We start from the raw sequence: 71623 nt of genomic DNA, 5'->3' as shown, positions 1-71623 counted from the left end.
GGGGGAAGGTGGGTGGGAAGGAATGCAGCCCTGGCCTGGTCTGAGAGCTCACTCTGACCAACAAAGTCATGGAGGCTGTGCCTGGCTGGCTGGGGGGCCTGTGGCCAAGGGTGCAATGGCTGGATTCTATGTTCAGTCTAGACTAGAACTTGGTTTGACTTGAACTGAATTTAGTAGAGTTAAACTGAGTTGGGTTGTGTTGGGTTGGGTTTGGTTGGGTTGAGTTGATTGGAATTGAGTTTGATTGACTTGGGTAAGGTTTGATTTGGGTGGGTTGAGTGGAAGTAAATTGAACTGAGTTGAATTTAGGATAGTTGAGTCATTAAACCCCAGCCCTATCCCTCACAAGCAGCCACTCTGTGGTGGGAGGCCAAACCCCTGCTTCCTCCTCTCCCCTGGGCCTATGAGGCCTTCCCCCTGGTGCTCTCAGAATGGTGCCTGCAGTCCTGACCCCAAGAGGTGGAAGAGTTGGGGTCAGTGGTGGATGACTCTCATCAAAGGGACACCCAGAATCTTCTTGGCTCTCCTCCTCCCCACCCTCCAAACAATACATTTTACTAGAGAGAGGTACAGAAAGGCACAGAGAAGAGAGAGAGATGGAGGAAAAAGCAAGTCAGTGAGGCACTGCTCTGAGAAAGTAATGGCATGGCGATTGATACTTCTGTTCGCAAAGATGGCTTCTGGGGACAGACACTATTGTTTTCCCACCCACCTCCCAGCCTGATGCTCAAATCTCCTTAGTCTGGGTTCAGATTCTGGGCTCTCCAGCCTCAGGAGGGCCTCATTCTGATTCCCCTAACTCCGAATGATCTGGGGCAGGCCCCCTCCAGTCTCTGAGTCTCAGTTTCCCCATCCATAAAATGAGAAGATTGGCCTCAGTTTCCTTCCAGCTCTACTGTGTCTAATGCTAATTTTATGACTGGGGAAGTAGCTTTAGCTCCTGGTTCTCAGGCAGTCGGGGCTGACCTAGGGCTCCCCTGGTGGAGAAAGGGTGGAGGGGATGAAGGGACAGGGGCATCTCCGTTTAGGAGGAATAATTCCCCACCCAAAGCTTAGAACATGAAGCAGATTGTGCCAGAAACAGAGACAGAGAGGGAAGAGTCAACGAGAGGAAGACAGCAATACAGAATTATTGAAAGAGGAGGGGAATCCAAGACAGCCACACACAGACAGAGCAGAGATAATGAGAGAGAGAGAGAGAGAGAGAGAGTGAGTGAAAGAGCGCAAAGCTGATAAAGGCAGGCAAAGGAGGACTGGGCCATAAAAAGGAGGGAAGACAGTGCCAGGCAGATGGAGCAGAGAAGCCAGGGACAGAGTTTTCTGTTCCCTGGAGGTCAGCTCAGACCCTGCTTTTCCCTGCAAGGTATCCAGTCTGGTGGTCCCTCTTCTGCCCATCAAATCTTCTTTTGGAATTTTCCCTGCCCCCCAATCTAAATCTCCTCCAGATCTCACCTCCCTAGAGGTGGTGTGGGCAGAGGTGAAAGCCCTCACAGGCCTGAGGCTTCGTGGCCTTGGGGCTTCATTAAAGGGTAGTAGTAAATGGCAAAGTCAGGGAGGAATAATAGTTATTGTATGTATGGGGATGTGGTTAGAGTTGGGAGAAGAGCGAGGAGAGGCAAAGTCCAAAGAAAAATCTCCCCTTCTTTCATTAGATCAGGTATTAACTCTTGTGTTCCATTTCCCTACCAGATATCCTATCGTTTAGGGATAAGCATTACTTTTTGTCATTTAGGGAATGACAGGATATCTGGTGGGGAGGTAGGAGGAAGGTCTTTATTGTTGGAAGGAAGGAGGAGATATAAAGGAAGAACTGAGCTGGACAGGGATGAGTTTAGTTGAGTTAAATTATGTTGAGTATAATTGGTTTTGTTTGGGTAGAGTACAGTGGAGTAGAGTTGCGTTGTTGTGTCATGTCAGGAAGGGTTGGGTCAAATTTATTTTAGTTTGGTTGAATGAGTGGAGTTTGGTTTGGGATTGGTTGAGTGGAGATGAGTTGGTTTGACTTGAACTGAATTTAGTAGAGTTAAACTGAGCCAGGTTGTGTTGGAATGGGTTGAGTTGACTGGAGTTGAGAGTTTGATTAACCTTGCATAATGTTTGATTTGAGTGGGTCGAGTGGAAGTAAATTGAACTGGGTTGGCTTGAGTTGAATTTAGGATAGTCAAGATGCATTGAGTTGAGCTGAATTAAGTTGGGTTGGTTGGGATAAGAAAGTTAAAAGACTCCTAGGAGACAGATCCAGGAGAATTGTGCCTCAGGAAGGTGGTGTGAGATTCCAGCAAAGAGAGACCTGGTGAGGGGAGGTGTCCATGGCTGAGATCTAAGCAGACTGTAAGTCTGACAAGATTTGGCATATAAATGATTTATCTCAGTGTTTCTCCATTTTCTTTTGTACTATACACTCTTAATGGTAATGGAGGCTCATGATGGCATGGGAAGAAAGCAATATCAGAATCTCATTGCATGTGCATGTGTGCTCACGTGTGTGTGTGTATGTGTGCGTGTGTAATTTGAAAAAATACCCAAAGGTAGTTCCTTTTTATTTTTAAAATTAATTTATTTTTAATTGACAAATAATAATTATGCATATTTATGTGGTACAATGTGTATTAGTTTGTTTTCATGCTGCTAATAAAGGCATACTCAAGATTGGGTAATTTATAAAGGAAAGAGGTTTCATCGACTCACAGTTCCACCTAACTGGGGAGGCCTCACAATCATGATGGAAGGCAAAGCAGAGCAAAGGCACGTCTTACATGACAGCAGGCAAGAAAGCTTGCAGAACTCCCATTTATAAAACCATCAGATCTTGTGAGACTCACTACCGTGAGAACAGTATGGGGGAAACCACCCCCGTGATTCAATTATTTCCACCTGGCCCAGCCTTTGACACGTGGGCATTATTACAATTCAAGGTGATATTTGGGTGGGGACACAGCCAAACCGTATCAAATGTGATTTTTTTTTTTTTTAGACAGGGTCTTGCTCTGTTGCACAGGCTGGAGTGCAGTGGCATGATCGAAGCTCACAGCAGCCTAAATCTCCTGGAGTCAAGCAATCTTCCCATCTCAGCCTCCTGAGTAGAACTACAAGCACATGCTACCATGCCTGGCTAATTTTCTTTTCATTTTTTTTAAGAGACAGGGTTTCACTGTGTTGCCCAGGCTAGTCTCAGACTCCTAAACTCAGATGATCTGCCCACCTTGGCCTCCCAGAGTGCTGGGATTTACAAGCGTGAGCCACCGCTCCTGGCTAATGTGATGTTTTGATCTGTGTATTTGTTGTGGAAAGATTCAATCAAGCTAATTAACAAATCCTTCACTTAACTGACTTGTAATTTTTTGTGTGTGATGAGAATGTTGAAAATCTTTTAGCAATTTTGAAACATATAACAGATTATTATTAACTGTGGTCACCATGCAGGTATAATAGATCACTAAAACTTCTTCTTTCTAACTAAAACTTTGCATCCATTCATCAACATCTCTCCCTTCCCCATCTCTCCTCCTCCCCACCTCCCTCTGCCAGCCTCTGGTAACCACCTTCCTATTCTTTGCTTCCATGAGAGTGACTTTGTAAGATTCCACATATAAGTGAGATCATACAGTACTTGTCTTTCTGTGCCTGGCTTATTTCACATAGCATAATGTCCTCCAGTTCTATCCATGTTGTGAATGTTTCCATCTTTTTAAAGGCTGTGTAGTACTCCAATGCGTCTACCTACCACATTTTCTTTCTTTCTATTTTTTTTTTTTGAGATGGAATCTTGCTCTGTTGCCCAGGCTGGAGTGCAGTGGTACAATCTCGATCTTGGCTCACTGCAACCTCTGCCACCTGGGTTCAAGCAATTCTCTGCCTCAGCCTCCCGAGTAGCTAGGATTACAGGCACCTGCCACCATGCCTGGCTAATTTTTGTATTTTTAGTAGAGATGGGTTTTACCATCTTGGCCAGACTGGTCTTGAACTCCTGATCTTGTGATCCACCCACCTCAGCCTCTCAAAGTGCTGGGATTACAGGCGTGAGCCACCGCACCCGGCCACCACATTTTCTTTATCCATGTATCTGTTGATGGACACTTAGGTTGCTTCCATCTCTTGGCTATTGGGAATAATGCTGAAATGAACCTAGACATGCAGTATCCCCTTGACATACCCCAAAAGTGATTCATAAATGCCTCCCAGGCTACAGCATGTTCCAGTGGAGAGTCAATATCCTGCAGAATCTTCACTCTTGCCGAGAAGTTCTGTTTGGATGAATCCCTGGCTGGAAACAATTTTTTTAAGGAGAACGAAGGGGAGCATAAAGGTCAGAAAGTCTCCCCTCTCCGTTTCTTAACCCAATTCTTAGGTAGCAGCCTTTGAAGAAAAGAAAATGTAATATTTATTGAGCACCTAATATGTGGTAAGTATTTTTGCTTCCATTGTTGTATTGAACACTCACAAAATATTTCTGTTTTATAGTGGGGGAACTGTGGCCCAAGGAATTGAAGCAACAAGGTCAAGGTCACACAGCTAGTTTGATGTAAACCCAGGTCAGTGTGTCCCTTTTTGCCAAGAGAGTGACAGAAAACCATAGGTGGTTTGGGGTGACAGCAACCAAAGGATGGTAGGGGAGGTGAGTGGGAGTGATGAGCTAGGGTGGTGGTGGGGTGCTGGGGGACTGAGAGGGAGGGTCAGAGGAGACTGGGGTGCAGAGAATGTGGGCTGAATGGTCTGTCAGAGAAGAGGTGAGAAGATAAGGGAGTGGGCAGTCCAGAGACACTTTGCAGGTGGAGGTCTGGTCATGGAACTTGTGGCCTCAGCAAGGCAGCAACAGGTCAGGTGCTGGTTTGTGCACCTTCAGCACTTGGGAATTGAGACCCTCCTAAGAATCTGGCAGGTGAGTCCCTGCAGGGAGGTTCCCAGCGTTCTCCTCTCTCCTTTGTTTTCTATTCCTGAGGTTCATCCCATCATCTCGGAGCTCCTTGAGAGCTGAGGACTCCCAGGGCCTGTCTGGAGGTAGGCCAAGATGTCATGTTCTGAGTGTTTGCAGGATGGGTGCAGTGGAACTGAAGGAATCACAAAGCGGCGAGGTCACTCCTGTGTGCTGGGTGTTGGGTGCCCCTAGGAGGCTCCCAGTTTCTGTCCTGAGGGTGGCCTGAGGGAGGGATTCAGGTTTGGAGTCTCTGGGGTGCTCACAGAGCTGGTGCTCCTCTCCTCCGGAGTGGGTGGTTGTGGGGAGCCAGCTGCACGTCCTACTCACCACCTGGTTCTTTCTTGTGGTCCTGTGGTCCTGGCTGGATGGCTGCGCCTCCTCCTTCCCCAGTGCCTTGATGACTCACATACCCCCTTCCCCACCACAACACACACATACCTCCCCCCAACACAAGCACACCACACTTACCCCACACAACCACTGGGCAGCCCCACGAGAGAGTCCCAGGTTGGATGGAGGGAAGACTGACTCCTCCCAGCTGTGGAGCCGGGGCAGCTCTCCCCATCAAGCTGCTCTGAGGGCCTGGGATCAGGATTTCAGCAACTCCTTCATTCACTTGCTCATTCTCGGCTTAAAATATGTATATTTGTGGGGATAGCATGCATAGAGAGAAGCCAGAGCCTGAAATTTTAGAACTGCAGTTCAACAAGCAGAAATCTCCAGCCAAGTCACCTCATCTCTCTTTGCCTGAGTTTCTTTATCTGTAAAATGTACATAATGCTCTCTTGCAGGGTGACGGAGGGGATCAAACAAGATAACAAAAGCCAAAGTGTGTGTGAACTATAATCAGAGTTTATAGTTTACAAACATATAAATAGTCATTCATTCATTCACCCCATTGAACAAAGGCTGATGAAACCCTTGAGCACCAGGCAGTGTCCTAAGCCTCCAGGCAGTGTCCTAAGCCTTTTACAAGCATTAACTCATTTGATCCTCCTAAAAACCCTATGAGGATGATGCTAGGATTGCCCCCACTTTATAGACAAGGAAACTGAGACACAGAGGATTTAAGTAGCTTGCTCAATGCCATCTGGCTAGCAAATGGTACAGCTGGGATTCACACCTAGTCCTTTTTGATCGACTCAAGAGTATTCCATTCATTCATTTAGGGAACATTTATGAAATACTTTCTCTTTTTTTTTTTTTTTTTTTTTTTTGAGACAGAGTCTTGCTCTGTCACCTAGGCTGGAGTGCGGTGGCACGATCTTGGCTCACTGCAACCTCCACCTCCCGGGTTCAAGCAATTCTCCTGCCTCAGCCTCCTGAGTAGCTGGGACTACAGGCACATACCACCACACCTGGTTCATATTTGTATTTTTAGTAGAGATGGGGCTTCACCATGTTGGCCGGGCTGGTCTTGAACTCCTGGGCTCAAGTGATCCTCCCTCCTTGGCTTCCCAAAGTGCTGGGATTACAGGTGTGAGCCAACACACCCAGCCAAATGCTTTCTCTAGGTGAGTCCCTGGGTCCATGGAAAGGAACCAGAGTTGGTGAGGTGGTTGAGGTCATCACCCAGGGGCAGAGGTAGCCTCCTGAGGGTGGAGGTTGGATATGCGGGGTGCAGGAAGGATTGCAAATTTTGGTTGTTAGCCAGCTAAGATTTCTGCCCTGTGCAGGACAGTCCTACACACATTGTCAACAGAACCCCATTGAGAAAACATTCAAGAAAAGAGCACAGGCTTTGGAGTCATTCCAGACCTGGGCCTTACCATTCCAAGATTGTGTGACTTGGCTTGGATAAATCTCTTTATGTCTCTTAGCTTCAGTTCCCACCTCTGAAAAACATGATTGAAGACATTATATATGTGAAGTACCAGAAGTATCTAGCATGCCTTGGTTGCTCAATAAACATGAAGGTCTTTTCCTGCTCAAGCAAATACCAAGAAGTATGGAGAAGAAGCAGTTTTGGCTTCTGGCATCCTTGCAAACCTCTCTCCCTCTCTCGTGAGGAGGTCTGAAGCAATCTGGGTTCTGGACATGCAAGAGCGCTCTCACCACATGGCCCTCCCCCTTCTCTCCATCCAGGCCCAGGGCCCAAGGCCAGTAAGGCTCCTAACCTACCAGCTCTGAGGCTCCAGGCAAAAGCCACTTCCCCTCTTGGAGCCCTGGATTCTTTGTCTATGAAATGGAGAGACGCAGTGCTGATGGCCGTCAGTTGTTCATGCCCATCCGGCATTCCTTCCCTCTTCTTTGGGTGACTGCAACCAGTTTTCTATTGAGGAACATCCTGCTCCCATTCTCAGTTGCCTGGGCATGTGGTCTGGGACTGGCCAGTCAGCATGTGGACATTCCATCTTCCTGTTCACAGTCATTGGTTCAGGTACAGGTGTGTGAGCTATCCCTGGAGCAATCACAAGTGTCCCAGGAACTCCTGGTACCAAAGGCCAAGAAAGAGGCATTCTCTTCCCATATGGGATTGGGGCATGAGAACAGCATAAACCTGGAGCTGCCTGAGACCTCTGTAACGTCCCTTGGGGAGAACCTGCCTGAGGATGAAGCCAACAAGAGGAAAAGAGAGAGGAAAAGGAGAAGGAGATGAGAGGGAGGAGAAGAGAGGTGGGGTGGAGAGAGAGAGGGGCAGGGGTGGGTAGGAGAGAGAACCTGATATGATTTCTGGATATAGCCTTGCCTGTCCTTGGATTTTCAGCTTGAGAGAAAATACCTCCCCTTCTTTTGCAAAAATTAGTTAGAATTGTGTCTGTTGCTTGTAATAGAAATAATCTTCACTTATTCAGGGGCTAAAAACACTTATGTTGGCCAGGCACGGTGGCTCACACCTATAATTCCAGCACTTTGGTAGGCCAGGGCAGGCAGATCGCTAGAGCTCAGGAGTTCAAGATCAGTTTGGGCAACATGGTGAAACTCTGTCTCTATAAAAACAAACAAACAAACAACAACAACAACAACAAACAAACCATAATCAGCCAGGCATGGTGGTGAGTGCCTGTATTCCCAGCTACTTAGGGGGCTGAGGTGGGAGGATTGCTTCAGTCCAGGAGGTCAAGGCTGCAATAAGCCGTGATCATGCCACTGCACTCCAGCCTGGGCAACAGAGTGAGACCCTGTCTCAAAAAAACAAAACAAAACAAACACAAAACATCTACATCAAAAGATTGCTGTGTAGATCAAAAGGGAAGATAATGTAAGCAAAAATGTTTCTCTATACTGTATATGGCTGAATGACGATAAGTTATTAGTGAAGTGTTAAAGCAGGAACACACATTCCATGCAAATGACGAGTCAGTCTGTCCAGTTCTGTTTGAAAGGCTTGAGAAAATGGACTTTTACGGTTCTTGCCTGAGAACAGAAGGAATTTTTGGAAGTGCGAAGTCTTGTGCCCTAAATTTTCAGTTCATTGGGTGCAAGTTTTCTAAGGATGAGGTGTCCTTGCATTGGGTCGCACTGTTTCTTATGTGACTTGTTCCAAGGTCGCTTACTTTACAAGAGGCCATAGTACAGTGAGGAAAGATACCTGGCCTGTTGGGGCAAGTCCCTGCCTGGCTCTTAGTCTCTGATTTTGTCACCTGAGTGGGGCTGGATTGGGCCTTCTTCTAGGGAGCAGCTGCCTCTGACCCACTGTGATCCTGCTATTCCCAGACCTTATCCTGGGACAAGAGAAGTCTGCTCACCTCTGTTGTCTGCAGCATGCACTGGTTACTGAATTCTCCAGAGAAGCCACCCGTCCGAAACCATAGCCCATGCCAGAAAGAGGCTCTTTCTGGAGTCTGGCAGACATTTTCAACTCACTCTCTCTTCCCTGTCTGTTCCAGAAAATTCGATTTCTCAACCTGCTTTGCAGCCAAGTGAGGCCACGTGACATGGTTCTGGTGAAAGAAATGTAAAGTGGAAATCTCCTGGGGCCGTCTCTTCCCTTTCCAACCTTTTCCTGTTTGGAACATGGGCATGAAGTGCTAAGTGCAAGGACACAAACTATTTTGAGGATGACGGAGCTGAAAGATGGAAAGAATCTGAACTCCTGATGGCACTGCTGAGATGCCGAGAAGCCACAACAGGGCTGGGTTGCTTACCTCTGGACTTCTTGTCATCTGAGAGAAATAATTCTCCCTCCTTTTTGGGCTTAAGCCTCCATATTTGGAGTTCTTGATATATGTAACCACATGCATTCCTGACACACTAAGCTAGCACTTGCCTGCAACCATTCTGTCTCTCTCTTTTGTTTTTTTAGAGAGATGGAGTCTTGCTAAGTTGCCCAGGTTGGTCTTGAACTCCTGAACTCAAGCAATCCTCCCACCTTGGCCTCCCAAAGTGCTGGGATTACAGGCATAAGCCACTGCGCCTGGCCACTATTCTCTCCTAAATTCTTTCTAGGCATGTAGTCCAACTTTTTTTTTTTTTTTTCCTTGCATCTGGGGCCATAATGACAGAATTGGAGTAATTTTATACTTATTAATTATAATAATTCTACCAGCAATCATTATTTACTGAGTGCCTCCTGAGTGCCAGGAATTGAGCTAAGTGATTTTATCCTCACAACAGTCCCAGGAAACAAATACTGTTATTTTTCTCATTTTCAGATGAGGAAACTGAGGCTCAGAGATGACAAATGACTGGTTCAAATTCACACAGCTAGAATTGAAGCTGGCCTCTGAACCCAGGTCTGCCTTACACCAAAACTCCTGCTCTTCATCCTCAGCATGCCTAGTTCACCATGCTTAGTTAACATGTAGGGAAACTGAGGTCCAAGAGGAAGAGTTACTAGCCCAAGGTCACACAGTAATTTCAGGGGGTCATTTTACAAGAAATCAGATCGACTGGGTCCCTATTCCAGGGCTCTTTCTATGATATCCTGCTGCTTAGCAAATGCCAGGGCCTGAAGTCCAGGCTGAGGTCTGGGGATGGTGGGAGCTATTGAAGGTTCTAAACAGAATTAGAAGAGTGTCCCACATGCCAGAGGAGGGCTGTGGAAACACTTCCTCTCCCTTCCACTATGGTGGAGAAGGAAGTGGGGTGAGAGGACTGATGTTTTACAGCCCCATAAACTTCCTGAGCAATGTCCCCTGGCCAGATAATAGCTCTTTCCCCCGGTTTGTCCGTCACAGGTGGCTGAGTCCCCTGATCCCAGGAGCTGATATCTGATGCTCTGCAGATTACACTGATGGTGGGGGGGCTGGCTGGGGAGGATGCCATGGCATGACCACTCAGCCATCCTGTGCCAATCAGATGGTGCTGGCTGTCTAGTGGAGAGGTCTGCGGGGCAGAGGGCCCTGCAGTGGAAACTCCCCAGATGAACTTGAGGACTCTCCACTTAGAGTCTCCCACTTGTTTATCTTCTTGGCCCATCCCTGGCAGGATCTGGGTGTTTGTTTAAGGATTCAGGGTTTGGGATCCAAGATAACCAGCGATGAGTGTCATAGGGAGTTATGCTTGTAAATGTTGAAATCATACAGGCCAGGGCTCAAATCCCAACTCTACCACCTATATGTAGCCTGTGGTATAGGCTATAGCAAGTCAGTTAATTTTCCTGTTTATAAAAATGGGGACAAGAGGAAAATCTACCTCATGGGGCTGTTAGGAGTTATAAAGGAGATGATGCACCAAAAACCTTTCGCATAATGTCTGCCACATGGTAAGTGCTCCAGAAGTGGTTAAAACTCCTCCCACTTTTCTTCCTCTCTGCGTAATCTAGGGAAATCTTTGAGCCTCATTTTCCTGTTTCGCAAAATGGGGATCATGATACCTTCTTCTTCCAGCTATTGTGAGGGTTTCAATGAGAAAGGGATGTAAACACATTTGGTGGGCCGGGTGTGGTGGCTCATGCCTGTAATCCCAACACTTTGGGAAGCCAATGTGGGAGGATCACTTGAGCCCAGGAGTTCAAGATCAACCTGGGCAACATAGTGAGACCCCTGTCTCTATAAAAACAAACAAACAAACAAAAAACAAATAAAAAAAATTAGCTGGGCATAGTGATGTGCACCTGTAGTTCCAGCTACTCAGGAGGCTATGGTAGGAGGATCACCTGAGCCCAGGAGATCAAGGCTGAAGTGAACCAAGGTCGCACCACTGCACTCCAGCCTGGGCAACAGAGTGAGACCCTGACAAAAAATAAACAACAACAAAACCAAAACATTATTTTGTGACTCTCAATTCTCAGCTTCTCAGCTGAACTATATTCCCTAAATTAGATCCCCCACATCGCCCCACAAGCCAACTACCATCCTAACAGAGCATTTCTGTTCCCTTTTAACTTCAAATGCTGGTTGGTTATGCTGGGCCTTGGGTACGGGTACCCGATATTCCAGAACAAAGGGGTTGGGCCTTGAAATCTGACCCTTACTAGTTGTGCATCTTGGACAAGCTGCTTCAGCACTGGGCCTCAGTTTCTTTCTCTGTAAATGGAAGTGATAATACTGACTTTATAAGGTTGTTGAGAAAAATCACATGTAACAGTGCATTTAAAATACAGAGCATTCTGCCCTGCACATAGTAGATATTCAAGAAATATTAGCCATTATTATTATTACCTCCAATGGTCAACCCTAACCTGTTTCTGAACAGGTAAAGAGGAGGAACCCTCTTGCTCGGGTAGGGAGTAGAAGCAAGGGCCAGTAAAGAACTAGCATTGAGCTCCTACTGAATGCTGGGGATGCCCACAGGGACTATCTTACTTCATCCTCACAACAACTCTCGCAAGAGTGGCATTATTAACCACGTTTTTACAGATGGGGAAACTGAGGCCCACAAAGGACAGTTCACTGCTTAAGGTCACACTGAGAGGTCAGGTGGGGTGGAGGACTGGGATTTGAAGAGATGTTGAATTGAGTCCAGAGCCTTCCTGCCTGACTGCGAAGCTGCCTGCAGAGGTGGGGCCGGGTGGGGCTGGGTCCATGAGTGATTCAGGTAAGAGTCAGCTCTGGTTTTCCAAATAGTGGGTGGGGCCCAGCGGGAGTGAGGCCTCTCCAAGAGCATTACAATCCAGGCTGTAGCTAGGGTGAGCAGGAGGGCACACGATTGGTGTGGATAATGGGGAGGGGGCTATGTAGAGAGAAATCTTACCCCTTCTCACCAGTGGGGTATAGGGAAGGAGGTCCTTGCTGCCTTAGCTGGAAAGGGCTCAGGGCCTCGGGTGAAGCTGTGGGAAAGTTGGGGGCACTGGCCCATGGGACAAGCTGGAGAAGGCAGGGAAACTAAGGCAGGCAGTGATACTTTTGGTGGTCGTCACAGCAGATGGGTGGTTGGCAGTCACTTTGATGAGGCTGGTGCTGGACCTGTTTTTTTTAATGCATTCACTACTCCTTTAGATACTCATTCACTTCTTTGTTCAAGCAACCAACATTCCCTGGATGTCTTTTATCTGCCAGATCCTAAGCTTGGCCTTGGGGCTACAAGAGTGACTAAGACTCTCATAGCCTCATAAGGTTGGGGGAGCAGAGGGACAATGTGATCAAGAGTGGCATTGCTGTGGCCAGGGAAGGCACAGGGGCTTCCTAGAGGAGAGAAAGGGGAGGAAGAGGCATGTTAGAGGAGGCCTCCCAGGAGACATGGGAGGTGGACTTGCCTTATGAGTGGAAGCTCACCATCTTGAGGACTAGCATGGTGACACCAGTCCCAGACATTTAGACTATAGGCTGTGCAGTAGGGAGCAGGAAAAGGTGGCCCTGTGCTGTTCTGTCTTTCCCAGGTCTGGTGCAAGGGCTGCCCCAGACCTCTCCCCTATGTATCCAGCTGTATGCTGGGGCAGTTGCGGGTGCTGGCCCATGGGCCAAGCTGGAGAAGGTTTGATCTCAAACACAAGAAACCCAAACCCAAATCCAAATCCCACCTACTCATGCCAGCTCCCCTCCCTGGGTATTACCACCAGCGTTGAGCCAGAAAGCTAGGTGTCTTCAGTACCTTTCTTCCCCTAAGCTCTAGTGCTAATCAGTCACCAAGCCCTGGCACCTTTGCCACCATTTCTGTCATCTGCCTTCTCCCCACTCCATGCTCTTGGTCCTGCCCCATCCCTGGAGGGCTGCCCCGGCACCCTGCCTGCTCTCTCAGACTCCATCCTCTCCTGTATTGCAGCTGTGTTGAGATCTGTGGTGCCGGTCACAGAGCCTGGCTGCAGTGAGGGCTCAATTGCTCCATGCTGGAACTGGACCAGTCCTCAAAGACCTACTCATTCTGTTGTTCAAATGGGGAAACAGAGGCCCAGTGAGGCCTAGAGGCTTGTCTGAGGTCACACCATGGAAGAAGTGACTTGAACTCACTTCTGATTCTGAGGCGAAGGCTCTTCCCATCAGTGCCAGGGCCACACAAGTGTTTCTTGTTTTGAGTGCAGATGGGTGGCTTGGAAGTCAGCAGGAGGCACAGGTGTGGTGACTTGATGGGCTCAGGGCCCAAAGGGAGGGAGGGCCTGGGAGTGGAAGATGGAACCTCATTCAAGCCTATCTCTCCTTTCTTCTCACCAGAAACTCCCCCTTTCTTTGGACAACTGGACCCCCACACCTCTACCCTGTCCCCATCCCTTTTGCTGATAATCCCATCTCCTTGCCCTGTAAATGCCAGGGGGCGCTTGGTCTGGGGAGGTAGGGAAGGCTGAAGCCAGTCCTGGCACCCTGAGAGCCCCAGGCCCTCCGCCTGCTCCACTTCTTCTCCAGGTCTGCCCTGGCTTGCTCTGTCTCCCTAGGGCAGCTGGCTTTTGTCCCAGGGGAGCATGGGAACAGCTTGGGTGAGAATGGGGGAGGGGCTTCCCAGCAGATCTCACCTCTCCCACCTGGCATAATTTCTACCCTGCACCCAGCGATGCCCAAGAGCCAGCGCAAGAACCTCTGAGCCCTCCTGCCGGCCTTCCCCACTGTGGGGCCCACAGGATGGCTGGGTGTGCTGGGGTAACTGAGGGAGATGACTTGTGGGTGCCAGGACCAGGGGACTTTGGGTGATTTTGGGCCTATTCCTTCCTCCTTCTAGGTGTTTCCTGAGCTGGAGAAAAGGAAAGCTGGATGCTGGGATTCTGCAAATTCGGTGGTGGATGTGAGACTAGCTAGAGCATGGACCCTGGCCAGCCCTGGAATCTGAATTCAGAGATCTTTGAAAAAAAATGCCTTCTGATAACTGAGCACCTACTACATGCTGGGCACTGCACTGGGAGATCTGTGTGCATTCTCTCATTGAATCTTACAACCACCCTCTGGGATGGTTTTTGCTATTAAGCCAAATTTGTAGATGAGAATACTGAGGGCTGGAAAAGATAAGTACCTTGTCCAAAGTGACACGGCCAGTAAGCTGTGGAGTCTGGTTTTGAACTAGGCTCTCTTGGACTGGAGCCCGATCTCTTCATTTCTGGCAGAGACCTGTGGCTTTAGGGGGCCGAGACCAACCCATGGGGGAAGTAAGTCCTTCCTGTTAGATCTGTCTAAAGAGTAGTGAGTTTTTCATTTAGGAAACCACATGCAGGCCAGGCTGGACTGCCCCATTTCTAGCCCCCTTTCTTCTCTGCGGACTGCCCCGTTTCTAGGTCCTTTTCTACCCTTTTCTGTAGAGTGCGTTAGACGCATTTTACAGAAGGGGACTCTGAGACCCTTTCTTCTCTGCGGGGCAGGGTGTGTGGTTCAGACGAGCCTCTTCCATCCTCAGTTCTGTCCCTAAGCCCTGAGTGACCTCAGCATTGAGCATCGTCTCTGAGCCTCAGTTTCCTGTCTATATCTAGTGCCACCAGGCATTAGAAGCGTAAGTGCTTCAAGGATCTCGGGTGAAAAGCCGCCTTAGCGGCGATCATACACTAATTAATAAAATGCCTTGGCCGGGGCTGGGCAGAGGAAGTAAGCGGGCGGCTGAGGTGACAGCTGGAGGGAGGGGCGGGGTGGAGCCGGGAGAAGGGTGGGGAGGGGAGGGGCCGGAGCTCCGGGCAGTGTGCGAGGCGCACGCACAGGAGCCTGCACTCTGCGTCCCGCACCCCAGCAGCCGCGCCATGAGCCGTGAGTGCGACCCCGGTGCCCTGCGCGGCCAGGAAGTTTCTTGGCCTCCTGGCGGAGCCTTGAATGCCAGGCTCAGCCCCTCCTCTCTCTCCTCTGCAGGAAGTCTCTTGCTCCAGTTCTTGCTGCTCCTGCTCCTGCTGCCGCAGCTCCCGGTCCTGCTAGCGGACCCAGGGGCGCCCACGCCAGGTAGGCGGCCCATCCCTCCCCACGGGAACCCCCGGTCTTGCGCCCCTGGTCTGGTTTCAACCCCCCCTTCCCCTCCAGCGGGCTCAGCTTTCCCTTTCTGCTCGCGGTGCTGAGAAAGGGGACTGAGGCTGAGTCTTTTGGACGGATGGGGGCTCTCTGAAGCCCCCCGGGAGTGTGGCCTTGGCTAATGGGCCCTTCAGGGGAAACAGCAGAGTGGGATCTGGTGCCGACTTGGGGAGAAGGGACAGTCCCTATCCACCCCCCTCACCTGTTCTGGGCCCGAGATGTCTAAGCAGCCTCTGCACCCAACAACCCCACTGTTTCCTATAGGGGCCTCTTTGGGAGGAAGCCGCAGGCACCAAGGGAAATGAGTTCCCTTTCTCCAGCCACTAACCGTCTGGGAGCCCATCCTGATTCCCATTGCCAGTGGAGAAGGTCTCCCCTGGTGAAGACTTTGGGAGAACACGGGAGATAGAAATACATTTAGGAGCCGCGATGTTTCCTCTGGGGTTTAAGAGATCCCCATTGAGCAGATGAGGAAACTGAGGCTCAGTAGGTGCCATGATCCCCCAAGCTCACACAACACATGGTGGGCCCAGGATCTGAACTCAGGTCTGTCTGCCTCCACACACTTCACAAGGTCTTTCTACAGAAAGCTGCTTCTACCCACAATGGACCCTGAGCCACTCTGGGTTTCATGGGGGAGGTTGATGGGGAAATTCCGCCCCTCCCTCCCCCATGCATGTGCCAGGTTCCAGGTAAAGGAATTCAGCTCCTCCCTCAGCCAACCTTCCTCCCCCAGCTTACTGTTTCTGTGTGTGTGCGTGTGTGTGAGCGTGTGTCCCAGCTGGACATCGTTTCCTCCACCACCTAGCTGTGTCAAATCTCTACAATGAGACCCTGAGAGGGCAGGAGGGGGCAGAAGGGGTCTGCACTTTCTGCTGTGATGCTCTGAGGATCTGGTGCTTAGGGGAGAGAGGAAAGATATGTACGTGGACTTTGGATCTGACCAAGTTTCCTGAAACAGAGGCTTTGGGTGGGTGGCATTTAGGGAACCCAAAGAGAGGATGGAGGGTGCTTTAGGAAAGGGTTTGGGTTGAATGAAAGTCTGGTTTATGGGAAGAAGAGGAGGAAGACTCATGTGGCCAGCACTTTAAAGTTTACAAAGGTTGGTTGTGGACATCCACTTCTTTGGTGCTCTCAACAGCCCTGCCAGAGACGTGCGTTAGACCCAGTCTACAGAAGGGGACTCTGAGGCCCAGAGGGGGTGAGGCCACTTGTCTGAGTCCTCACAGTGAGCTGGTGGTGGGGAGTAGAAGGGGCTCATCAGGCTGCCTCGCTGAACCATCTTGTCAGTCCCTGGATCAGCCCAGCACTTCCTCTGAGCCCCCAGCTGGCTCCATCCAGGCACTCTTGGTATACAGGGCTACTCGCCTGTGTTCTTTTTTAGTCCATTCACTAATGCACAATGAGCCACGGTCTATGCTCTTTTGTTCTTTGCCTTTTCGGTTTCCTTTTATATAATAAATGTTTACATGGAGTTGTTTTTTTTTTTTTTTCATTCCCAAGGGCTTATTTATACCAGTCTTTGGCTGGGGCCTGGAGACACAGAGCTGGGAGGAGCTCACAGGCTGATGGTGGAGCCAGAAATGCCAACAGACTGTCATCCAAGGGGACCAGGGCTGTGCGGAGCTCATGGGAGGAAGCAGGGGTGTGCGGAGCCCAGGGGAGGGAGCAGGGGTGTGGGGAGCCCAGGGGAGGGAGCAGGGGTGTGGGGAGCCCATGGGAGGGAGCAGGGGTGTGGAGAGCTCAAGGGAGGGAGCAGGGGTGTGAGGAGCCCAGGGGAGGGAGCAGGGATGTGCGGAACTCAGGGGAGGGAGCAGCTGCCTCTCAGTGCGAAGAATTGTGGGAGGCTTCTTGGATCTGATGACTTTTGGACTGGACCTTGAAGGAGGTGGCGGGTGGGGGAAACAGTAAGAGACTCGACCATGAAACACCGTAAGGGTAATTGGGAGCAGGAGGCTGAGAATGGATGCATAATGTCGGGATGAGACTGGAGGCCGGAAAACTGGTACTGAGGCTCCTGCAAGGATTTAGGAAAGAACGAATGACAGGTGGAGTGCAGGGGCAAAAGGTCTGGGTTGCCCTCGTATTTCCAAGTCTGCAAGTAAACTGAGGGTCAAGCTACTTGGGCATCTGCCCCAGGAAGCCAAAGCCTGTGTTTTGCCTCTAGAGGCAAAGGAGATGAAGAGATGAGGGCTGCACTCACCTGAGAGGGCAGGCGGAGGGAGAGAATGCTGCTTTCCCTCTCTGTTAGGGGAGGAGATGGAGGCCAGCCCGGAGGCAAGGCTGTACCGGTGAACCCTGAATCCTCAAGTACTTCCCCTCTAGTCTCTGGACCTGACTCAGTGCCCATCTTCTAGATGGGGATAGGGCACGACCTGGCAACCAGAGCTGTGTGCCAGGCAGAGGAGCCCCAGGCCAACTGACCCGGGCACATGGGGCAAGATCCCAGCCGTGCCAAGGCTGCCCAGGTGCCTGCACCTGCTCTGCCAGCACCAGCTGGGTCTGTGGACCAGGAGGGGGCTTCCTCTCCAGCAGGATCTTCCAGCTGCTGGGCCCAGTTGTCTAGGTCTGGTGCGGTGGTGCTTAGGTGTGGGAACTGGGACCCAGGCCAGACCAGTCAGCGTCCTTCACCCTTTTTTTTCTCTCTGGCTGCCAGGTCCCCAGAGCCTCTCTAAATATTATTCTTTAGGGGATTTGGGTCCTGCCTCTTCACTGGGCAGTCTTGCAGCCTGACGCCTCCGCATCCTGGAGGACCTGGTGTTCCCTGGCTGTGCCTATCCCCTAGTCACGCTCAGTCCTGGACCTGGAGCCCTGACTTTTGGGCTGGGGGATGTTTCCTTCCCCAAACCCTTGGAAAGGTTCTGGAACCAGGCAGTCCTGGACAGTCCTCATCTGTGGGGGTGGGGACTACCAGCTTGGCCTTTCCACCACGTGTGTCTGGCATGCAGTGTGGTGTGCTGGTCACGTCTGCCTCTACGTGTCTTGGGGACTCAGTGAGAGCAAATGGGACAGTTCTCTGCTGATGGGACAGTTGTGGGAAGGTTGTACTGATACAAATAATGGAGAGGGACAGATTGGTTCTACCCAGAGTAGAAGGCCTGGACGTCGAATGGAAGGCCTCCTTTAGCCCACCTGCTGCACCCCCTTCATGGGATATACAGAAAAATGAGGGTCCAGAGGTGGGAGGGACTTGTGCAAGAATGCACAGCCAGTAAGAGCATCCGCTCTCTAATACAGCTCTCCCAAGCAACTACTTGGTGTCTGGCCCTGTGCTGAGTGTGGGGGACTCAAATTGAATTAGACTCGGTGCCTGCATCTCCCTGGTTCTCTTTCTTGATGAACAGGGATATCCTCCACTGAGCGCAGAACTGAGTTGGTATGAAAACATGTAGGATTGAAGTTAGACCGAAGGAAGGCCTTCCTGCATGAATACTTCCTAAAGGTCTGGTTATGGCAGGAGATGGTGATCCCCCTGGGTCCTGGTTTCATTCATTCTGGATTTTCAAGGTTCACTTTGAAGGAATGTGACAAATCCACCTCTCCTGGGTCATCCCCAGTCTGTGCATCAAAGCGACTCTCCCTTTCCATCCCTTCCCCAAATCCAGTCCTGGGCACCTCCAGGAGTAGGAGGAGGAGGAAATTTAAGTCTTGACTCTGCAACTTCAAAGCAGAGGGATCTGGGCAAGCCTCCTGCTTTCTCTGGGCCTCACATTCCTCACTGTGCAATGGGGAGTCTCATCTACCTCTCCTAGGGAGTACTGGGGAGATAAATGAGTGTTGGTGTGGAAGGTTGTGGACTTGGTCAGCTAGAGCCCTGGCTTTCTGGCTGGACTGTGATGGTCCGGCTGTAGTCTAGTGGCACCCAGTCTCCTCTCTGCCCAACCTGGTGCCCTGGGGCACAAGCAGCAGACCCACTGTTGTCCTTCCTGGGAGAACTTTTCCTGTCCCGGAGCAGCTGGTGTTTATGGAAAGAACATGGGGAGCGCGGGGGAGGAGGGGGGAAGCTGGACAGGCCGGCCTGGGAGGGAGGAGCCTCAGCTCTGCACAGCTTCTCTTGGCGGGGAGGGTGTGGGCAGCCATTCCAGCTTCAGCATCTGGAGCTTGTGGCTTTTCTGCCTGCGGAGGCAGAGCTCTAGGGCCACAGCGGGAGGCCTTCTGGCTCCACCTCAGACAGCTGTTGAGGGTCTGGAAGATGAGGGACTCCCTTTAGTCAGGGTGGAGGTGGCCAGTCTCCTCACTTCATTTTATTTATTCCACGAACATTCGTTAAGCTCTGGCTACCACATCTGGATCTCAGACCTGGGTTAAGCCCCAGTTGTGTGCATAGCCTGTACTGGGGGAAGAGAAAGCCGGGGAAGGGAAGGGGTGGGAGTCCCTTCTCCTGGAAGCTTGTGGTGGAGAAGAGCAGGTTGAATTGGAACCCGGAGCCAGGACAAGGGAGAGTGGGAGGAAGGGAGTGTGGACATTCGGGGAAGCCTTCTTGGGGAGGCAAGGCATGGGCTCAGCTGATTTGGAGGAAATGTATTAAGGAGGCTAACAGCCTGGATAAAGGATGGAGACGCTGAGGGTTTGGGGCTAAGGGAGGGGCTGGCGCACAGTGTTTGAACTGCGGGGACCTCTGGAGTTCAATTTGAGATCCCTGCTGTGGCAGGGATGGGGAAATTGAGCCTAGGGGAGGCCTAACCCCTGTGCCCTTAGAGTGGTAGAACTGGACCCTGAGTCCTAGAGGGCCTTATGTGCCAGGGTTGGGAGCTGGGCAGTGGGTGCTACAGGAGCTCCTGGGCAGTTGAGAGAGGCCAGCAGGAGGGGCAAGAAGGAGAGTTCCATACGAAAAAACTAGCCGGGCGAGGTGGCGGGCGCCTGTAGTCCCAGCTACTCGGGAGGCTGAGGCAGGAGAATGGCGGGAACCCGGGAGGCGGAGCTTGTCGTGAGCTGAGATCCGGCCACTGCACTCCAGCCTGGGCGACAGAGCGAGACTCTGTCTCAAAAAAAAAAAAAAAAAAAAAAAAAAAAAAAGAGTGACAAGTTCTTTCTCGGGGGAGCAGACCTCTGAGCCAGCATGGGGGCTGATCCAGAGGACTCTTGGCCTTTCTGGGCCTGTGGCTGGGGGAGGCGGGGCTGGGGTACTGCCAGGCCCTTTCCCTGGATCCTGCCTGCCAGGTTCGCCTGTGGCTGCCTGATAAAGCCTTTTTGTCCAGCCTTCTTCCCCCGACCCCTCCCTCCTACACCCCTGCTGGGGCCATTGTGGGGCTGTAGGGAGTTGCCAGGGCTTAAGCAAAACTATTTGCATGATTCTTGTGGTCCTTGCTTGTGTGTGTGTGTGTGTGTGTGTGTGTGTGGTGGTGTTTCTGTCTTCGACGTGGGGACTAAGAGGACTCTGCTGCCCGGGTCAAGCCCTGTGCTGTGAAGTGAGGAGACTGAGACCAGGGCAGGGGATGGGGACAGGTCTTCCCCAGGGTCATGCTCTCTGATCCTAGCACCCCGAGATGACAGTATTTCATCCTCAGCTGCTCCCGCCTTTCACTACCCTTTTGACCTGCAATAACCAGTTGCACAAAGAATGCATGTTCCCTATAACGTTGGCTCTGAGCCCAGATAAGGAAGTATGTTTGCAGAAAGGAGCCCGGCGTTTTCTGGGTAAGGTCAGAGATGGAGCCTTCTGCCAGGAGCTAGGAGTTTTTGGTCTACCCAGCTCTGTTCTGTTTCGTTGGCCAAGTTGTTACCTCTCCCTGAACCTCAGCTTCCTTCACTGAGCAGTGGTGGTGGTGGGGGTGATAGTGGATCCTACTGAACCTGAGGAGTCTGTAACTTTGCTGCTAAAGAATCACGGAGGCAGATTTAGCAAGGGTGTGGTGGTCTGAGGGATCTGGGTTAGATGCTGAGAGGGACTTCCTCATAGAGTTTCTCCAGGAGGCAGCAGGGTGGACGCCAGAGCTCCACGCACCCTCCCAGGAGATCTTTCCAGTCCTATCTCTCCTATTCCCTTGGTCTGTGACCTTCCTCTGGATCCTAGAGCCCAGACCCCACCCTGATGCCGGCCAAGTCTGATTCCATCAGGAATGGGGGCTGAGGCAGCTGAGGCCTTGGAGTCCCCCTCCTTCTGCACACCCATCCTCTGTCCCCAGGGTTCTGGAAAACTTCTTTCCTTAGACTTGGCTGCTGAGGCTGTGGGGGTGGAGTGGAAGTGAAGGGATGGGCATTTGGTCTGGTGAGACTTGTGGGACGATAGGTCTGGCTCTCCCTTTTTCTGGCTTCAATTTCCCTATCTGCAATGTGGGCATAATGATACCTGCTCTTCTCTACCTTCTGCAGAAATGGAGGGGTGGTGAGGGATCTCGTTTTCCTAGTGTTCAGGTGCTCAGAGCCTGGGTGGTGGTCTGGGAGAAGTCCCCCTCCTCATCCTTGTCCCTTTTCTGACCGCCCCCCCGCCCCGGCCTGCCCTTGCTGCTGGACTCTGACTAGGCAGGAAGTGAACGCTCTAGAAGCTCGTGGCTGTGGAGTTTTATCAGCTCTTTCTTAACCTTCAGTGTCACAGCTGGGGCTCTGGACTCTTCTCTTGCTGCCATTTGGTGGCAATAGGGAGGGAGGGGGCTCTTCCCCTGGGGGCCTGATGTGGGCTAGGCTGGAGTTCCAGAGCAGGGCGTGGAAATGTCAGGATTCGGGCTTTATGTTCACAGAGGTGGGAACGGTGGGGGGCTCTTGGGGGAACCCTGGAGCTCTGGTACCCCGTGATTCAGGACGGAGCTGCAACTTAAGTCCACGCCTCTGGCCCCTCATTCCCCCATCAGGGGCTAGATGGGGGTTAGGAGGCCACCCTAGCATGGTCTCTGACCTCCATTTCTCACCCACAGTGAATCCCTGTTGTTACTATCCATGCCAGCACCAGGGCATCTGTGTCCGCTTCGGCCTTGACCGCTACCAGTGTGACTGCACCCGCACGGGCTATTCCGGCCCCAACTGCACCATCCGTGAGCTGGGCCTTCAGCCCTCACTCCTGCCCTCTGGCACCCTCCTGCTCCCTGGGCCCCTTCTCCTAGACCCTAACTTCCTACCCTCCTCTCTGGCCATGGCCCTGTTCTCCTTCCTTGCCTGGCTCTGCCCCTCTCCCTGACCTGGCTTCAGCATGAGCTCTCACGCTTGGTCCACCCTTACTCCCTGCTTCTGGGTTCCATGGTGAGTCTTCACCACATGCCCTGGCCCCTGTCCTCATGCCTGGTTCTGGCTCTGTCATGTGTCATTGCTCCCAAGGTTCCATCCTTACCCACTTCCCCATAGGTGCTACTCTGTTCCATCCCGGCCCTTGTCCTCAGTGCCTCATCTTCCACCCTGGCTACTTCTGGTCCTGCTAGGAGGGACGAACTGAGTGACTCCCATTGCTCCTGCAGCTGGCCTATGGACCTGGCTCCGGAATTCATTGCGGCCCAGCCCCTCTTTCACCCACTTCCTGCTCACACACGGGCGCTGGTTCTGGGAGTTTGTCAATGCCACCTTCATCCGAGAGCTGCTCATGCGCCTGGTACTCACAGGTGGGTGTGGGGCAGGGCCCCCTGACCTGGGGGAGCAAGCAATCCTGCCAGTCCTTTTGAATTCTTGACATCTGATAAGGGTAGTGGGTGGGGAGAGTCTATGATGCCAGATAAAATAAGCCCCAATCCAGGAGGAGGCAGGAACTGGGGTGGAGCTGGGGGTGGAAACACCCTTGTCACCATTATTTTTGCTCTCTGCAGTGCGCTCCAACCTTATCCCCAGTCCCCCCACCTACAACTCAGCACATGACTACATCAGCTGGGAGTCTTTCTCCAACGTGAGCTATTACACTCGTATTCTGCCCTCTGTGCCTAAAGACTGCCCCACGCCCATGGGAACCAAAGGTAAAATGGGGTGAGGAGCTGGACCTGGGGATCACAGGAGGTGCTCAGTTCTCCTCTTTGGAAAAAATCAGGCAGAAGAACAATTATTGACCCAATTCTGCAGATGGCTAGACCAAAGCAAGACATATGACATGTCCAGAGCCTGGGCTGAGAACAGGAAAGGGCAGCAGAGGGTCTTGCCTGAGGTCACGTAGAGTCAGACCGATGTTTCCATAGTTCCAGGGTGCCTCTTTGCTTGATCCTTTTCTAATGATGAGTTAGGTCCCGCTGAGGTGGATGTGACTTGGAAGTTATGATGTAGGAAAGAATGAATAGTGAGCTATTTATTGGGTGCTGTCTCTGTGTTTGGTTCTTTACAAATGTAAGTAGTTTTACTTGCTTCACCAGTGTAAGGTACAAATAAGTCACATTTTTTTCTTTCATTGCTCAAGACTCCACTTAGCCACACTGGCAGGGTTCTTCCTTGTAAGACCTTCCCATGCCACCTGCAATTATCCAAAAACCTGGGATATTATTCATTTCAGACCCATCTGTTCATTGTCAAGTACAGAGAGGACAAGAGAGGCTCATTAGTCCACTGCTGCTATACTTCAGTTCCTGCCACATGGTGGCACTGTTGAATGCCAGTCCTGTGCAGCCTCATGGTTGTGTCCTTTTTTGGGTTCAAGACCTCGCACCCTGTCCCTGCTTGGGGCACTACTCTGATGATTTTCAATCACATGGTTAGCTGCTATTCCCAAAGCATGACCGTTCTACCAGGATAGCTAGGTCTTGCCAACTTTGCTGAAATCAATGCTTGCCCAGTGTCAGTGAGTGATGATTCCAAATTACGGTTGATGGATCACTCCCTCTGACTTCCCTTTTGGTGGATTTTCTTTAGGGGTACTTGATATTTTTTGCTGCCAGAGGAACCCAGTCAGTCATCTTAATCCAAATAATTTCCATTGATCTTGAACCTTCAACAGCAGGGCTCACATCTTGATGCATTGTGAAGAGGTGCCTTTACCAGAACTCAAAATATTCTGTTCCTTTCTGTGAGGGCATTGGGTGACAACTCATTTAACACTGACATAATTAAGGAAGGCCTCTCAATACTTATTCTAAGGATGACTTGTCTTTATGCCAGACATAGAAAGATTGGCATCATTTAAAATAGGTTGACAGGGCCAGGTGTGGTGACAAACGCCTGTAATCCCAGCACTTTGGGAGGCTAAGGTGGGTGGATTGCTTGAGCTCAGAAGTTCAAGACCAACCTGGATGACATGGTGAGACACCTTCTCTACAAAAGAATACAAAAGTTAGCTGGGTGTAGTTGTGTGTGCTTGTAGTCCCAGCTACTCAGGAGGCTGAGGTGGGTGGATCAATTGAGCCCAGGAGGTCAAGGCTGCAGTGAGCCAGAGTGCAGAGTGGCACTGCACTCTGGCCTATGCAATAGAGTGAGACCCTGTCTCAAAAATAAATAAATAAATAAATAAATAAATAAATAAATAAATAAATAAAATAGATTGGCAAACTACAGCCTGCAGGCCAAATTCAGCCCACCCCCCCATTTCTGTAAGTAGTTTTATTGGAACACAGCCACATGCATTTGTTTATGTGTCATCTGTGACCGCTTTCCTGCTACAATAGCAAAAACTGAATAGATGTGACATGTCTGTATGGTCTACAAAGACTAAAATGTTTACTATCTGGCTTTCTCCAGAAAAAGCTTTCTGACCTTTGATTTAAAAAAATTATACCCACTGGTTCTCTGCCATGCTTACATTATCTCTTGCAATCCTCAGATTCACTGTATCAAATGGGCATCATCTGCCCCTTTTTAAAGATGGAAAAATTGACACTCAGAGAGATGAGATGACTTATCTGTGTTCACACAGCTAGCAAATGGCATAGTCAGTTGCAGACACAGGCAACCTTGACTGAGGGGAAGAGAGTGCATGTTTGTTTTTTTCTGTTTCTTTATTTCTTTTTGGTGAAACGTTTCATTATGGCAAAATTGCAAAGATGCACAAAAGTGGAGAGAAAAGTAGAATGAACTAGGTACCCATCTTTCAGTTTCAACATTTACCCACAATTTCTTCATCTTATTTCATTTCTCACCTCTCATACTTTTGTAAAGTATTTTAAATCAAATTCTAAAAATCATGCCACTTAAAATTCTAAGAATCATGCCACTTCACCCATAAATACTTCGAGAGTCTTTTGGTAGAGTGAGTTACTTGGTGGTGGTGGGGAGGTGGTCCTGAGGAGGCCACTCTGGGCTTCCTGCTTGGGCCAGTTTGCCTGGTGAGCCCAGATGTCCCTAGGGCAGCAAGATCCAGATAGGAGAAGGTACTGCTGTTTCCTATCCCGCAACCAGGGAAGAAGCAGTTGCCAGATGCCCAGCTCCTGGCCCGCCGCTTCCTGCTCAGGAGGAAGTTCATACCTGACCCCCAAGGCACGAACCTCATGTTTGCCTTCTTTGCACAACACTTCACCCACCAGTTCTTCAAAACTTCTGGCAAGATGGGTCCTGGCTTCACCAAGGCCTTGGGCCATGGGGTGAGTACCTAGGAAGGGCTCAGAACTGCTCTGGACCTAATTTGGCACACACATGTCATCGACAGTGGGCCGGAACCCTGGTGACCTGAGGGACCTCCTCTCTATCCACAGGTAGACCTCGGTCACATTTATGGAGACAATCTGGAACGTCAGTATCAACTGCGGCTCTTTAAGGATGGGAAACTCAAATACCAGGTAGTGCTGGACCAGGGGGTAGGGCAGAGGGAAGGGTCTCCCATGGTCTTCCCTGGCAAAGACTGCTTGGGGGCGGGAGGGCTCTGGGTCATGTCCTGAGAGGGCCAACCACGGGAGTGGGAGGCGTGTGCCAGGAGTGACAGTATACCCTGGGAGGAGGCAGCAGGTGTGAGAAGCCAGTGAGGAGCAGACGTGGCCTCCCATGTCAGCCAGGGAGGTGGATTTTGGAGCTCAATAGGAGATGAACATTTGTAGTCTGCATGTATTTATTTAATTATTCCACAATATTAATTGGACACGAGAGTATACCTGGCACAGGTGATTGAGTAGTGACCATTATAGTTATGGGCCCTGCCCTCAAAAAACCACAGACAAACTCTAGGATGCTCATTCTATGAGGGCTTTTGTCTAAATCAGAACTGTCCAACAGAAATATAATGTGAACCACATACATAGTTAAAATTTTCTAATGTCCATATTAAGAGGGAAAAAGAAACAGGTGAAATGGATTTTAATAATACATTTTAATTAATGCAATATGTCCAGGTGATTAGCATTTTAACATGTAATCAATACATTGTTAATAAAATATGTCACATTCTTTTTTCATGCTGAAGCTTCAAAATCTGGTATATATTTCACACTCACAGGACTTCTCAATTTGGATGCTCAGTTTTCACTGGAGTGATCTAATCTGTATTAAGATTTCATAAAATGTACAGCTGAATAAGTAGAGTGATATGTCCAACTTGTGACACGTCCGACTTGTTCCATGCATCCTTAAAGATTTTCCAACAGCTGAAGTATCAGTTTTAAAATTCAAATAGAAATTAAGAAAAACCTAAATAAAATAAACTAAGTAACATTCAGTTCTCCATTCACACTAGCCAAGTTTCTAGTGCTCAGTAGCCACACATGGCTAGTGGCTACCATATTGGATCATGTAAATCTTAGGCAAGCACCAAAGCAAAGTTCGATGCTGAATCTTTAGGACTAAGAACAGGACTTGGCATGTAGTAGTCTCTTGGCATGTATTTACTGAATGAATGGAGAAGTTGCCAAATAATTAGGTACACTTGTAGCTGCCACCAAGGAGAAGCTGTGAGTGCCACTAGAGTGTTTGGATGGTGGGTAAAACTTCCCTAGGAAGTTACAAATAAACCCAGAGTTGCATGAAGGATAAGGAGGAGTTAGGGATGCTAGGAATGGGAGAGGACTTTCCAGGTAGAGGGTTTAACAAGTACAAAGGCTTAGAGGTGGAGAGCAGCTTGGCGACTTGGAGGGAGTATAAAAATGGGAGCATTTGTTGAGCCTAGCGATCGAGGGTAACAATGACTTTATGGGAAGGTGGAGATGTCTGTGGGGACCGTGTTAAGAAATTCTACTTTCTGCCAAGAGCAGAGAGAGTATTTGGAAAGGTTTTAAGTCAGCTCATGATGCAATATTTTTTCTTTTTAATGTTTTTTTTTCTCTCTTTTCTTCTTTTTTGCTTGGGTGCAGTGTAGAGACTGGCCTGTCTGGGGATAGGAGTGGACATAGGGAACCCGCTTAGGGAAAGGAGTCAGAGTGGAAGATGAAGGTGGGTTGCTTGAGGTAGTGGTGGTAGAGAGAGAGAGCAGGGGACTGATTTTAAGAGACATTTTGGAGGTGGAATCAACAGCCTTGGCTGAGGGGAACTGGCAGCTCCAGCAGGAGTGGGAGGGAGTTGGTTGTGGGCAGCTGGGGGTGACCCCCAACCTTAGGTTGCCAGGTGGCCCCATCCCACAGGTGCTGGACGGAGAAGTGTACCCGCCCTCAGTAGAAGAGGCGCCTGTGTTGATGCACTACCCCCGAGGCACCCCGCCCCAGAGCCAGATGGCCGTGGGCCAGGAGGTGTTTGGGCTGCTTCCCGGGCTCATGCTGTATGCCACGCTCTGGCTACGCGAGCACAATCGTGTGTGTGACCTGCTGAAGGCTGAGCACCCCACCTGGGGTGATGAGCAGCTTTTCCAGACGACCCGCCTCATCCTTATAGGTGAGGACTCCAGACCTGCCCTGCCCTGGAAGGTCATGCCCTCCATCCTGAGAAGCGGAGGGCTGGGGGGTATTTAGAGGTGGAGGCTGGGATTAGAATCCTTGCTTTTCTGCTTAGTGTCCAGAAGACCTTGAGCAGGCCCCTCAACCTCTGTAAACCTCGGTCTCCAAATCTGTACATTGGGGTGAATGATGATTGTAAGGATTTATTGAGATCATGGATGGGAAGGCACCTAGCACATAGCAGGCCTTCAGAAAAATGAATGACTGTGATGGTTGATTATTAGCTGGGTGACTCAGCACATTTGATTAGCCACCCTGAGTCTCAGTTCCCCCATGTGCTGCACCCAGATGCACACTTGTGGTCCCCAGCATGTGCAGGGTCAAACTCTAGCTTGCCTTGCCTTCAGGAATCTTCATGTTCCCTTCCCTGCATGTATCTACCTTCCTGCAGTTTGGTAGCTTCTAGATGACTCAGGGACAGGATATTTTTGTGTTCCCTATGGGGGCGAGTCTGCAACCTAAAATGTCAGATGGTTTCCTGCCTGGGAGCTTGGCCCCTGACATCCCTGTCCAGACCATGTTCACTCTGAGTCACCAGTAACTCCTTTCCCCCACCTCTGGGCACCACTGGGCCTGGCTGGTCCCAATTATAGAGCCTAATTCACTGGAGCCACAAAGAGCCAGGCACTGGGAATAGGAACAGTCACTAGAGGGAAGAGGGGCTGGTTCTGAAGTTTCAGCATCGCAGAGACCTTGACCAGAGAAAACTGGAGGCTGCCCAGCACACTGGCTGGAGATGAAGCTGTGACCAAAGGCAGGACCCTAGGGCACCACACATCCAGTGCTTCATTTAACTCCCCTACAACCTCATGAGCCAGGTATGATTACCCTATGAAAATCAAGATTCAGGGAGGTTAAGTGAATTCTCCAGGGACACTCAGCAGATGGAGACTTGAGGTCTGGTTGCCACCAAAATTTATGCTACTTCCACTCCATCACGAAGGGGGATCTTCTTGAATGGGAAGGGGTTGCAAGCCTCAGTCTGATCTTCTGTGACATGCGAGTATTGGAAAGGGATTCCCCCTCACGTCTACACTTAGTATTCCTACTTTTGGCCGACATATATGGACACACCCTCTTATGCCAGGCACTGTGTCAGCAATTTCGCTGTATTCATTATCTACTTTTCTCAACAACCGTAATATAGTATTGCATTGATGTTATTATTATTATTATTATTATTTTTGAGGTGGAGTCTTGTTCTGTTGCCCAGACAGTAGTGCAATGGCGTCATCTTGGCTCACTGCAACCTCTGCCTCCCGGGTTCAAGCCATTCTCCTGTCTCAGCCTCCCGAGTAGCTGGGATTACAGGTGCCCACCACCACGCCTGGCTAATTTTTGTACTTTTAGTAGAGACAGGGTTTTGCCATGTTGGCCAGGCTGATCTTGAACTCCTGACCTCAGGTGATCTACGGCCTCGGCATCCCAAAGTTCTGGGTTTATAGGCATGAGCCACAGCACCCGGCCACACTGATATTATTATAACACACATTTGACAGTTAAGGAAAGTGAGGTTTTGAGAGATTAAGTAACTCAGCCCAAGCTCAGGTGGCTCGAAGTGATAAAGCCAAGATTTGAATCCAGGTCTACTGATCCCACAGTCTGTAGCTCCAGATCAACTTCTAAAAGCCAATTTGTCTAATGGCTAATTGGCCTAAATATCAGTTTCTTTCAGTATCTAGTTGCCCAGTTTTAATTTTGTTACAGAATATTCAATTTGCATCTTCTCTGGCTTTTTGCTTTCTAGCTGGTTATAGCTACAAAGGGGGCAGAGTAAAAATTTATTTATAAGTCTCCTGTTATGTAAGAACATATAGGAAATACGTTTTTTGAAATATATTTAGGGCTGGGCTCCCCTTCTGTCCTCAGTATTCCCTTTTGCCACTGCAGCAGCTCTGAGTGATCTCCTTGAAGTCCCCCTCTATCACCAAGGGTGTTAGCATGATGATAGCTCTCACCAGTAAATCCTCCACTTTTCCATCTTTGGTAGTTTCTCCACCTTCTTTTAATGGGCTTCAGGAGGGAGGTCACGAGACCAATTCTTGGACACCTCCTTTGCATGTCCTGCTTAGCTGGGCCTACAACCTCCCTCTGAAATGTGGGAGTAGCTGGTGCTCTTGTCTTGAGACCTCAGTCAAAATAGACCAAAAGTTCTATTTTCACATCCTGTTACAAAGAGACAAAATGGAAGAGGCCAAACAAAATTAAACATCAACAGCAAAGCCAGGTATGATGGCTCACACTTGTAATTCCAGGGCTTTTGAGAGGCTGAGGTGAGAGGAGGGCTTGAGGCCTGCAGTTCAAGACCAGCCTGGATAACATAGCGAGACCCCATCTCTTAAAAAAAAAAAAAAAAGCTGAGTGTGGTGGTGCATGCCTGTGGTCCCAGCTACTTGGGTGTCTGAGGTGGGAGGATTGCTTGAGCCCGGGAGGTCCTGGCTGGAGTGAGCTGTAATTATACCACTGTGCTCCAGCTTGGGTGACAGACCAAGACCTTGTCTCTAAAAATAAAAATAAGCATCAACAACAACAATAAACAGACCAAAAGCAAGCACCTCTCATGAACTGGCCTGCTTTCCAAGCTGGGCATCTAAATCACTGTGCTTGGCTGACTTTATTTCCAATCCTTCCCTGCCCAGGGGAGACCATCAGGATTGTCATCGAGGAGTACGTGCAGCAGCTGAGTGGCTACTTCCTGCAGCTAAAGTTTGACCCAGAGCTGCTGTTTGGTGTCCAGTTCCAGTACCGCAACCGCATTGCCATGGAGTTCAACCATCTCTACCACTGGCACCCCCTCATGCCTGACTCCTTCAAGGTGGGCTCCCAGGAGTACAGCTACGAGCAGTTCTTGTTCAACACCTCCATGTTGGTGGACTATGGGGTCGAGGCCCTGGTGGATGCCTTCTCTCGCCAGAGCGCTGGCCGGGTAAGCCCCAGAGGAGTGCTGGTGAGGGCAGGTGGGCTGAGGGATCCAGCAGACCTGGGTCCAAATTCCAGTTCCTCTTCTGTAAAATGGGGCTAATGTCACTTCTACAGGGCAGTTGTAAGCATTCCTGCATGAATTCTTTGGTTCATTTGTTCATTCCACAATACCAGACATTACGCCAGGTACTGGAGATGTAGTGGGAACAAGACCTATGTGGTTCTTGGCTCATCTTTTAGTGCTCACACCCTAGAAAGTGATGGCAGTCATATGACAGCTAACAGCATTAGGGCCCTTACTGTGTGTCAGGCACTGTTCTAAGAGCTTCTCCTATGTTATCAGAATTCTAAGAGTGTGCTATAAACCACAGTACAAAAACCCACCATGCTCTGGGAGTCAGGGAGGGACATCTGACCCAGAGTTGTGGGTTATGGGAAAAGAAGTGATGTCTGAGCAGAAATTGGAAGGAGGGATAGAGATTTCCCAGGGTAAGAGGTGGTGTTAGTGGCAGGGGATGGCTGTGTTCCAGATAGAGATTACGGCATGGGTGAAAGGCATGGAAGTCAGAGGACATGGCAATTTGAGGAACATAAGGACATTCAGGGTATGGTAATATATGTAATGGTGCCTGCCTATGGTGTTTATTAAATCATAAGCCTCCACTATGGGCTGAATTGAGGTTCCCCTAAAGTTCATATGTTGAAATCCTAACCGCCAGAACCTAGTATGTGACTGCATTTGGAGACAAAGTCTTTAAAGAGGTAATTAAGTTTAATTGAGGTCATTAGGGTGGGCCCTAATCCAGTGTGACTGGTGTCCTTATAAGAAGAAGAGATTAGGTCACACACACAGAGGGAAGGCCACATGAAGATGTAGGGAGAAGACAGCCATCTACAAGGCAAGGAAAGAGGCCTCGGAAGATACCAAGCCTGCCAACACCTTGATCTTGAACCTCCAGTCTCCAGACAGAGGAAATAATTTCTTTTTTTTTTTTTGAGACGGAGTCTCGCTCTGTCGCCCAGGCTGGAGTGCAGTGGCCGGGTCTCGGCTCACTGCAAGTTCCGCCTCCTGGGTTTACGCCATTCTCCTGCCTCAGCCTCCAGAGTAGCTGGGACTACAGGCGCCACCACCTTGCCCGGCTAGTTTTTGTTTGTTTGGTTTTTTTTTTTTGTATTTTTTTTAGTAGAGACGGGGTTTCACCGTGTTAGCCAGGATGGTCTCGATCTCCTGACCTCGTGATCCGCCCGTCTTGGCCTCCCAAAGTCCTGGGATTACAGGCTTGAGCCACCGCACCCGGCCGGAGGAAATAATTTCTATTGTTTGAGCCACTCAGTCTGTGGTACATTGTCATGGCAGCCCTAGCAAACAAACGCATTCTCTTTCCCTGCAATTCCCAGCCAACTCCTTCCTCAATCTCCCCTTCTCCACATTCGGAAGCTCCTATCTGCTTCATCGCAGTCTCTGGCTCCCCTGTTGTCTCCCAGTCCTCTGCTTCTCTCTAATCCTCGTCCCTAAACCCTGTCATGAAGTTGTGGCATACATGGATTTCCATTTCCTTCTGATAATTTGACTGAAATTAGCTTTTGCTGCCACAGGTGGGCAGCTGCTGGCTGTTTTATGGCCTCTTTATGGGTTTCTTTATGGTTCTTTGTGGGGACACAAGACATGATCAGAGACAGTAACCTTTGCGTGAGGCTGGACAGTTTTCAAAGCATTTTCAAGGAATGACCATGATGATGTGTGTGAAGAGCCCTGGCATCGTACCTGGCACAAGGCAGAAAGACCACAGAGATGTATTGACTCTCAAGATTTTTTTTTTTTTTTTTTAAATAGAGATGGGGTTTTACCATGTTGCCCAGGCTGGTCTTGAACTCCTAGGCTCAAGCGATCTGCCCGCCTAGGCCTGTCAAAGTGCTGGGATTACAGGCGACTCTCAGGATATTAAGAAGAGTGAGTGATGTTAAGACAGGCTTTCCCTGGTAACCATTGTGTATGGCTACCCTCTCAGGGGTTCCCATGTGACCAATACTGAGATAACAGCTTTGCATAGTTTATCCCATTTAAATAGACCACAGCCATATCAGGTAGATGCTTTTCCCTTCCCCATTTTTACATATGTGGGAACTCAAACTTAGCTCGAATAGCTGCCCAAGGTCCCTATATTAGTTTCCTTAGGCTGCTGCAACAAAGTACCACAAACTGGGAAGCTCAGAGCAACAGATGGAGGCTAGAAGTCTGAATTCAAGGTGTCAGCAGTGCCATGCTCCCTCTCAAGGCTCTATGCCTCCTTGGCTTCTGATGGTGGCCAACAGTCCCTGGCATTCCTCGGCTTGCAGAGGCATCGAGCTCCAGTCTCTGCCTCTATCATCCTGTGGTGCACTCCCTGAGCTTGTCTTTCCTCATTTTATAAAGACACCAGTTATTGGATTGGAGCCCACCGTAATCCAGTAGGATCTCATCTTAAATTGATTACTTTTGCAAAGACTTCATTTCCAAATAAGGATACATTCACAGATGCAGAGAGTTAGGACTTCAACAGATATTTAATATTTTGGGGAACACAGTTCAACCCTCAACAGCCCCACAGCTTGTGAAGCTGTAATTGGCACCATCCTCTGCTTGCTTTGCTCATATGATTTCATCCAACCATGCCTTTCTTTTTTGCCCAATTATAGTTGTTCTATTAAAATGACTATCTCTTAAGCATGAACATTATTGTTTCATCCTAAGCACCAGAGCCTTCTTTTCTCTTTCTCTTTCTTTCTTTCTTTTTTTCTTTTTTTCTTTCTTTCTTTCTTTCTTTCTTTCTTTCTTTCTTTCTTTCTTTCTTTCTTTCTTTCTTTCTTTCTTTCTTTCTTTCTTTCTTTCTTTCTTTCTTTCTTTCTTTCTTTCTTTCTTTCTTTTTGAGATGGAGTCTTGCTCTGTTGCGTGGGCTGGAGTGCAGTGGTATGATTTCGGCTCACTGTAACCTCTGTCTCCTGGGTTCAAGCGATTCACCTGCCTCAGCCTCCCAAATAGCTGGGATTACAGGCACCTGCCACCATGCCCAGCTAATTTTTGTATTTTTAGTAGAGACGGGTCTTTGCTATGTTGGCCAGGCTGGTCTCAAACTCCTGGCCTCAAGTGATCCGCCCGCCTTGGCCTCCTAAGGTGCTGGGATTACAGGTGCGAGCCACCGTGCCTGGCCAGCACCAGAGCTTTCTTTAGACTAATGCGCCTTAACTGTTAGTAATCAGAAGCTTTTTCTGCAGCCTCTTTTATCTCACCAGGTTACCTGAGCTTTGAGTCCTATTTTCCCTCCCTTCACAGGGGGTTACACTACCTGTTGGTGTAATTCAACGGACTGGGGAGCAGTGTGAACCACAAGAGAGGTCCTCTTGGTCCATTCCACACTTCAAAGATGAGGAAGCTGCCGGGTGTGATGGCTCATCCTGTAATCCTGGCAGTTTGGGAGGCCATGGTGGGAGGATCATTTGAGGCCAGGAGTTTGAGACCAGCCTGGGCAATATAGTGAGACCTCACCTCTACAAAAATAAAATAAAACAAAATTAGCCAGGCATGGTGGCACATGCCTGTAGTCCTAGCTACTTGAGAAGCTGAGGTGGGAGGATTGCTTGAGCCTGAGGAAGTTGAGGCTACACTGAGTCAAGATCGTGCTATTGCACTCCAGCCAGGGCAATGGAGTGAGACACTGTCTAAAAAAAAAAACTCACACAAAAAAATGAAGAAGCTGAGACTCAGAGGGGCTTCCTGAGACAGCATGACAGCAGCAGGCCCAGGGGCAGGTCTACAGCATCACAGCTGCTAGGCTGTCCAGCACTCTCCATCCTAGCTCAGAAGGGACTCCCATTGGAAGCTGTTGTCCCAGGAACTTACCCAGGCTCCAGGACAGCCTGGCCTGGCTCCCAGACCACTGCTGTACTTCTCTCTCGGCAGATCGGTGGGGGCAGGAACATGGACCACCACGTCCTGCACGTGGCTGTGGATGTCATCAGGGAGTCTCGGGAGATGCGGCTGCAACCCTTCAATGAGTACCGCAAGAGGTTTGGCATGAAGCCCTACACCTCCTTCCAGGAGCTCGTAGGTGAGCAGTTGTTTCCTGGATGCAGTCCCTGCCCTTGAGGGACTGGCAGCAAAGTCAGGGAGACATCAAGGAAATAGAACGGGACCATACATGTGGCAATGTGTAACAACCAGACTTATAACGGCCGTGGAAGTGCTGTGCCGGGGTGGTAAATAATCCTGCTTGGGGAGAGAAGGTGACTTTTCAGCTGGGTTTGGAGAACAAATGGCAGTTTCCAGTGGGAGAAGAGAAGGAGGAGCATTTTAGGCAGAGCCATAGAAAGTACAAAGGCATAGAGGTCAGACAGCAGGTATCTGGGGAAACAGTCGTAGATGTGGCTGGGGCAAGGGGCTTATGCTGTGAGGGTGATTAGTGATGGAAGGTTGGGGCCAAACCGTGTAGAATCTTGGCTTTCATACTAAATATTTTGGGTTTTATTCTGTCTAGTGCTTTCTAAGTACCCACTTATGGGCCAGCTGCATAAAAATCACTTAGAAAGCTGATTAAAATACCAAATCTCAGATGCCTGTCCTACAGATTCTGATTCAACCATCCTGGGTGGTGCCCAAGAATCTGCATATTCATATGAATAGAGTATATATACATATATATGAATATATATGAATAGAGTATATATACATATATAAATATATATGAAGAGTATATATACATATGTATACATATATACATATACACATGTATACATATATACATATACACACATCTATATAAATATGTATGTATATATAAATATATATGTATATATATAAATATATGCGAGTATATATATATATATATATCCCCCAAGATCCTCAGATATTGGGCAGCCAAGTTGCCAACCCTTGTCACATACAGTGGGGAGCCACTGAAGCAGGGTGTGACATGGCCCATGAGAGTTCCCAATGGAGGATGGATTTGAGGAACTGGGCAGGGAAGCAGGGAAGCTCCACATCTGTCTCCCATTGGCCACTATCCGTGAACATGTGGGTATTGCAGAGTGGAGCAGATTCTCTACCTGAGCTCCCTGAGATCCTGAAACAGCAATCTTTGTTATTCTTTAGTCTCCCATGGCAAATGGTCCCCGGGGCAGAAGGAACACTGCCACTGAATTTCTGTGTGAGCTCGGACATGTTACATCTTTGAGCTCTAGTAATAAAAGGGCTTGGCCCAGGCTAAGGTCTTGAAATCTGTCTGTGAAGGAAGCAAGATGGGGAGCATTCTCCTTTCCGTAATCATCAGGTAATTAGGGCCCAGAGTTGCTCAAGCTTACAGGCTGTTTGGGGGCAGATCTAGGCCTCTGACTTTCTCTTTAGTAGCATTTTCCTTCCCTAGACCCAGTCCCTGAGGAGGAGCAATTTGTGATTTTCTTCTTGACCCTTTTCCCCAGTGCCAACCAGGCCAAATTCTAGGGCACATGCTCAGTTGCTCAAGTTATTCTCCTGGAGTCCCTATTATCCCCAGAAAAAGGTGGACAGAGAAGGGTCACACCCCAGGTTGACCTTAATGGCATCATGGATCTGAGGCTAGCGTTTCCCCTTATCTCCTTGTAGGAGAGAAGGAGATGGCAGCGGAGTTGGAGGAGCTGTATGGAGACATTGACGCGTTGGAGTTCTACCCTGGGCTGCTTCTTGAAAAGTGCCATCCAAACTCTATCTTTGGGGAGAGTATGATAGAGATTGGGGCTCCCTTTTCCCTCAAGGGTCTCCTAGGGAATCCCATCTGTTCTCCGGAGTACTGGAAGCCGAGCACTTTTGGTGGCGAGATGGGCTTTAACATCGTCAAGACGGCCACACTGAAGAAGCTGGTCTGCCTCAACACCAAGACCTGTCCCTATGTTTCCTTCCGTGTGCCGGATGCCAGTCAGGATGATGGGCCTGCTGTGGAGCGACCATCCACAGAGCTCTGAGGGGCAGGAAAGCAGCATTCTGGAGGGGAGAGCTTTGTGCTTGTCATTCCAGAGTGCTGAGGCCAGGGCTGATGGTCTTAAATGCTCGTTTTCTGGTTTGGCATGGTGAGTGTTGGGGCTGACATTTAGAACTTCAAGTCTCACTCATTATCTGGAATATTGTGATTCTATTTGTTCTTCCAGAATGCTGAATTCCTTGTTAGCCCATCAGATTGTTAGGAGTAGTTCTCATTTGGTCTGCCAGAATACTGGGTTCTTAGTTGACAACCTAGAATGTCAGATTTCTGGTTGATTTGTAACACAGGCATTCTAGAATGTGGAGCTACTGATGAAATCTGCTAGAAAGTTAAGGGGTTCTTATTTGGCATTCCAGAATCTTGACTTTCTGATTGGTGATTCAAAGTGTTGTGTTCCTGGCTGATGATCCAGAACAGTGGCTCGTATCCCAAATCTGTCAGCATCTGAGTTTCTAGAATGTGGATTTGATTCATTTTCCTGTTCAGTGAGATATCATAGAGCGGGAGATCCTAAGGTCCAACAAGAATGCATTCCCTGAATCTGTGCCTGCACTGAGGGGGCAAGGAGGTGGGGTGTTCTTCTTGGGACCCCCACTAAGACCCTGGTCTGAGGATGTAGAGAGAACAGGTGGGCTTTATTCATGCCTTTGGTTGGAAGCTACCAGGGCTCTATCCCCATCCAGGTCTTGACTCATGGCAGCTGTTTCTCATGAAGCTAATAAAATTCGCTTTCTAAAGTTGCCTGTTATATATCTCTTTTGGTCCCATCCCCCAAAGCAGAGGCAACCGAATGTGGCTAGCCTTTCTCCTAGCCACAGCTGGGCGTGCTAGAGGTTGCAGCATGAGATTTTCTGCTGGGATCCTTGGGCCCATCACTGTGTAGACATGTTACCACTGGTGCTTTCTTTTTCCCTGCGGGCCAGGCACTGCCCTTTTCAGGATGCTCTCCTAAAATACCCATTGCCCCAGCCCCGGGAGATATAACTTTCAGTTCTCATCATCTGATTAAAACAACTTCCTCCCTTACAGAGCAAACAACAGAGGGGCACCCGGGGAGGAGAGCACATCCTGTGTGCCAGTTTCACACTTTCAATTCTCATTTGTTCTCACACCAACAGTGTGAAGTGCGTGGTATAATCTGCATTTCAAAACCAAGGAAGCAGCCTCAGAGTCGTCGTGTGACACGCCAAACGCAGGCTGAGTCCAGAGCTTGTGCTCCTCTTGATTCCTGGTTTGAGTCAGTTCCAGGCCTGATCTTGCCTGTCTGGCTCAGGGTCAAAGAATGGTGGAGTGTAGCCTCCACCTGATATTCAGGCTACTCATTCAGTTCCAAATATGTATTTTCCTAAGTGCTTACTATGTGCCAGTTCCTGTAACAGGTGTGGGGACACAGCAGTGAGTAATCAATACAGACAAGGCTCTGCCCTTATGGAGCTCACACACCAGTGGCGGAGAAACAGACCATAAATAAGGAAACAATGAAATAAGATAGATATATACAAGGTAAGTGTAACTTCCCCTCTAACCCCCTCTGCTCTGTCCTCCCCTACTGCGCTCTTCAAGATCAGAGACCCAACAGCAGTGATCTCAGGGCAGACAGCCCTCCACCCCAGTCCCGAGACCCTTTTCTCAGGACCTCTGTAGGCAGCCGAGAGAGAGGACAGAGCGGTAAGATGAGGGGTTGAGGGAAGGTTCTTCATGATCCATACTTTGGGCTTAGCATTTCTCAGGAAGAACTATGGCCCAGAAACAACAGGGGAAACTAGAGTTCAGTCTGACAGTCCTTGGCGTTAAGTCTCCTGTCTTATAGTCCAGAAAATCCTGTTTCTCCTTAGTTGCCTGGAAACTGCTCCCATCATTCCTTCTGGCCCCTGCTGAATTTAGGGAATGCAATCCTTCCCTGCTCTAGCAGTGGCTCTGATGTGGAAAGATCCTTTGGATGCTGGAAGTGTCCATGAAGAGCTTGTGTCCTGTCCTTTCTTGCAGATTCTCTTTCCCCTCTTCTGCTAATACCTCTTACTTTGCTTGAGAATCCTCTCCTCTCTTACTAATTTCAGTCTTGGTGGTTCTATCAGGGGTGCATTCTGGGCAAGGGGTGGGCCTGTGAATCAATCCTGGGCAATCAGACAACCTCTCCTTAAAAACTGGCACATGGAGACTGAGGTCACTGACTCTGATTCATCCCCACAGCTGGCTCTGACAAGATGGTCAATTTGTTTCTGCTTCTGAGATCCCTGGGGCAGCCTGGATCCCTGCCCTTCTCAAGACTTTAGCTTTTCCTTCCATCCGGTGACCTATTCCAGGAATTCCTCTTTTGCTTAAATCAGTTGGAGTTTGTGTCTGTTGCTTGTAATCAAGCCTTTATGGCTGCTGGGCTGAGTGACACAAGCACTTTAATGGCCTGGAGGGACTTTTAATCAGTGAAGATGCAATCAGATGAGTGTTTTGGAAAAAGCACCCTGGGGAAGGGTGGACGACAGAGCAGAGCAGGATGGACAGGAAGCTGGCAGAACTGAGGAGGCTACAGTTGTGGTCCAACCAGGAGCTGATGGCAGCCAGGGGAAGGGCTTTGGGGATGGAAGAATGGGATGGGTTCCAGAGGTATTCCTCTCTTGAATGCAGGTGCCTAGATTAGGTAGACTTTGCTTAGCACGGGCAACTGCACATGAAAGTTTTGCAAAGGGAAACAGGCTAAATGCACCAAAAAGGCTTCTTCAGAGTAAATAATCTTAATGCTTGTAATTTGAACATTTGTTCCTGGAGTTTTGATTTGGTGGATGTGATGGTTGGTTTTATTTGTCAGTTTGGCTGGGCTATAGCACCCAGTTATTTAATCAAACATTAATCTTGGTGTGGCTGTGAAGGTATTTTGTAGATGTGATTAACATCTACAATCAGTTGACTTTAAGTAAAAGAGTACTTAAATAATTTGGGTGAGCCGTACCTAATTAGTTGAAAGACCTTAAGAACAAAAACTGCAGTTTTGTGGAAAAGAGGAAACTTTGCCTCAAGGCTATAGCCATCAACTCCTGCCTGAGTTTCCAGCCTGCTAGTCTGCCCTACGGATTTCAGGTTTGCCAACCCCAACAATTGTGTGAATTAATTTCTAAAAATAAAGCTATATACAGCCATTCTTTGGTATTTGTGGGGGATTTGTTTCAGGGATCGCTGTAGATACCAAAATCTGTGGTTCCTCAAGTCCTTTATATAAAGTGCTACAGTATTTGCATATAACCTATGTGCAGTCTCTGTATAACTTCAATCATCTCTAGATTACTTACAATACCTAATACAGTGTAAATGCTAGTTCTTATACTATATTTTTTCCTTGTATTATTTTATTGTATTATTATTTTGAATATTTTGATCTGCATTTGGTTGAATTCACAAATATGGAACCCATGGATATGGAGGATATGTGCATATATATAGTATACTGTATCCTCCATATATATATATTCAAGATATATATATATATGTTTATATTTATATATATATTCTCTCTCTCTCTCTCTCTCTATATATATATATATATATCTACCTCTCTCAGTAATAATGCAAGAACAGAAAACCAAATACTGCATGTTCTTACTTAATCGTGGGAGCTGAATGATGAGAATACATGGACACGTGGTGGGGAATAACGCACACTGGGGCTTGTTGGAGGGTGGGAGGCGGGCCATCAGGAATAATAGCTAAAGGATGCTGAGCTTAATACCTAGGTGATGGGATGATCGGTGTAGCAAACTACCATGGCCCACGTTTACCTGTGTAACAAACCTGCACATCCTACACATGTAACCAATAGATGTATATTATTATTTGAGTTCCAATAATCAAATAATACACAAACCCCTGTATTATATGATTATTGGAAATTAAATTATAATAATAATATACATATATTCTATTGGTTCTACTTCTCTGGAGAACCCTGACTAATACAATGGGTGATTCATTCAGGACTCTCAATGCAAACAACAGAGCCTTCTCTAGACTGTATAAACAGGAAGGAATTTATTATAGGACATTACATAGCTCATGGAGCCACTGGGAGGACCAGGGAATTAGGCTTGGAGGCTTTGCACCTAGGAATGGTGGCCACTGTCCAGTGGAGATGCCTCTGCTACTGCCATGGACACAGCCATCTCAAATGACACCTTTGCTGCCCAAACCCTACTACTGCTGCCCCCCAAAACAGGCTGCTTCTACAGCCAGTCTTGCTGGAAAATGGATTCTGTGCAATACTTGCTTCCTCTCTTTTTTCTACTTAGAATTAAAATTATCTTTATGTTGTGTCTGATCAGTGGAGCCCAGCTCATGTGTCTGTACTGCAGCTACAAGAAATAACGGGAAAGTGAGTTTTCTGGTTTGTGCTTTGAAAAGGAGGAACCCATAATGAGGAAAATTCCTCATACATAGGAAAGGTATTCAAAGGGGCTGGGAAACATGGAAAGTCTACTTCAGTGAATCTGAATTTTCTTACTTCTGTTCTGCCTCTGTAGTCCCTATCCCTAGAATGCTACAAAGACCATCACAATGGCCTTACTGTTGACCTAGTAGCAGCTCAATATGGTTGCAAGCAAAGAGCTTAAGAAGTGAAGTTATGTAATTACAGAACAACAGAGACACAAAGACTGTTGAGTACACACAGTCCACTCTTTTAGTAATTTTTGAGTTAAAAAAACGCAGGAGGCAGAGCAAGAAGGCAGAATAGAAGCTTCTACCAATTGTCTTCTCCACAGGAACACCAAATTTAACAACTATCTACACAAATGCACACCTTCATTAGAACCAAAGTTCAGGTAAATTATTGCAGTACCTGGTTTTAACTTTGTATTACTGAAAGAGGCACTGAAGAGGGTAGGAAAGATGGTCTTGAATTGCCAGAACCATCCCTCCCCCGATCCCCGGCAGGAGCCATATGGCACAGAGAATCTGTGTAGGGAGAGTGTAGTGGTTGTGGGATTTTGTGTTAGAACTCAGTGTTGCCTTGTTACAGCGGAAAGCAACATGAGGTCACACTCATCTAGTACCCATGAGGGAGAATTTAGACCAGCCCTAGCCAGAGGGGAACCATCCATCCCAGTTGCTGAATGGGCTAAAGGGCTCTGGGGTTCTAAATAAACTTGAAAGGCAGTATAGGCCACAAGGATTACAACTCCTAGGAAAGTCTGATCTGCGCTTGGAGCCAGTGGACTTGAGGGGCATGTGACCTGTTGAGATAGCCAAGAGAGTGCTTGCGCCACCCCTCTCCCAACCCTCGGCAGTGCAACTCACAGCTCTGAAAGAGACTCCTTCCTTCAGCTTGAGGAGAGAAGAGTAAAGAGGACTTGTCTTGCAACTTGGATACCAGCTCAGCCACAGCAGATTAGGGCACTGGGCAGAGTCCTGAGGCACCCATTCCAGGACCTAACTTCCAGATGACATTTCTAGACATACCCTGGGCTTATATGGGCCATATAAGGCAGAAGGGAACCTGCTGTTTTGAATGAAAGGATCTAGTCCTGATAGTATTCACCACCTGCTGACTAAAGTGCCATTGGGCCCTGAATAATCAGCACCTGTAGCCAGGTAGTACACACTACGGCCCTTGAGTGAGATTCTGAGATGTGCTGACTTCAGATGTGACCTAGCACTTTCCCAGCTGTGGTGGCTATGGGGAGAGACTCCTTCTACTTAAGAAAAGCAGGAGGAAAAGTAAAGGGGATTTCGTCTTGCAGCTTAGGTACTAGCTCGGCCACAGTGGGGCAGAGCACCACGTGGGCTCTCAGGGTCCCTGATTCTAGGCCTTGGCTCTTGCACAGTATTTCTGGATCTGACCTGGGCCAGAGGGGAGACCACTGCCCTGAGAGGTGAGTCCCAGGCCTGGCAGCATTCACCACAAGCTTATCGAAGAACCCTTGGCCTTGCGTGAACATTGGTGGCAGCCCAGGCAGTACTCCCCATGGGCCTGTGGTGGTGGTGGCCATGGGGAGAGACTCCTCTGCCTGTGGGAAGGGGAGGGATGAGTGGGAAAGACTTGTCTTACGGCTTTGTCTGCAGCTCAGCTGCAGTAGAATAGAACAAAAGGCAGATTCTTAAGATTTTCAACTCAAGGCCCTGGTTCCCAAACAGCATCTATGGACCTGCTTGGGGGAACTTGCTGCCCTGAAGGAAAGGACACAAGCTTTGGCTGACTTCACCACCTGCTAACTGTAAAGCCCTAAAGCCTTGAGTGAACAAAGGTGGTAGCCAGGTAGTGGTTATAATGGGCCTTGGGTAAGACACAGTGCTGTGCTGGCTTCAGGTCTGACCTAGTGCAGTCCCAATGGTGGTGGCCACAGGGGTGCTTGTGCCACCCCTCCCCCAGCTGCAGGCAGCTCAGCACAGAGACAGAGACTCTGTCTGTTGGGACTCTGTCTGTTGGGAGAAAGTAAGGGAAGAGAAAAAGAATATCTGCCTGGTAATCCAGACCTTATCCAAGATCTTATCCAAGACCACAAAGTGGTACCTCTGTAAGTCTGCAAGAGCCACAGCATTTCTGGGCTTGGGGTGCCTCCTAATGCAGATATGACTACAGTGACCAAAAACTTAGATCACAATACCCAGGTCTCTTCGAATACCTGGAAAGCCTTCCCAAGAAGGATGGGTACAAACAAGCCCAGAATGCAAAGACTACCATAAATATCTACCTTTTCAATGCCCAGACACCAATGAACATCCACAAGCATCAACATCATTCAAGAAAATATGACTTCATGAAACAAAGTAAGTCACCAGGGATTGATTCTAGAGAGATAAAATATGTGATCTTTCTCTATCTCTCAGAGAAACGTCATATATCTACACCTCTAGACCTTTCAGATAGAGAATTCGATATAGTTATTTTGAGGAAACTCAATGAAGTTCAAGATAATACAGAGAAGGAATTCAGAATCCTATCAGATCAACTTATCCAAGAGACTGAAATAATTAAAAAGAATCAAGCTGAAATTCTGAAGTTGAAAATGCAACTGACTACTAAGGAATGCATCAGAGTCTCTTAATAGCAGAATTGATCAAGGAGAAGAAAGAATTAGTGAGCTTGAATATAAGCTATTTGAAAATACATGGCCAGAGGGGACAAAAAGAATAAAAAACAATGAAGCACACAAACAAGATCTAGAAAACAGCCTCAAAAGGGCAAATATAAGAGTCATTGGCTTCAAGAAGTGGTAGAGAGAGAGAGAGAGGGGTAGAAAGTTTATTCAAAAGGATAATAGCAGAGAGCTTCTCAAACCTAGAGAAAGATGTCAATATTCAAGTAGAAGAAGGTTATAGGACATCAAGCAGATTGAACCCAAAGACTACCTCAAGGCATTTAACAATCAAACTCCCAAAGAGCAAGGATAAGAAAGGAACCTAAAAGCAGCAAGAGAAAGGAAACAAATAATGTACAACAGAACTCCAATATGTCTGGCAGCAGACTTTTTCGTGGAAATCTTACAGGCCAGAGGAGAGTGGCATGACATATTTAAGGTGCTGATGGAAAAAAACTTTTACCCTAGAATAATATATCCAGAAAAATTATCCTTCCAGCATTAAGGAGAAGTAAAGACTTTCACAGACAAAAACTGAGGGATTTCATCAACACCAGACCTGTCCTACAAGAAATGCTAAATGGAGTTCAACCTGAAAGAAAAGAATGTTAATGAGCAAGAAGAAATCAACTGAAAGTACAAAACTCATTAGTAATAGTGGGTACACAGAAAAACACAGAACACTGTAATTTTGTTATACTTAAGATATATATAAGTGGTGTACAACTAAGATATATGTTAAGTATACTTAAAATATACTACTTGTATCTTAGGTAGGAAGACTAAAAGATGAACTGTTAAAAATAATACCTACAACAACTTTTTAAGACCTAGACAGTACAATAAGATAGAAATAGAAACAACAAAAAGTTGAAAAGTGAGGGGAACAAGCTGAAGTGTAGAGTTTTTATTAGCTTTCTCTTTGCTTATTTGTTAGTTTTTTAAAGTAATCAGTGTTAAATTGTCATAAATTTAAAACAATGGGTTATAAATATTATTTACAAGCCTCATGGTAACCTCAAATAAAAAAATACAATGGATACATAAAAAATAAAAAGCAAGAAATTAAAACATACCACCAAAGAAAATCACCTTCACTAACAGGAAGACAAGAAGGAAGGAAAGAAGGAGGAGAAGACAACAAAACAATCAGAAAACAAATAAGAAAATGGCAGGATAAGTCCTTACTTATCAATAACGACGTTGAATACACATGGACTAAACTCTACAATCAAAAGACATAGAGTGGCTGAATGAATAAAAAGACAAGATCCAAAGATCTGTTGTCTACAGGAAATACACTTTACCTATAAAGACACATAGACTGAAAACAACGGGATGAAAAGGTATTCCAGGAAATGGAAACCAAAAAAGAGCAGGAATATCTATACTTAAATGAGACAAAATAGATGTCAAGACAAAAACTATAAGGAGAGAAAAAGAAGATTATTATATAATGATAAAAGATTCCAATAAACAAGCAGATGTAACAATTGTAAATATGCATGCACCCAACACTGGAGCACCCATATACATAAAGCAGATATTATTAGAGCTAAAGAGAGAGACCACAATACAAAAATTGGGGTATTCAATCCTACTGGATTCTTCAACACCCCACTTCAACATCCTGCTTTCAACACACCCCACTCTTAGCATTGGACAGATGGGGACTTCAATACCCCACTTTCAGCATTGGACACATCTTCCAGACAGAAAATCAACAAAGAAACATTGGGCTTAGTCTGTACTATAGACCAAGTGGACCTAAGAGATATTTACAGAACATTTCATCCAGTGGCTGCAGAATACACATTGTTTTTCTCAGCACATAAATCATTCTTAAGGACAGACCATATGATAGGCCACAAAACAAGTCTTAAAACATTTAAAAAAAATGGAAATAATGTCAAATATCTTCTCTGACCACCATGGAATAAAATTAGAAATCAATAACAAGACGAATTTTGTAAGCTGTACAAACACATGGAAGTTAAACAATACATTCCTGAATGGCCTGTGGGTCAATGAATAAATTAAGAAGAAAATTTAAATTTTTATTGAAACAAATGAAAACGGAAACACAACATACCAAAATGTATGAGATACAGCAAAAGTAGTACTTAGAGGGAATTTTATGGCTGTAAGTGCTGACATAAAGACTTCAAATGTATCCAAGGATACATCCTAAAGAACTAGAAAATCAAGAGCAAACCCAAAATTTTTTAAAAAAAGATCAGAGTAGAAATAAATGGAATTGAAATGAAGAAAACAATACAAAAGATCAACAAAATGAAAAGTTGTTTTTTGAAAAGATAAATAAATACAATTGAGAAACTTTTAGCCAGACTATGAAAAAAAAGTAGAAGGCCCAAATAAATAAAATCAGAGATGAAAAAGGAGGCATTACAACTGATACCACAGAGATTCAAAGGGTCATTAGAGGCTCCTATGAACAATTATATGCCAATAAATTGAAAAACCCAGAAGAAATGGATAAATTCCTAGGCACATACAACCTGCTAACACTGAATCATGAGGAAATCCAAAACTGAACAGACCAATAACAAGTAATGAGATCAAAGTCATAATAAAAAGTCTCCTAGCAAAGAAAAGCCCAGAAAACTGTTAGAACTGGTGGACAAATTCAGTAAAGTTGCAAGACACAAAATCAACATACAAAAATTAGTAACATATCTATATGAAAACAGTGAACATTCTGAAAATAGTAATCCCATTTACAATAGCTACGAATAAAATTAAGTACCTAGAAATTAATCAAAGAAGTGAAAGATCTTGACAATGGAAAATAAAACACTATGAAAGAAATTGGAGAGGACACACGAAAAACAGAAAAATATTCCATATTCATAGATTGGAAGAATCATTATTGTTAAAATGTCCATACTACCCAAAGCAGTCTATAGATTCAAGACAATCCTTATCAAAATACCAATGACATTCTTCATATAAACAGAAAAAACAATCCTAGAATTTATACAGAACCACAAAAGACCCAGAATAGCCAAAGCTGTCCTAAGCAAAAAGAACAAAACTGGAGGAATCGCATTACCTGACTTCAAATTATACTACAGAGCTACAGTAACCAAAATAGCATTATACTGGCATAAAAACAGACACGTAGACCAATGAAACAGACTAGAGAACCCAGAAATAGATCTATACATCTACAGGAACTCATTTTTGATAAAGTTGTTAAGAACATACATTGGGAAAAGGACAGTTAATCTTCAATAAATGATACTGGGAAAACTGCAAATCCATGTGCAGAAGAATGAAACTAGACCCCTATCTCTTGCCATATACAAAAATCAAATCAAAGTGAATTAAAACTTAAATCTAAGACGTCAAACTATGAAACTACTATGCAAAAGCTCTGTGGAAGCTCTCCAGGACATTGAAGTAGGCAAAGATTTCTTGAGTAATACCTCACAAGCACAGGCAACCAAAGCAAAAATGGATAAATGGGATCACATCAAGTTAAAAATCTTCTGCACAGCAAAGGAAATGATCAACAAAGAGAGAACCCACAGAATGGGAGAAAATATTTGCTAACTATCCATCTGACAAGGGATTAATAATGAGAATATATAAGAAGCTTAAACAACTCTACAGGAAAAAAACCTACTAATCCAGTTTAAATTGGGCAAAAGATCTGAATAGACTTCTCTCAAAAGAAGACATACAAGGTTGGGCGCAGTGGCTCACACCTATAATCCCAGCACTTTGGGAGGCCAAGGCAGGTGAGTCATCTGAGGTTAGGAGTTCGAGACCAGCCTGGCCAACATGGTGAAACCCCGTCTCTACTAAAAATACCAAAAATTAGCCGGGCACCTGTAATCCCAGTTACTCGGGAGGCTGGGGTAGGAGGATCGCTTGAACCCCAGAGGCAGAGGTTGCAGTGAGCCGAGATCGTGCCATTGCACACCGGCCTGGGCAATGAGAGTGGAAATCAATCTTAAAAAAAAAAAAAAGGTACAAATGGCAAACAGGTATATGAAAAGGTGTTGAACATCATCGATCATCAGAAAAATGCAAATCAAAACTACAATGAGATATCATCTCACTCCAGTTAAAATGGAGAGAGACGAAAGAAGGACAATAACAAATGCTGGAGAGGATGTAGAGAAAAGGGAACCCTTGTATACTCTTAGTGGGAATGTAAATCAGTACAACCACTGTGGAGAACAGTTTGCAGTTTCCTCAAAAATAAGAATAAAAATTAAGAGCTACTGTACAATACAGCAGTTTCACTGGTGGGTATGTATTTACAGAGAGGGAATCAGTATATTGAAGAAATACCTGCACTCTCATGTTTATTGCAGTACTATTCACAATAGCCAACATTTGGAAGCAACCTAAGTGTCCATCAACAGATGAATAGTTAAAGAAAATGTGGGACATATACACAATGGAGTACTATTCAGCCATAAAAAAGAATGAGGTCCTCTCATTTGCAGCAACTCGGATAGAACGAGAGGTCATTATGTTAAGTGAAACAAGCCAGGTGCGGAAAGACAAGCTTTGCATGTTCTCACTTATTTGGAAAGCTAAAAATTAAAACAATTGAACTCATGGAGGTAGAGAGTAGAAGGATGGTTACCAGAGGCTGGGATGGGTAGTAGGGGATTTGGGGGAAAGAGGGATGTTTAAGGGGTACAAAAAATAGAAAGAATGAATAAGATCTTATATTTGATAGCACAACAGGATGATTATAGTCAATAATAAATTAATTGTATATTAAAAATAAGTGAAAGAGTAGAATTGGATTGTTTGTAACATAAAGTATAAATGCTTGAGGTGATGGATGCCCCATTTACTGTGATGTGATCATTATGCATTGCATGTCGGAATCAAAACATCTCATGTAACTCATAAATATACACACCTACTATGTATCCACACACAAAATACGTCACACACAAAAATACGTTAGACATGCCTACAACTCACTTTTCAACTTTATCATACTTTTCCTATAAAAATGAACTCTAACTTAAAACAGCTATGCGTGAATGACAGAAAGAAATACTAAAACTTAAAAGATACTTTTATTGAGTACTATTAAGAGTAATCACAATGAAGCACTTTCTTCACTATCTTACCTGTTATTCGTGTTTCATTCAAAGTTGGTTTCCCTCCACATTTGGTCAAGATACGTCTTTTGCTTTCAATCTTTTTTTTTTTTTTTGAGGCGGAGTCTCGCTCTGTCGCCCAGGCTGGAGTGCAGTGGCTGGATCTCAGCCCACTGCAAGCTCCGCCTGCCGGGTTTACGCCATTCTCCTGCCTCAGCCTCCCGAGTAGCTGGGACTACAGGTGCTACCACCTCGCCCGGCTAGTTTTTTGTATTTTTTGGTAGAGATGGGGTTTCACCGTGTTAGCCAGGATGGTCTTGCTTTCAATCTTTATCCTTTAGCCAAAAGGGATTTTGGGCCATTTGTACAACTGTAGCTAGGGTTTCAGAACAATGCGGCAGTACACCCTTGCAGATTTCTGTGGCAGTTCAGTCTCCCTCCTGCCTTCAACTGGAGTATAACATACAGCAAAGAGCACTAATCTTATGTGCATAATTCGACACATTTTTACACAAGTATAAACCGCCAAAGAAATCAAGATATAGAACATTCCCAGCACTCTAGAAGGCTCTTTTGTGCTCCTTCCCAGTCAAAAACCACCGAAAGGTAACCACTATTTTCGCTTTTATCGCTTTTGATTAGTTTTGTCTACTCACGAACTTCATTTGAATAGCGTCATAAAGTATGTACTTTTTTTGTGTGTTTGACTTCTTTTGCTCAACATAACATTTGTTGACATCCATGTTGCTGTGTATATCAGCAGCTTGATCTTTTTATTGCTGTGTAACTCATGTATATCACAGTTGATTTATCTAGTCTTCTGTTGATGGACATTTGGGTTGTTCCCATTTTTTGACTATTATGAATAAATATCATGCCCTCTATGGTAGATTTTAACTCTTTTTTTTTTCTTTTGAAACGGAGTCTCGCTCTGTCGCCCAGGCTGGAGTGCAGTGGCGTGATCTTGGCTCACTGCAAGCTCCGCCTTCCGAGTTCACGCCATTCTTCTGCCTCAGCCTCCCAAGTTGCTGGGACTACAGGCGCCGGCCACCGCGCCCGGCTAATTTTTTGTATTTTTAGTAGAGACGGGGTTTTCCTGTGTTAGCCAGGATGGTCTCGATCTCCTGACCTTCTGATCCGCCCGCCTCGGCCTCCCAGAGTGCTGGGATTACAGGCGTGAGTCACTGTGCCGGGCCGGTTTTAACTCTTATAATGAGGGCTGTAATTAAAACATCATCTTTAAACACACTTATTACGGGAAATGTTTCCACTTCTTTATTCAAAATTTCTTTTTGTGTCTTATCTTGCTTCATGGACTGATGGAAAGAAAATAGATTCATGAGTGTACATGTACCATTACAGGAGAAAGGGAGCATATATTTACTAGACATCTACTCTGGGGCATGTATTTTACCTGCCTATTTTATTAACTCTTCCTAACAACTTTGTAGGTAGGTTTTCCTGTTTCACAAAGGATGAAATTGAGACACAGAAAAATTAGGTGACTTTTCTGGAGTCATACAGCTACAAAGTGGTAGAAGGTCACATGAAATTCCAAAGCATGCCCTTTTTCCACCATGCGCCCTGTCCAAATCATCTAGAACCAGAACCACAGTAGGGATGGGGGAGTGGAGGGTGGTGGGCATTGTTGATATTGATGCACTTCCAGATGATTCTATCCATAGGCCTCAGAGAGAGCCCTCTGCACTGTATCATACTGCCTTTGATCATTCTTTTTCTCTTTAGATGAATGACGTTTTCTTTCCTCTCCCCATGACTCACTTTTTCCAGGCTTGCTGTCTCCTTTCTGATTTATGACTCACACTCTGCCTCCTCAGTGACGTTCACTGCACATAACTGGTTATCTGAAATCTCAAAGCAGTGCCGTCTCTCTTCCGCCTGCTGCCCACTTGATCTTACCCCTTCCCTCACCAAGTGAGCCACACTCAGTGAGGCCCCAACCCAAGCTCTGCCTCCTTCACCAGGCTGATGCTCAAGGACCTGCTCTTGTCTTGATTCTCAGTTCCTGCCCTTACGGGAGGGATTCAGGACAGATCTAATTTCCTCCTCCTCCCCACTCACCCTATGGGATGGAAAAGATGGTCTAGCAGTTATTTTGCTTTCATTGTGGTAAAATACATGTAATGTAAAGTTGATCATTTTAAACACCTTACAGTGTGCAATTGAATGACATTTAGTATATTCACAATGTGGTGCAACCATCACCAATACCTAGTTCTAGAACATTTTCATCATTCCAAAGGAAATCCCCTAACCATTTTCAGCAGTAACTCTCCATTTCCAGCCCCTGGCAACTATTAACCTTCTTTCTGTCTGACAATGTTGAGAGCACTCACTACATGCCAGGCATTGTGCTAATATCATGATACACACACCTTATTAATTCTCATGCAAGCAGCTCTGTGAAATAGGGGTTCTTCCTTCCATTTCACAGATGAGATATTTGAGGCTCAGAGAGAAAACATTTATGTGAGGTCATAAAGCCTGTAAGTGGTAGATCCTGGATGAAACCACCCCCCCACTCCAGCCCAGCGCTGTTTCCAATGACTGCTAAATGATGACCAAAACCTAAGAGTCTTTCCTGTGATAAACATGAGTGATGCAGGTGTGGGTAACTCCTAAGCACATATATTTTCCATTCCAAAAGAATATTCTTTCCATTCCATCCTGAAGGTCAGTGGTAACAAAAACCAAAAAAAAAAAAAACAAAAAAAACCCCAAAAAAAACAACAACGCAGTGAACACACATTCAAATGACTTACGCTCCAGGAGTTTTCTGGGATCTGTGACCCCAGAAACTGTCAGTTGACTTCTCAGATCTTGGGATGGCACACAGGGCAAGCAGAGTAAGAAATAAAGTGACTCCAAATGCATCACAGGCTGAGGGGGTCTCACAAAAGGAAAGGTTCTAACATCTACCAGATGGCTGTTTCTCATGCCTTGTCGTCTAGGATTCTTTCTTCAAGAGCTTGGGCTTTTGGTTGCTAGGACCATGTAGGCTGACTTCCATTATGGTTCCAGAAATGAAGGAAGCAATTGCAATCTCCATGTCCACAAAAAAAGGAGGAGCTTATTAGACTTGACAGAGAAGCTACCATATGACATGTAAGCAAGGCCGCATTTTCCTGACCTTCATGCAGTTAAGACAAATCTGTATTGGATGCCTCTTCCTACCTCATACCAAACATGTTAAAATGTAGCCTTATAGCACATTTAGTATAATTTACATATATATGTTGAGGTAAGTTTTAGTTGACTAACATAATACATTTTGTAGACATTTAATTAAATATTTATAATTTTCATTTTGTAAGTTTTTGGGACACTATATTATTTCTTCCAAGTCTCAAATAATTCCATAAGCCTTTGAAAAGGTCAGTGACCATCAGGCATTGTGCATTGTGTGAGTTTCTTGAACAGCCTTGCTTTGTGAGCCTCTCTGCATGATCGCTGTGGTTAAGTAGCATTCTGGTCATTGGTCTGAATCTGATTGCCTTTATCATTCAGCTAGACAAGAGCTCAGAGGTGGAGTCTCTGCTGATTTGGAAAAATAGGGAACATAAGTTCCCCAACTAAGTGTTCCAGTAGATTATTTTTACATATAGTGCTTCATAAATATAGCTGAACTTGTAGCTGCCATTCAAAATGACAGCTGGTCTGGACCCTAATTGTTAGCAATTTAGGGAGGGAGCAGGGAATCTCACCATTGAATGGACTTTGAGCAATGTAAAACTTGGTAAAGTATAGGGGTACCTGTGGGCATAAGCTTGCTAGCAGAAGAGTAGTGACCGAAAAATCATCAAAGTCTTAATAGTGAGGTGTCTTAAAAATAAATTTACAATGCAAATTGAGGCATATTTTACTTACATTAAAATGCACACATCTCAAGTGTACAGCTTAAACTTGTTTTTTTTTTTTTTTTTTTTTTTTTTGAGACAGGGTCTTGCTTTGTCATTCAGGATGGAGTGCAGAGGTGCGTGATCACAACTCTCTACAGCCTTGATCTCTGAGCCTCAAGTAATCCTTCTCCTCAGCCTCCCAAGTAGCTGGGACCACAGGTATGCAAAACCACACCTGGCTAATTTATTTTTTATTAATTTAACTAATTTATTTTTTTGAAACGTGTCTTGCTCTGTCGCCAGGCTGGAGTGCAGTGGCACAATCTTGGCTCACTGCAACCTCTGCCTCCCAGGTTCAAGCGATTCTCCTGCCTCAGGCTCCCAAGTAGCTGGGACTACAGGCACCCGTCACCATGTCTGGCTAATTTTTGGTATTTTTAGTAGAGATGGGGTTTCACCATGTTGGCCAGGGTGGTCTTGATCTCCTGACCTTATGATCCGCCCGCCTTGGCCTCCCAAAGTGCTGGGATTACAGGCGTGAGTTACTGTACCTGGCCTATTTTTATTTTTAATTTTTTGTAGAGATGGGGCCTCCCTATGTTGCCTAGGCTGGTCTTGAACTCCTGAGCTCAAGAAATCCTCCTGCCTCAGTTTCCCAAAGTGCCACAATTACAGGTGTGAGCCACAGCACCTGGCCTACCTGAGCTTTTTTTTTTAACCTAAAGAGGTAACTACTAGCCTGACTTCCAGCACTGTAGATAGTTTAGCCTGTTCTTGAACTTCATACGAATGGCATCATACTATATATATTCTTTATTTTTAATTTAATTAATTTTTTAAAGAAACAGGGTCTCATTTTGATGCCCAGACTGGAGTGCAGTGGTGCCATCATAACTTGCTGCAGCCTTGAACTCCTGAGCTCAAGGGATCCTCCTGCCTCAGCCTCCTGAGTAGCTGGGACTACAGACACACACCACGCCTGGCTAATTTTTAATTATTATTATTATTTTTTGATATGGATGGAGTCTCGCTGGTCTTGAACCCTTAGGCTCAAGTGATCCTACTGACTCAGTCTCCCAAAGTGCTGAGACTACAGGCATGAACCACCACACCTGGCCTATATATATTCTTTTGTTTCTTACTTCTTGTGCTGAATGTAATGTCTTGTGAAATTATCCATGTTGCTGTGTTTATCAGCAGTTTGTTCTTTTGTTCTTTTTCAGTCCTGGGTGGCATTCTGTTGTGTCAACATACAGCAATTTGCTTGTTTATCCTTGCTTATCCTTGCTGATGGACATTTAGATTCACAGTTTGGGCTACTGTGAAAACAACTATTGTGAGTATTTGATACAAGTCATTTGTGAATGTAAGTCTTCCTTTCTCTTAACTAAATATCACAAATATTTGTAATACTTATAACTTCTAATAAGGATAAGACAAACAACCCAACAAGAAGGCAAAAGATTTCAGCAGACACATCATAAAAGAAGATATGCAAACAAATAATGTAATAGTTTTCTCTAAATAAATATTTGGAGTAGAATTTCTAGATCATATGGTAGATAGGTATTTACTTTTAAGAAACTGCCAAATAGTTTTCCAAAGGGGTTGTAATGTGCTGCACTCCCTCAACAACGTATGAGAGTCCTAGTGGTGCCACATCTTTGGCAACACTTGGTTCTCATATGTTTTTTTTTTTTTTTTTTTTTTTTTTTTTTTTTGAGACGGAGTCTCGCTCTGTCGCCCAGGCTGGAGTGCAGTGGCCGGATCTCAGCTCACTGCAAGCTCCGCCTCCCGGGTTTACGCCATTCTCCTGCCTCAACCTCCCGAGTAGCTGGGACTACAGGCGCCCACCACCTCGCCCGGCTAGTTTTTTGTATTTTTTTAGTAGAGACGGGGTTTCACCGTGTTAGCCAGGATGGTCTCGATCTCCCGACCTCGTGATCCGCCCGTCTCGGCCTCCCAAAGTGCTGGGATTACAGGCTTGAGCCACCGCGCCCGGCCGCTCTCATATGTTTTTAATTGAGCCATTTTCCTAGTGGCTATTAAGTGGTATCTCACTGTAATTTTAATTTTCATTTCCCTGACAACTGATGACATTGAGTATCTTTTCATATATCATTGGTCATTTGCATATCTTCTTTTATGATGTGTCTGTTTGAACCTTTTGCCCTTTTATTGGGTTGTTTGTCTTATCACTATTATAAGTTACAGGAATTACAATTAGTTTCTCCTAGTCTGTGGTTTGCCCTTTTATTTTCTTAACATAACTTTGAAGAATATAATTTAAAACATTTTAATAAAGCCCAACTTACCCATTTTTCCCTTATGGTTAGTGTTTTTGTTTTTTATCCTGTATAAAAAATTATATTTACTGCAATGTCACAAAGATATTCTCCTGTTTTTTTCTCTACAAAGTTTTTAGTTTTACGCTTAGGTCTCCACTCCATTTTAACTTATTTTTTGCATAACATATGATAAGGCCATGATACAGATAGCGCCAAGGTTTATTTCTTTCCATTTAGACATTTAGTTGCTCTGGCATCATTTGTTGAATAGACTACTCCTTCCCCCTTTAATTGCACTAGCACCTTTATAAACAGCTAAGTGACTGGATATATGTGTGTCTATTTCTGGACTCTCCATTATGTTTCACTAATTTATTTATGCTTATGACAACATCACACAGGTTTGTAGCTTTATAGTGAGCAGATAAGTAGCTATTTAGTAAGTCTTGAAAATGTTCAGTATAAGTTTTCCACTGTGGTTAAAAAAATTTTTTTGAAGATGATTTTAGCTTTTCTAAGTCCTTGAATTTCCATAAAAATCTTATAATCACCTTGTCAATTTCTATAAAAACAGCTGCTGGGATTTTGATAGGGACAGTGTTGAATCTATAGATCAAGTAGGGAAGAATTAACATCTTAATATTGAGACTTCCAATTTAGGAGCATGGTGTATTTTTTCCTTTACTTAGGTTTTTAATCTCAGCATTGTTTTGTAGTTTTCAGTGTACAGATTTTGTATGATTTTGTTAAATTTAGCCAGAAGTATTTTAAAGTTTTTGATGATATTGTAGATGAAATTCTTTTTTTTTCCTACTTTCATTTTAGGATCAAGGGGTACATGTGCAGATTTGTTATGTGGATAAATTGCTGAACTGTTTTTTTTTTTTTTTAAATTAACTTTGGCTTTTTTTTTTTTTTTTTTTTTTTTGCCTAGTATATAGAAATACGTTTGACTTTTTGGATCCTGGAAACTTGCTAAATTTACATATTGACTTTAGTAGATTTATTTTCCTTTCATAACCTTTATGGCCTTCCTATGTATATGATAGTGTTATCTTTGAATAAGAACAATTTTACTTCTTTCTTTTTAACATGCATGCCTTTTTACTTCTTTTTCTTGCCATGCTGTATAGCTAGGATCTTTAGTACAATATTTAGTAGAATCAGTGAGAGAAGACATCCTTCCCTTGTCTCTATCTTAGGGTGACAGCATTTAGTCTTTTGCCGTTAAGTGTAATGTTAGCTGTGTTTTGTGGAAAGACCTTTCATCAGTTTGAGAGAGTTCTTTTTTATTCTGAGCTTACTGAGAGTTCTATTTATTGTTGATTTTTTTTTTTGCTATATGCTTTTTCTGCATCTATTGAGATATTAAAGTTGTTTTTCTTTTTTACTCTATTGATATGGTAAATTACATGGATTGATTTTTTTTTTTTTTTGAGATGGAGTCTCGCTCTGTCGCCCAGGCTGGAGTGCGGTGGCCGGATCTCAGCTCACTGCAAGCTCCGCCTCCCAGGTTCACGCCATTCTCCTGCCTCAGCCTCTCGAGTAGCTGGGACTACAGGCGCCCGCCACCTCGACCATGTAGTTTTTTTGTATTTTTTAGTAGAGACGGAGTTTCACCGTGTTAGCCAGGATGATCTTGATCTCCTGACCTCGTGATCCGCCCATCTCAGCCTCCCAACGTGCTGGGATTACAGGCTTGAGCCAACACGCCCGGCCATGAATTGATTTTCAAATGTGGAAACAATTTTGCATATCTGGGATAAACCATCCTTGGACATAAGGTCTTAGTCTTTCTATGTATTGTTGGATTCAATTTGATAATATTTTAAGTAGATTTTTTGGTTTATATTTATGTTTTTATGTTTATTTTTATGTTTTATATTTATGCTTATGTTATCAGGGTAATGCTGGTCTCATGAAATGGAGTGGGAAATGCCACACCTCTACTTTCTGAAAGAGTTTACATAAGGTTGGTATTATTTCTTCTTTAAATAATTAATAGAACTTATTAATGAGTAGATCAGAAAGCTGAACAAAAAGCAAGAATTATTAATAAGGCCACCTGAGGATGGAGAATCTGTTTTGGGAAGGTTTTAGGTCATTAATTTGATTTTAAAAGGAGATACAGAGTTATTTAGATTTTCTGTGTTTCTTGAGTCTTTTTCATAATTGTGTCTTTCAAAGAATTTGTCCTTAGGTCGTTGAGTTTATTGGTAGAGAGTTGTTCACAATATACCTTTATTATACTTTTTAATTTTTGTTTCTTTGAGACAGGATCTTGCTCTGCCACCTAGGCTGGGGTGCAGTGGTACAATCACGACTCCCTGCAGTCTCGACTGCCCAGGCTCAGGTTATCCTCTCACCTCAGCCTCCTGAGTAGCTGGGATTGCAGGTGCGCACCACCATGTCCAGCTTATTTTTGTTTTTTCTGTAGAGATGGAGCTTTGCCATGTTACCTAAGCTGGTCTTGAACTCCTGGGCTCAAGCAATCCTCTCACCTTGGCCTCCCAAACTGTTGGGATTACAGACTTTAGCCACCATGCCTAGCTCCTTTATTATACTTTTTTTTTGGTGAGGGGAAGACTGGAGTTTTATTATTACTCCAATCAGTCTCCCCAAGCATTCAAGGATCAAAGTTTTTAAGGACATCTTGGTGGGTAGGGGGAAGCCAGTGAGCCAGGAGTGCTGATCGGTTAGGTCAGAGAAGAAATCACAGGAAGTAGAAGCTGTCTTCTTATTCTGAGTCAGTTCCTCGGTAGGGTGGCACAAGATCAGATGAGCTAGTTTCTCGATCTGTGTGGTGCTAGCTGATGCATCAAGTGCAGGATCTGTAAAATATCTGAAGCACTGATCTTATGAGCAGTTTAGGGAGAGTCAGAATATTGTAGCCTTTAACTACATGGCTCCTAAACCATAATTTCTAATCTTTTTTTTTTTTTTGATAGAGTCTTGCTCTGTCGCCCAGGCTAGATTGCAATCACACAATCTTTGCTCACGGCAACCTCTGCCTCCTGGGTTGAAGCAATTCTCCTGCTTCAGCCTCTTGAGTAGCTGGGATTACAGGCACTCACCACCACACCTGGCTAATTTTATATTTTTAGTAGAGATGGGGTTTAGCCATGGCTAGTCTTCAACTCCTGAACTCATGTGATCCACCCACCTTGGCCTCCCAACGTGCTGGGATTACAGACATGAGCCACTGTGTCCGGCCCATAATTTCTAATCTTGTGGCTAATTTGTTAGTCCTAAAAAGGCAGTCTAGTCCCCAGGCAAGGAAGGAATTTGCCTTGGGAAAGGCCTGTTCTCATTCTTTGTTTTAAACTATAAACTAAGTTCTTCCCAAAGTTAGCTGTGCCTATGCCCAGGAAATGAACAAGGACAGCTTGGAAGTTAAAAGCAAGATGGAGTTGGTTAGGTCAGATCTCTTTCACTGTCTCAGTTACAATTTTGCAATGGTGGTTTCAATCTCTCCCTTTGGGTTTTATAACACCTTAATCTTAAGGTGTTGGCTAAAGAAGATGGAAAACGGGTGAAGATCGCTCTAACTTCTTTCTGCTGATCAGGATGTAGTGGAGGTTGGTGTTGATCCCAAAGTGAGAGGAGTGGAACCACTTTGCAACTGTCTGAGCATACTCATGCAGGCCTGGCTGGGGTTCCAAGGCTTGCATGAAAAAGGCAAGGTATTGTTATCTATACTTTTGTACTGCGTTTAAGGGAACACCATATTATAAGGTAAATCATGAGTACTAGGGTAAGGAGTGCAGTTCCCAGTTTTAAAAGTAAGTATTTGAAAGCATTAGTTTGGAGACTTGTAGCCCACAAAGACTTTAGGATCTAGTGCAAACTGCAGAAAAAAGTCAAGAACAGCTAACAACAGGTATACTATAGTTTGTTTTAAGCATAATTTTTCTCTCACCAGTTCCCATTTTTATTAAAAACAGATCATGATATAACTGATTTGTTTGCAAAATAAACTTTAGTTTTATTATATTTGGCCTATTTGCATAAAGTGCAGCAAGAATAATTATTCCCACATTGGCTTTTTAAATTGGCTTTGATGGAACTCTATTCCATAAGGAATCTCAGATAAGATTTTTTAAAAGCTGAGCCCATCCATGGGTTTGTACCCTCAAATTACTATGAGTGGGGTATATTCCTCTCCTCTTGAGGTCCCAGGATAACTTGGGGCTCTTGGGCCTGTTAAAAAGTGACATGCTTTACTTACCAAAGGTCAGGAACCCTATACAGGGACTGTATAGACAAGGTATGAGGCTAGTTTTACCAAGGGGCTTTTATTGGCTCTGTAAGTCAAGTTAGATTCCTTAAAGGAAAACATGCCATTCCAGTCTTGGAAAAGTAACCAGTTTCTCCAATTGTGTCCTGTTACAAAAGAAAGCAGATTCTTATTGCACTTATGCAATAACTATACTGTGATAAGTTGAGAATGCTCAAGTAGTTTCCAAAATTTCTGGAGAAATCAGGTAGAGAGAAACAAATATGCTCCAAATTTTGATCACAGGAGTATATTATACTCAATTGTTAAAAGCTATACATAGCTCAAAAGATAAGTTTTCTTGGCTCTGGAAAGAAAAGGATCAGCAATGTTTTTTGCAAAAAAGTCAAAAAAATGATTAGTTTCTTATTAGTTCGATCCATTCAGTTAACTCCTGTTCTGCTTGATATTCATGAACATTTCAGCTTTCCATGAGAGTCCCAAAAGTTTTTCCTCTATTCTAATGTCACAATCTCCAAAGTTATTCGAAACCTGCATTCAAGAACACCTCTCAAAGTCCTATAGCCTATTATAAAACACCTTTTGAAGAGGATTGTAATAAGACAACAATTGTCTGTAGATGACAGAAAGTCTTAGGACAGCCATTACTATAGCCACAGTTAACTAGGAATTTTGGTTGCCTCTGTGGCACACACTAATTTAACAGAAAAATTATCATTATTACTGATAACATATACTGAGTCATATCAGAATTATAGAAGTTTCACATAATTTTGGAACATATACCAATAAACATTTACACAAATATAGCCCAAAGAAAGCCAAACACCATTTTATATTCGACAATACTTCCTATATGATTTTTATACCAAATAAGCCAAACACATTATTTTTGGACTTCAGGGGACCTAAAGTCTAAAGGATTAGTTAGATCAGAAAATGACATACTTTATAATTTGATTTTGGAAAGGTTGTCAAATATCAAAGGTTTAAAACACTGGATATCACAAAATAGGATCATGGGTTGTTCATTTATCCAAAGTGGTAACTCGAAAAAGCTTTTTAAAAGGCAAAAACCTTTACTTTGATAGAAAAGACACAGCTTTCCAAACAAGACCCAATGAAGTTAGCAAGAGGCCATCTGAATTTTTCTCTTTTCTCTTCTCTTTTTTTTTTTTCACTGTAATTTACCCAAAGGGGCAAACAAAAACCTTTCATTATCTTTTAATATTACATAAAGATATTTTTCAAAAGAGAAAACCATATTTCATGTTTGCTTTACTGCATCTTTAATGCTAAAGCTAGTTTTTAAGTAAAATTTTATAAATCTATCTGGTTTTAATTAGTTTGACCCTAATGTAAGATTTTCATAAACTTTTTAGAACTCTTTACAATTTTCTGTTAAACAGTAGATCAATTTTCTAAGAAAATCCTGTTATTTGGACACATGGGCCCACATTCTGGCCCTGCATTAGTGTGCTTTTATTTTAATGTTCAACCTATGGAAGAAAGTTAAATAATCCCCTTCAAATCTTAGCCTACTTGCTCATACCCACAGAACTTTCTTTACAAGACCAAGCCTTCACAAACCCTTTTCACTTTGCTTAAACTTTCAGTGTTGTTCCATTAGTCTTTTAGGTTAAGATGATCTTTAAAACCCTCTGAAGTAGATAAAATTACATTCCCTTTAACAAAAGCCATATTCTCATGCCATATTCTCATTATAAAAGTATAATCTTTTACCAAAAACACATTCTACTTTCCTACACACCTTGTACATAAAACTGCTTCTCAAGCAGTCTCAATTACATGTTACAACGTTAACTATTAGCAATGTTTACTTTTGGTGGAAAAACTTCATAAGCAATTTTAATTATGTACTAGGGATGGAACCTAGGACATCAGACAGAAGTGCAGATAAGGTCTGACTCTTCCCAGCATAGCCAGAGGGTTGAGTGGGGATGGGGGGCATGGCTAACTCCATGTCTTCGGGCCTTATCTAGAATCTCATGCTACAAAGTAGGTAAATTGAACAATTATCAAAAGTCAAAGAAGCAGTCTATGATCTTAAAGCAGTTAGCAAATCTGTTGTCTGACCTTAAATTTAGAACAAATGCCTATGTTTTGAAGACATTTTTATTTTACCAATAAACTTTAAAACTGTCTTTTTCCCCCAAAATATTAATAAAGTCGTGTGAACAAAAAGGCATTAAAGTGTCTATTTTTCTGACAAAATATGATTTAAGCACTTATTTTTCTAAATCAATTAATCAGGGCTTTTAAAATATAAACATCATACAAACAAGACATAAATACACAGACGAACAGACAGACGGACAGAAGATCCAACAGTTGTAAGACTTTTCACTTGCTAGGTTTTAAAATTGGATTACTGGCTTCTGGGTGGAGTACTTTGGGAGAACAGGGTCAGGAAAGCATGCAGTTTCTAGGGCCTAATAAGGAGGCACAGCTGGAAGGCAAAGACAGTTTCCCAAAATTAAGGGTGCCATTTGTATTGTATTGTATTGTATTGTATTGTATTGTATTGTATTGTATTGTATTGTATTGTATTGTTTTGTATTGTATTGTATTCTATTCTATTTTGAGACAGTCTTGCTCTGTCGCCCAGGTTGGAGTGTAGTGGCACAATCTTGGCTCACTGCAACTTCTACAACTTCAAGTGATTCTCGTGCCTTAGCCTCCTGAGTAGATGGGATTACAGGCACCTGCCACCACGCCCAGCTAATTTTTGTATTTTTGGTAGAGACAGGGTTTCACCATGTTGGTCAGGCTGGTCTTGAACTCCTGACTTCAAGTGATCTGCCCACCATGGCCTCCCAAAGTGCTGGGATAGGGTGTTATTTTATACTGGATCCTGGATCCCCAAAAAGGAGGGAAATCCTATGGGAGAAGATAGTGCACTGCTTCTACCATGCATTTCATTGCAAGGCAACCCGAAGCCAATCAGCCCATTTTGTAATCAGCCCATCCTGCATGGGAGTCTTATGTCTCAGTGGGGATGTTGCCATATCTTCCGGGTGGCCAAGAGCATGCTTCTGTGTTCGAGGAGTACAAAGAGCCAAGTATCCCTCCATAGCTATACCATAAAGTGTATTTCCTACCTAGTTAATTACACACCAAGAAATGCCAGAAGAATGAAATGACTTTTGATGACCCTGCTTGCTGTACTATAGCTGTAGGGGTTAAGCCCCTTTACAACAGAAAATCACCCTTTTTTGTTTTATGGAACCAGAGACAAAAGATTCTCAATTTTGCAAGATGTTGCACAATGGGCTGCATAGAAAACTGAATTAACATTTTCCATCCCAGCTGAAGCAAAATACATGTAACAAAACAGACACTAGTCACCTCGTTCAGGACCCTGTATCAACATGGCAAGGCTCAAACTTTCTCCCATTGGTCCCTGTTGTCCTTGGTCTACTCCAGGTGGGGAGGCATGATCTTTGAACAGTAATTCAGTGGGTGGTCTCTGGGCAAGACAAAGAGTGGACAATCTCACCAAGTCAGGCCTGTTGAGCTTTCTGCAGGGCTCACTGAATGTGACCAGTCAAATAAGGATGGGGGATGTTCTCTGAGTTAGGCCTGCTGGACTTCTGTCAGCAATTCCTTCTGAGATCTGCTCCACATATACAAACACACACAAAGATGAGATAGACAAAGGCCTTCCAAATCAGATCCCTAGCCAAGAACTCCAAGAGTATCCCTTCTAACTATCCTCCCATTCTCCATCTGAGAAATCTCTCCAAAGTCTTCCTGATTGAGAAGTCTCCCAAACCAGGACTCTTCCTACTAGTTAGGGAGAGCCAACCAAGACCCCTCAGGAACCGAACTGAGACAGACACCCTCAGTGGGACTACAGACAAACTGTGACCCCTGAAGGAGCTGAACCAAGACAGACACCCTGTGGTGGAGCTACAAACAGACACCCCACAATGGGGCTACAGACAGACACCCTACCATAGGTCCACAGAACCAGTCAGGAGAAGGAAGGAGGCATTGGCAGCATTTGGATACTCACCAATGCAGACACCCTGCAGTAGGGCTACGGCAGACACCCTGTGATAGGGCTGCAGTTATGGGACATCTCCCCAGGACTTTTCCTCCACTGCAATTAAATCCATGCACATTGGGCTGGCAGCACCCTGACAGTAGAGAGAGTACCAGAATCAGTTCCAGTCCAAGAGAACTAGGTGGCTGCTTGGGCTGGCCTCTGGACCCATCACTGGAGGGGGGCTACTGGACTATGGGCAGGTAGCCACAAGGGCAATCCTGGGCAAGCCCCCAAATTTGTAACCACCCAATGGGTTCACCTTACCTGCTGCCTAGACAGAGCTGGTTTATTGAGACAGGAGAACTGCAAGAGAAAGAGTAATTCACACAGAGCCCCTGTGTGGGAGACCAGAGTTTTATTATTACTCAAATCAGTCTCCCCTTTATTATGTTTTTAATGTATGTAAGGCATGTAGTAGTAATGTCCCCTCCATCAATCCAGATGTTGATATATTGGCTTTTTGCTTGAGTGTTAACCACCTTGCATTGTATAACCTGGAGAATGCCCTCAGAAGAAAAGCCAAGTAAATATGAATCTCACCCAGGTGATTTCCTTCTTGCAAGGTTAATTCCTTCCATTTTGTACCTGCTTTTGGTTATGCTCAAAAGCCTTCAAACAAATTTTTTTCCCCAGAGTTTCCCTACCAATAATTTAAAATTATTAAAATGAAAGGCTCAGACTGAGACAAGATGCTTTGCCATTACTGCAATAGAAATTCTAGTATCTTGCTGTATATTTTCTATTTATCCTGCCTGTTTTTGTTCCCTTTTCTCTGTTTTCTTCTTTTCTTTTAAATTACTGTTAAAATTTTGCTCTTCTATTAGTTTGTTAGTTATACATTTTATTCTCTAAGTTCTTGCCTTAAACATTATAATGTATATCATTTACTTATTAAAGCTCAATATATTTTTATATTTTTACCGTTTCATAGTAAATGCAAGAACTGTAGAACACTTTAACTCCATTTGCTCCTGTCCTGCCTTTTGAGTTAGAGTTTTGATGTATTTTAATTCAACACACATTTTAAACCTCACAAGACATTCTTACTATTGCTTTTAGTAAGCAATATTCTTTCAGAGTATTCACATTATTTTTCTTTCCATTGCACTGCACTCCTTGCATTTTGTGCTTTCACCTGCGATCATTTTCTTTCTTCCTTTAGTGTTTTTTTAGTACAGGACTTCTGATGATATATGATTCACCCGGTTTATGCTTGCTTCATCAATTCCCCACTCTGCTTTCAATATCATGGACTATTATGTAGCTAACCCTCACAGTAACTTTAAGGAGGCGTGTCTCTCATTCTTTCTCTATTCTTAGAGGTTCTAATCTTTTGTCTTTCTATTTCTTGCTATAAATACCTCTATTCTTTTTGTTTTCCTTTTCCCACTAGAGAGTCGTTACCAGTCTCTTCTGTCTTCTCATATCATTCACCAAGAACTTCTCTCTAGGAGTTATTCTTGTGCAGTACCCCAATTACTTAGATCAGTGCAGTAATTGCAACAGCAATCTGATGTTAAAAGTACAATGGGGAAAATTATTTATCCCACTTGAACCCAAGGATAAGGAAGGATGCTCAGAGACAGCTATAGGGAAGTCAGGCCTTGAAGGATAGCAACTAGGCATTGACTGAGTGAAGAGAAGGAGTGATATCACAATAACCTACAAAAACATGGAGGTGTGAAGAAGTGTTAAGTGTTCTAGGAATGCAGCATGGTTCAGGATTTGGTATAGGGCAGAGATGGAGAATATATAGCTTTCATCCTACAATCTCCCCCTTCCATGTCCATGACGGACATTGCTAATCTATCACAGAGCATTATTTCTCATGGGGATTGATTTGAACCTTTGAATCATCCTCAACTTAGCACTCCAGGGAGCTACTCTTAGTTAAATAGTGGCAGGGTAAGAGATGGAACCTATTTGTTATTTCTGGCAATAGAGAGAATGATAGATCATGAAGAGAAATGAGGCTAGAGAGTTAGGCAGGGTCCGGCTGGGAAGATGATTTTGATAATGGTGTTAGTTGGTGATCAGAACCTCTTGAGGAAACTAGGAGGCTTTGAGTGTAAAATATCAGAAAAGTTTCAGTGCGCATGTAGCTGCCTCTGTGGGGTCTGCTCCATTCTTGTTAATGAGGCCCCAGAGAAACTTCATTTGAGAATCTCCTGGCTCATCTGCTTCGATACTAATTAGCCACGCAGAGAAGGTCTCTGTGGTTTAATTAAGTGGCATCTGTGGTTAAAAGTTTGTCTTCTCCTAAGGGAACAATAATTAAAAATTAAGCGTAGTCTCTCCATGGATCAGTATCTTCATTGGAAACACAGCATTTGGCTGTCACCAACTCCGAATACTGGAGAAACAGGAACCTCTCTCTCAGGCTCATCTGCTCCCCTTCCCAGTCCAAAAAGTAGGGCCTACCTGGGTCTGGTTGGCAATGACACCTAGAGTTGAGGGACCAAGTTGGGGGAGATGGGTCTTGCATGGCCATAGTCAACCTTAGAGATATCCTCTGTGTTGAAGGAGGCATAACATTATAGAATGGGATTGGTAAAGCACTGAGGTAGTAGTGCACCTAATGTATTTAAGGAGTAGCAGACCAGTGTGGCTGGACTGGGCTTAATGAATAAAGAGGGGAAGGTGCTCAGGTCAGAATGGCCACAGGACCAGTTCACATAGAGTCTTGTAGTCAGATTATTGCAAAGACTTTGGCTTTAATGCGAGCCAACTTTATCAATATTTTGTTTTTGCTACATTTTGATCTTATTTAGAAAATATTTCCATAGCCCAGGTTCTAAAATATGATTACTTTTATTTTCTATGAAGTGTTTTTTCTAAAATTAGGTTTTCTAAAGCATAATTTATGAACAATAACATTTAGTCATAAGAAGTATTCCATTTGATGAGTTTTGACAACAGTATGCCGTTATGTAACAACTACAATGAAGATACAGAATATTCTTATTGCCACAAAAGTTCTCTCCTATCCATTGGTAGTCACTATTCTTCTCCCACTCCTAGCCCCAGGGAAACACTGATCTGATTTCCTCCTTCCTTTTCCTGAATGTCATACAGTTAGAATGATATAAGATGTAGCCTTTTTTTGGTTTAGTTTCTTTGATTTAGCATACTTTTTTCGAGATTCTTCCAAGTTGTTGCACACATAAGTAATTCATTCGTTTTTATTGCTACGTGTGGATGTGCCACAACTGGGTTATCCATTCATCATTGGTGGGCTGTCTCCACTGTTTGGCTACTGTGAATAAAGCTACTGTAAACATTGGCATACCGTTCTTTCCGTAAACATATGGTTTCTTTTCTCTTGGGTAAGTACCTAGGGATAGGATTGCTGGGTTGTGTGGTAGGTATGTGTTAAACTTTTAAAGAAACTGCTAAACTGTTTTCAAAAAGGGCTGCTCTATTTTGCAATGGATACAAGTTCCAGGTGCCTCTCTCACCAGAGCTTGGTATTAGCCATTTTAGTGATGTGTAGTGGTATTTCATTATGGTTTTGATTTGCATTTCCCTAATGATCAGTGGTGTCAAGCATATTTTCGTGTGCTTATTTGCCATCTGTATATCTTCTTTGGTTAACTGTCTGTTCAGATCCTTTGCCCACTACTTGAGCTATTTGTCTTATAATTGATTGTGAGAGTTCTTTTTTCTAGATAAAGTTTTTATTAGGTATGTGTTTTGCAAACATTTTCTTCCAGCCTGTGGCTTGTCTTTACATTCTCTTAACAGTATCTCTCAAATAGCAGAAGTTTTACATTTTGATGATGCTGAATTTAGCAGTTTTTTTCTATTATGGTTTTTGCTTTTTGTTTCTTATGTGAAAATTATTTGCCTAATCCAAGGTTACAAAGCTTTTGTTTCATATTTTCTTCTATAGGTTTTACAGTTTTAGCTTGTACATTTAAGACTATGATCCATTTTGAATTAATTTATATATGCGGTGTGAGTTAAGGATTGAACGTTTTTATATGGATATCCAATTATTCCAGTATCAGTTGTTGAAACACGGTCCTTTCTCTATTGCATTGGAATTTTTGTCAAAAATCAATTGACCATATAACTGTAGATCTATTTCTGAACTCTTTTGTTTGATTGAGCTATAAAACCAAAAGTATACTGTCTTGATTATTACAGCTTAGTAAGTCTTGAATTGCATGGTGTGAGACTTCTTCCCGCCGCCAAAGTTATTTAGGTTCTTCTAGGTTCTTTGCCATTTCCATATAAATTTTATTTAAAAAATTTCAACTTACAAAAGAGCCCAATAGAATTTTGATTGATATTTCATTGAACCAATAGGTCAGCAATTGCCAAAAAATACTTTCACAGAAACACATAGAATAATGTTTGACCAAACACCTTGTTATCATGGCTCAGCCAATTTGACACATGAAATCAACTATATAGTCTCCCTCCTGAGGAGTATCACCATCTTTACCTTCAGTCTCCATTAATGGACTACACTTTTACCAACATTCCTAACAAAAATTAGAATTTTACAGTTTATCTATAATTAGAAATATATTTTCATACTTAGAAAGAACGTTTATGGTCAGGACGTGAGACCCTTTATGAAGATGCAGATTTTAAAAAAATCTATACTTCTGCTACCCAGAGGTAACCATTGTTTCTACATTTTGGTGGATTTCCTCAAATTTATTTATATTTATGTCAAGTCTTACTCCTGAAGAATTTAAGGAAAATACAAGATAAGATAAATTGAAAATGAGGTTAGAAAAGAACAAAAGAGGGAATAAACAAGGGTGGAGACATAAAATTGAGCCAGGAATGACTCTGAAAATGCAGATTATGATGACTGTTGTTATGGGTGGGCCTCAGATTTGGCTCAAGCTTTCTGGTCAGTCACAGGGACCAAAAGTAAAAATAAACCTCTTGGTTAGGTGAAATTATACCATCTGCGGTTCAAAGAACAAATACATTGCATGGGGTTTCTTTTAATCAGTCTTAATGTAGGCTTTGGCAATCACATTGGGGTGCAAAAATTCACAGTAAGCAATAGCTCAGAGGCAGAAAGAATGCTATTTAGGTGCTCAGATATCCAGTGGTTTGGGTGGACAACATATTGGATTTTAGACTTGCAGGTAAGTATGGATGACCTGCATATCCTTTGAGCAATCTTCCCTAAATATATTTTCTTTTAGTTAAACTTCTGGTAAACACTGAGTATCAGTGACAACCAATAGTCCCTTGTTGATACCTAAGCTGTGGCTGTTGTCTATTATCAATCAAGTAGAGAGGTGAATCCTATTTAGAGTTGGCAATCAAACAACACACTAGTATTTAGTGCAGGGCTTTCAGTCAGACAGATGTTTCGGATTCTAACTCCATAACTCAACTAACTGTGCAGTAATAAACAAGTTAAAAATTTTGCCAAGTCTCAGGGTTCTCTTCCATAAAATGTGAATAACATTAGTGTCTGTCTTGTGGGGTTGTTGTTGGGATTAAGTATGATTACACAAGTAAAGTATTTAACACAATAACCAGTGTATAGTAAGTGCTCAATAAATGATATTATTATTATGTTTATAAAGCTGAGGAGACTAATGAGGACTTGTGCCTAGAAATAAGGCCATCAGACATCTGCTTCCAGGTGAGCTGAGACAGCACCCACTAAACGTGTTCCAGGACCCAAATAAAATCTTAACCTTAGACAACATAACTTTTGAATTAACTCCCAGATTCCAGTGTATTCTACACCAATGCATTTCAAGTGTTAGTCTGCGGATCAGTGTTTGTCCATGATGAAGTTTTCATTCGTAAACTAAAACAAAAAACAAAAAACAAAAAAACCATGCAGGAGTAGTTATGCTCCCAGTACCCTTCTCTATCTTTAGGCTAATTTCTGTTTCTTGTAGGAAGCATTTAGATGGAACTTTTTGTAGCCATGGTGATAATCTTTATTTTTTAAACCTCTGGGAAGGAGGTAGTTAGAATATCTACGTTTGATGTAATTGGTGATAGGTTTGCGTTTAAACCTAGTTTTTTATTTTGGTCTCCTTCCTTTCTTTCTTTTTCTTTCTTTCTTTCTTTCTTTCTTTCTTTCTTTCTTTCTTTCTTTCTTTCTTTCTTTCTTTCTTTCTTTCTTCTTTCTTTCAGACGGACTCTCACTCTGTCGCCTAGGCTGGAGTGCAGTGGTGCAATCTCTGCTCACTGCAGCCTCTGTCTCCTGGGTTCAAGTGATTCTCCTGCCTCAGCCTCCCAAGTAGCTGGAATTAAAGGTGCGCACCACCACATCCAGCTAATGTTTGTATTTTTAGTAGAGACAGTTTTTCACAATGTTGGCCAGGCTGATCTCAAACTCCTGACCTCAAGTGATCTGCCTGCCTTGGCCTACCAAAGTGCTAGGATTGTAGACATGAGCCACCGCGCCCAGTCTTGGCATTTATTTTCTATTTGTTGTGTATGTTTTTTGTTCATCTTTTTTCCTTTCTTGCCTCCCTTTAGGTGGATTGATTATTATTTTTTAAAGTATTCTCTTTTATCTCCTCTATTTATCCCTTTTAAGTTATGCCTCTGTGTTTATGATTACTCTAGAGATTATAATCTTCACTTTCACCTATCACAGTCTATTCAAAAGTTGTTCTGCTACATTACAAATAATGTAAGCACCTCATAACGGGACACTTGTGATTCCTCTTCCCAGCCTTTGTACTCTTAATATCATGTTTTATTTCTACAAATGTCATAAACCACATGATCCATTGTTATCTTTTTTTTTTTTGAGACGGAGTCTTGCTCTGTCACCCAGGCTGGAGTGCAGTGGCCGGATCTCAGCTCACTGCAAGCTCCTCCTCCCAGGTTCACGCCATTCTCCTGCCTCAGCCTCCCGAGTAGCAGGCACCCGCCACTGCGCCTGGCTAGCTTTTTGTATTTTTTAGTAGAGACGGGGTTTCACCGTGTTAGCCTGGATGGTCTCGATCTCCTGACCTCGTGATCCGCCCGTCTCGGCCTCCCAAAGTGCTGGGATTACAGGCTTGAGCCACCGCGCCCGGCCCAATGTTATCATTTTTACTTTCAATAATCAACAGTTGTCTAAAGAGATTTAAAGACGTTATACATTATTATAAACATATTTACAATTCATTTCTATATAATTACAAACATGTAATTTTTTTTAAACAAAAGGTCCTTTATATTAACCTACATTTTATTTTCTCTAGTGCCTTTCTTTCCTTCCTGTAGATTGATATTTTTACCTGTTGCCATTTCCCTTTAGCTTAATACACTTCTTTTAGCATTTCCTATAGTGTGGGTCTGGTTTTTGTCTAAACATCTTTTCATTTGCTTTCAGATTTAAAGGATATTTTTACTGGATATAAGATTCTAGGTTGATAGGGGATTTTTTGGCTTATTTTTTAAGCACTTTGAAATTGATTCTCCATTGTTTTCTGACTTTCAGTATTTCTGATAAAAACTCAGAAATTGGAGGAGCAAGATGGCCGAATAGGAACAGCTCCAGTCTCCAACTCCCAGCGCGAGCGACACAGAAGACCGGTGATTTCTGCATTTTCAACTGCGGTACTGGGTTCATCTCACTGGGGAGTGCCGGACGATCGGTGCTGGTCAGCTGCTGCAGCCCGACCAGCGAGAGCTGAAGCAGGGCGAGGCATTGCCTCACCTGGGAAGCGCAAGGGGGAAGGGAATCCCTTTTCCTAGCCAGGGGAACTGAGACACACAACACCTGGAAAATCGGGTAACTCCCACCCCAATACTGCGCTTTAAGCAAACAGGCACACCAGGAGATCATATTCCACACCTGGCCGGGAGGGTCCCACACCCACAGAGCCTCCCTCATTGCTAGCACAGCAGTCTGTGATCTACCGGCAAGGCAGCAGCGAGGCTGGGGGAGGGGCGCCCGCCATTGCTGAGGCTTAAGTAGGTAAACAAAGCTGCTGGGAAGCTCGAACTGGGTGGAGCTCACAGCAGCTCAAGGAAACCTGCCTGTCTGTGTAGACTCCACCTCTGGGGACAGGGCACAGTAAACAATAACAAACATAGCAGAAACCTCTGCAGATGCAAATGACTCTGTCTGACAGCTTTGAAGAGAGCAGTGGATCTCCCAACACGGAGGTTGAGATCTGAGAAGGGACAGACTCCCTGCTCAAGTGGGTCCCTGACCCCTGAGTAGCCTGACTGGGAGACATCCCCCACTAGGGCAGTCTGACACCCCCACACCTCACAGGGTGGAGTACACCCCTGAGAGGAAGCTTCCAAAGCAAGAATCAGACAGGTACACTCGC

At 44.9% G+C, this 71623-nt stretch overlaps 1 protein-coding gene across 9 annotated transcripts; it reads left to right on the top strand.

Moving 5' to 3' along the window:
* The first annotated feature begins 14852 nt into the window (after positions 1 to 14852).
* PTGS1 (prostaglandin-endoperoxide synthase 1) lies at positions 14853 to 39867 on the top strand. 9 transcript variants are annotated; one of them, XM_077968062.1, is made up of 11 exons: positions 14853 to 14892; positions 14992 to 15078; positions 21996 to 22112; positions 22530 to 22670; positions 22872 to 23015; positions 25375 to 25556; positions 25668 to 25751; positions 27519 to 27765; positions 30467 to 30642; positions 34687 to 34834; positions 36364 to 39867. In XM_077968062.1, the coding sequence occupies exons 1-11, from the start codon at positions 14886 to 14888 to the stop codon at positions 36717 to 36719; spliced, it is 1689 nt and encodes a 562-aa protein (XP_077824188.1). In that variant the 5' UTR covers positions 14853 to 14885; the 3' UTR covers positions 36720 to 39867. The 9 variants fall into 9 exon arrangements, with proteins under 9 accessions (XP_077824188.1, XP_001088270.1, XP_077824187.1 ...); XM_001088270.5 differs by having other exon boundaries at positions 30467 to 30753; XM_077968061.1 differs by having other exon boundaries at positions 14992 to 15155; positions 21964 to 22112; positions 30467 to 30753.
* Positions 39868 to 71623: the final 31756 nt, after the last annotated feature.

The sequence above is a fragment of the Macaca mulatta genome, chromosome 15, assembly GCF_049350105.2.
Source record: "Macaca mulatta isolate MMU2019108-1 chromosome 15, T2T-MMU8v2.0, whole genome shotgun sequence".
In the NCBI taxonomy this organism is placed as follows: domain Eukaryota; kingdom Metazoa; phylum Chordata; class Mammalia; order Primates; family Cercopithecidae; genus Macaca; species Macaca mulatta.
Note: the sequence above shows the minus strand (reverse complement) of the source record. Positions and strands in the feature narration are given on the sequence as shown.

What these genes read in the sequence shown, in the direction of transcription:
- PTGS1 (XM_001088270.5), top strand. An exon ending in CGGCCCCAACTGCACCATCC is followed by an intron (nt 22,113 to 22,529) that starts GTGAGCTGGGCC and finishes TTGCTCCTGCAG; the next exon opens with CTGGCCTATGGACCTGGCTC. An exon ending in CACGCCCATGGGAACCAAAG is followed by an intron (nt 23,016 to 25,374) that starts GTAAAATGGGGT and finishes TCCCGCAACCAG; the next exon opens with GGAAGAAGCAGTTGCCAGAT.